Here is a 72,089-nt window from a genome sequence, read left to right as displayed (position 1 = left end):
GTTTTGCCAAATTCTTTTCAGCCACCATCAATACCCATGCAACTTCTGCAATATGCCTACCTTTCTACAACCCCATTTTGCTATGGGATATACCTGCAAATAAATTATCTCTTTATCCCATGAGACCTTAAGAATCACTAAAGTCATTAGAGAGTTACTCTCCCCCTCCATTTGACCTTCATTACTTAACTTTCAATCCTATTTTTGTTTCAATAGTAGGCTTGGAAGTTTTGAACTCCTCAAACACATTACTCTTCTCCTTCATGAAATATATCCATAGCTTTCTTGAAAAATTATTAATAAATATGATAAAATATATATTTACAGTAAGAGATATGTTTTGTGTAGGCCCCAAAAAAACTATATGCACAATATCAAGTATATATCTACTCACATCTCTATCATGTGAAAAAGGTTGTCTTGCGTACTTACCAAACTGATATGCTTTACACACTTTGAAATTCTATAATAAGCAAGAAACCTTGTAACCAACCCTTTAAACCCTTTAGATCATATTAATGCTAGCCTTTATGCATTTGCATGTCCAATATGTTTGTGCCATATTTCAATGTCTGCAACCACTCCTTTGTCTTTATCATACATATAGTAGCATTCATAACAAGAATTTCAGGTTCTAAAGTGAACATGCAACCAACTCTACTTCCTTTTGTGACCAACTAGCACTTATAATTAAAGTCTTCTACAAAATAAGCTTTTGTATTAGATTGAACCTATGCCTGAATCAATATACCATATATCATCATGTGTCCCCTTTCTTGTAACATCCGTCATATGTTGCATAACAAACAGTTGCTCATTTTTTTCCATTGCATCCTAAGATGATACATAGTTTCCTTACTTCAATTTATCACTGTGGATATAATCTTTCTTAGCATAACATTAGGCTACAATATAATGTGTTCAGTCACAATAATGACAAACAATATCAGAATTGTTTGAACCTTTATTTTGCCATCCACTTCTTCCTCTAGAGTTTCTCCTACTTCTAAAGTTTCTATGACCCCCTAAAATTTTTATTTCATCAAACTCTTGATTTAACTTGGTTTGTTGGTTATCGCCAACACATCCTATACCATGGTCTCTTGAAGAGGATCTAACACATCCCCTTCCTAAAATGGAGTATAATGATTGGACTCATTCACCACTTCTTTCAGATTATTCACCCTAGATATTGATCTCTTTAGTGATTATGAGAGAGATAGCTCATCAAAAATTGGAAATGGCTTTCGTACATACACAGAAGTGACAAATCATTTTTAGGCCTTCTCATTATTAAGGCTACCCAAATCATCATCATTGGGCATCATATCAATAGTTTCTAAGGTATCTACAATGTATCTCACTTTCAAAACATACTCCTTTACATACATATCTTCCCTTTTTTCAAAGTATTCAATTGCTTGAGTTGAATCTTCTGTACCTTTGTATTTATTGAAAACATGTTCTAAAGAATTATCCAAGCTACATATGAAGTTTCTTCATTTTTGATATGTCCCAGTATAGAATTATGAATTATTATAAATAGAAAACACATTATCTTTTTGTCTTTTTCATTTCATTCTTTCCATGGCTTTCATTATTGTATAGTTGCAAGGTCACTCAGCTCTGTTTCCTTTTCTTCACGTGAAACAAACTCGAAGAAGTGTTCCAATAAGGAAGTTTGTCACACAAAACTTTCGTGATAGGTAGTTGTTCTTGTCTAGCTTTGTAATGATGGGGTTTCTGGTGTTGTTTGCTATTATCACAAAGTTGATACAAAAGATTAAGCAAGTCTTCTGCAACCTTTTACAACAAGTGTACAACAATATACTAAGCATCCTTTTTAACTGAGTACTCAATAGTATATGTAATCTGTAATGTATTTGCATATAAAACTTCTATTTTCTTAGTGGAAAACACCTCAAAACTTATAGACTCGAAATCTATAACATGTATATCCACTTTCAATTGACACAACTAAAATTGCAATGTACTCCAAAACTGATGTTTCCAACTTTACGGGTGTAAAATGGGACCCAAAACGACCTCAGATAGCCAAAAATATAGTAAGAAACCCACAAAGAGCATATATGTAGAATGTACAATGTTTTGATTTTACACCAAATCTCAGAATCATCTAAGTTTTTTACTCTACCTTGGCTTTGGTGCCTCCACATGCACTATCCAAGAGTAAGAGTGGAAGAATGAGAGATCTTCTTATGTGTTGCTTGCTTGCTTGAATCCTTGCTTCTTCTCCTTCACTTCAGCTTTCAAAACTAGCATCTCTCAGTAGTGCCACTTTGGTACCATGTAATGAATTGTATGGTGGCGAGACTTGCTTGAGCTGTTATGCTAAACACACACCATACACATAAGAGGAAGCTCACTTAAGAACACAAGAAGAGAGATGGATATCATTTTTTTTCTTTTTTCTAGTTTTTTCTTTTTCTTTTTTCACACAAAGCAATGCATGTAAAGTATAGATAAGATACAATATAAAGGAAAGTGGCCTACTAAGTCAACAACGGATAACTGACTATACTAATCGACTAGTAGTATAACTTAGCCAACTATACATAGGTGTAACAAACCAAATATAATAAGGGATTGGCCATGTTAGAGTCATAATGACCATTGATGTGCTAAGTGTAGACATATAGACCATTTAACCATGTGGCCCATCATCAATGTCCATAGTGTTGAGCTTACCATCTCAACATGAGGTGGAGCAAGGAGGTGTTGGGGATAGTTAGGGTGGTGTCTAGGAAAGTAATGTGGGTGAAGGTGTTAGTGACCATGGGGCCGGTGTTGGCAATGACCACAAGCACTGTGGTCGCAAGGAGGCAAGAAGGAGAATGTTGGGCCATGGTGGCCCTATACAGGGTGAGCTTAGGGCGATGGCTAGGCAACGGGCAATTGACAGGGCATTGAGGCATGGGCATGATAAGACAAGGGTGAGACAAGAGAGATGACAAGTGGATTGATAGGTAAGGCTCTATGGACACTATCATGGTGCAATGGTGAGTGCAAGCTGCCACCATGTATAATAAGCGTGGTATCAGGCAAAGAGACAAAGGTGGTTGATACGCAAGGCAATGATGGAGATCTTGCACAATACCAAAGGGGGGTAACTATTTTGGTGTTCTTTTTTGGGCGAGGGAGAATTTCCCTCCCACCCTCTGCCCCCATGGCCATTTGCTGCTGCTGCTTCTTCTTCTACATCTTCTTCTTCTTCTTCTCCTCCACCACCTTCTCCTTGTTCTCCTCTTCTCTTTTTCTCCTCCTTCTTCTTTTTCTTCTTCTCTTTTGTTTACACTTTGCTCTCTTTCTTTTATTACTTCCTCTCCTTCCTCTTCTCTTTCTTCTTCTTTTTCTTGTTTTCTTCTTTTTCTCTCCTTTTTCTTCTTTCGTTATTCCTATTCTTATTCTCCTTCTCCTTCTCCTCCTCCTTCTCCTTCTCTCCTTCTTCTTCTTTTCGCTCCTTCTTTTTCTTTTACTTCTTTCTCTCTTCTTAACCACTAATTAGAGTTCTAGAAAATACAACGATTTCTTGAATCCAATGACAACCATGAATAAATCCAAAACCACTCCAACTTTTTTAAATTGTAAAATAAAAAGATAAAATCAAACAAACAAAGTAAAGTAGATGATTCTTACTAACAAAAAATTGCAATCTTCCTACCAATAAAATTTACTCCCTTCATTAATGAATTCAAATCCTAATTAAATATTTGCATTTCATAGTGGGCCTTTTTGCATCTCTCCTATTTCAAATGTGTAATACACGATGACTTCATGGTCGATGTGTCCTTGGTCTCAACAACAACACAACCAAAATGTTGTGCTACATGAGCTCAACTTATTGGCATGTTCGACACACTCTTATTCCTTCAAGAGCTTTGATGCATGAGAATCAATGACTATCTCTCACATAGTCTCTTGCACACAAATGCAACCATTTGTTTATAATGAGTGGCATGGCCGTCCTTCAATCCCATGAAGGATGCACTTTGCACACTCCGTGATCCAAATGAGTGTCCATTCGACTCTCAACCCTCTATGACCTCGACATGTGAAAGAGAAGCATGGGGATACAAGAGAGTGCTAAGAGAGATGACAAGGAGAGCTTCACCCTCTTAGTCCCTCACCCTCGTTCTCTCACTCTCTTGCTCTCAATCTCTCACTCTCACCCTCACTCTCTCATGGTAAAAGTAAGAAAGCAAGTTCACAAAGTTTTCATACACATGAATACCTTGCTCTATTCATTCTCACCCTTTTAATACATGAATTTTAGAGTTAGGTTTTTTCCATCTCTCTTGGGCATCCAATTCACTTTTGGGCCACAAGATTGGTCATCTCTTATTGCATGATTTTCCTATGGTGCGAGCGAACTAGAACTTTTGCCATTTTTCCACGGAGCCTATGCTATTATTACAAGTTGCATGGAATCATGCCAAGCTTGTGGATTCACATAATAAATCAATACAATTGTTTCAACCTTTTGGCAATTCAATTATGCAAGTGCTTCATACACATTATGTTGTGGCTAATAATCCAAAAAATTAGGCTCCTTCCTTATGCTTGTTTGCTAGCACATTGCATACTGCTCACTTTTTACAACTAATACTATTTTTCAGGAGAGAGAGAGAGAGAGAGAGAGAGAGAGAGAGAGAGAGAGAGAGAGATGTGTTGATAGGTGAGCTGAGTACCAATACTCAATGGTTCTGATAATGCATGCTTTGATTTTATTGGGCCGCTTTGATTGTACATTGCTTTTACATTCATATTGACTTATTTTTTCAAGAATTTTTTTCATGTCTTGATGATAAATTTAAGGGTAGATATATGCTACATTTGGCTAGCTTCCTTTCAAGGAATGTCTAACAAGTTAGTACAAAATATATAAAGCATGATTGGGTCTATGAGAAGTAGTCTTATAGAAAATACTTTTGTTGGCATGAGATTTTAGGTTCATTATAGTAAGTATCTATGAAAAAATATATTTAACCATAAGTTTTTTTTGCACATAGCTAGAGAGAGAGAGAGAGAGAGAGAGAGAGAGAGAGAGAGAGAGAGAGAGTTTGTACATGTGTATGTATTTGTTTGTGAATTCAAGTGATATTAAGAGAGTGTTTTAAAATCTATTGCTTAGTAGTTACAAAGCCTTTTTAATCTCATGCATGTGTGTTGTGTTTATACAACTATTTGTACACATAAATAAACTCTTAGCTATGACATCCACCATGAAACTACAAAACCTTTGAGATTTTTCAAAAAATATTTTGTAAATATATGTGCTCACACATATGTGGATTGAGATATGCAAAATTAATGGTATTGGTAATTCCCTCACATCGTAACCCTCATTTCACCCTCCTAAAGTTTAGCATATCTTTCATAGACTCAAAACTTACACCTAAAATGAGTTCTAAGTTGCTGATAAAGACAATATTCATGCATGCAACTTGAAACAAATCCAACTTTGAACATTTGATAACCTTAAAGCGAGTGCACACACACACACACACACACACACATCCAAGTTTGAACATTTGATAACTTTAAAGTACATATGATTTGCACACAGAAACATCCTCACACACACACACACATCCAATTTTGAACATTTGATAACCTTAAAGCACATATCATTCACACACACACATTGTTTAAAAGAATATATCTTATAGAGGATATTAATTATAGAATTGTGTCATATAGAATTTTTTTTTTCTTTTACAAAATAAAAAATCTAAATTATTTAAAAAAAAATCAATTGATATCTTAAGTATTTATTGTTACTTTTGTTTATTACTTCATTCTCTAATCTTTAAGGCATTTTATCATCATCCATAATATTACAATCGAATATATTTTTAGCCTTTAGATATTATTTCAAGTAAAAGACCATCTTATATAAATAGTAATGATAATTCTAACAAACAAGAAATCATCCAATCACAAACTTTGAAATAAACATTGTAATCACAATCAACAAGAGGAGATACATTAGATTTGTAGTGATCAAGGTGAGAAAAAAATTATAGATGGAACATTCACTTGATTCATTGTGCTTAAACAAAAGGTACTAGATGGTGAATGACCGAGTTAATTTCTTGATTGAAGGTTGTGAGAATACACCTTGCGATGGTAACTTGTTTGGTCAAAATAAAGAAAATGTGGAAATTTATATGCTTAAGAGTGCAAAAATATTAGCCATGTTGACCAATACCTAAATGAAAAGAAATGAAGGTCAAGTAAAAGGAAAGGCTTTAGAAAAGCAAGGTGAAATTAAAGATGGAAGGGGCTACATAGAGATCATAGAGATGGGGGGGAGGGGGGGGGGGGCTAATTTAGGGACTAGAAGCTACCATCAAAGATCAGGGGAGAAGAAGCTCATCTAATCAGTGGGAAGGAGAAGGCCATCTAGTCTGTGGGGAATCAACTTGAATAATCGACTCCCTATTATTCATGGCGGATGTGGTGATCATGAAGTAAAGGATCCTCAAGAATTTCATGAGGATTAATTACTTCAACATCGAATTGTCACTAGACTAATCTAAAACAACTATAGTTTAGAGATATGGGGGGAATAGGAGCATGAAGTCTCGAAGGGTGACTGCATGGTTATTAGAGCAACATTGCAAAAGAGCTGCAACTACTTTCAGCTTGAGAAAGTATAAAGCTATGAAGGAAATGGAGAGGAAGCACCCTAAATGTTGAGAAGCATTCTAGGAAGAAATATGGAGTTGAGTTAACTCATTGTTTTGGCAAGAAGATGACGTAATGGAGTTATGTTTATAGCTCCATGTTTCGAGGAGAATAGGCTGATGTATGAATTACCATCTTTAAAGAGCTAGATGATACACTCATTTACAAAAGAGCCTGCTAGAATTGTCATCATGGAGCTAAAGCATGAAAACTTGCACTCTATTATAGAGGGAAGATAACCTTCATGCTAATGAAGAGCTAGGAGTATAGTTGCTAGAGCTGAAGCGAATTTTAGAATTGAGCTAGGGTGCGTCATCTATAAAGTCAACTACGTATAACCACTCTCAATACAAAGTTTACTATACTAACCAACCATCAATCAACTAGTCAATATATATATTAGTTTGTAGATAGTTAACTATAAAGTATATTGATATTGGTATGATGTAACCAACGTACTCATTTTAGAAATTTGATCGATTAGTTACAACAATACATTACATGCACAACTACCCTCATTCAACATTCCTTGTAGTAATTGAACATCCAGAGACTAGTCAATTGCTGAATTAATATATCCATAACACTCAATCCATGCATTTATTGTATCCATACATTAGTTCAATTATCGCATGTACCGTAACCTCTTTATACAACATTTATCCTAGTGATTAAACATATATCAATCAGTCAATCCATCGATCAGTGAATGCATATATCAATTTTGTATTTTTTGTAAATTCTACATATACACTATACTTTTCACGACGTTATATTTAGACATTGATTTCTATCTTTTCGATATAAAAAGCATAATAGTCATCTGAGTGTATCCCTATCAATGTGGTATGGTTGTCATATTGATTGGCACGAGATTAATAGAATAGTTACGACATTATATGAGATGTGTGACCACGGGTAATAAAAAAACAATTAAAAATCTTTTCTTTAATCAAAGCTCGCTCGCGGGCTCTCTCTCTCTCTCATATCACGGGAGATGCCTATAAAACGGCCGGAGCCTGCACGCTCCGAAACAATATACCGCGTCTCTCTCTCTCTCTCTCTCTCTCTCTCTCTCTCTCTCTCTCTCTCTCTGCGTGCGCCCGCGTACACCGGCGAAGATGGCAGCCAAGATTACTTTTGGACGTGGCTGTGTACTGCTTGTAGTGGTAGCAGTTGCCGCGAGTATGGCGTGTGTGGCTGAGGCGAGCTGCCGGGTGGAGAACAAGTCAGGGCTGCCGGTGGTGCTGCTGCCGGTAGGGGTGGAGGTGAGCATCGAGGTGGCGGTGGGGGCTTCGGTGGAGGTGCCACCAGCCCAGCAGAAATGCTACCTCAAGAACCCCTCCTCCGGCCACCAGGTCGGCCCCCTCGACCTCCTGGACGGCACGATCGTCGCCATCATTGACGGCACCGTCAGCGGCACCGTCAGCGCCCACGTCGCTGCCTTTATCCATGGCGTCTTCACCCTCGGCGCCAGCCTTGCCACCAACGTCTAACTCAGTAGGTAGCAAGAATTATTAGCGCCATAAATTACAAGCCGTATTATGTATTACTAATAAGCCATAAATTACAAGCCGTATTACTAATAAGCGAGCGAAAGAGGCTGCTCCACTCCATGCAGGGCTTGCTTCTCATATCATTTTGTGTTTTTCCTAGTAACGAGTACATAATGGTAAAACCTATCTTTTCAAGAACAACTTCCAAACTTGGTGTTTTCCTTCCAAGGATGCGTTTGCTCAATATAAAAATCAACCACAAGTCCTTCTAAACAAAAAGCTGGTGCGGCAACATGAATTTGGCTACTTTCAATCAATCAAGCAACGACCTAGATATAAGCTTCAAGAATGGTCTCTTTGTCTTTTTATGAAATAATACAACGATGATTCCAAATTCCTAGCTCTTTGAGAATAATATATATCCCATCTGTGGGTACCCTCCCACCTTTGTTCAAACTTGTAGATTGTTGTAACATCACATAGCCACTTTGATGACCAAGTTCTATAACCTAGAAAGGACATCATCTTAACAAGCTTCATCAATAAGATTTTACCTTAGCAATGTTTTCTTACTTTTCTAGTTAAAGAATGAAAAATAGTAAAATATTTGATTCTTGAGTGATGTATAAGAACATGGAGATGAATGAGCATATCAATACACTACAACAAAAAAGCTCCATAGACGCGCTTGTAGACGCAATATTTGAACTGTGTTAAAAAATGTCGGGCGCCTTTATTACCGCGTCTACTGCTGCGTCTAAAATTTTGCGTCTAAAAGGGCACTTATAGTGAAACTTACACGCCCATATAGATGCGCCTATTGATGCGCTCTATAAATATATATTCATATTTATAAAAAATTAGATATATTCATATTATACGTCTATACACGCGTGTAACTACGCGTCTAAAAAAGCGTTTACTCTGCAAGTTTTTGACGAGAATAGACACGCATTTTTCCTGCAATTTAGACTCGCTGATAGACGTGCAAAATAGAGGTATGAAAAAAAAACCAAAGAGCATGTGGCTTGCTCTCTGTTTCTTTTTCCCCCCATCAACATCAAATTGTATGCTTAGGGAAAACAGAGAAAGATTATTTCTAATATTTTTGTACTGAAAACAAAAAAATGTATGTAGAACATGAAATTTCATATATATAGATGAAACGTTTTTACATGATGAGTTCTAGTGCTTGTGACCTCAAGCATGGTCATGGTCGCAAGCACTAGCTGAAAGTAATACATATAAAAAATTAAAACTACAAGCCAAGGGGAGACATACATGCATGGGGCTCCTCTACGTCTCCTCAGAAGAGGCATCATCAGGCTAACACCACCGCTGTTTGTGCCGCTACCGCTGCCGCCACTGCTACTGCTAGTCCCCCCTTCTCTATCCTCAACTGCATCAGGGTTCGCCTACAGAAAGGATTAAGGTATATAAATACCATTACAAACAATAAACTAGAGTTACCTATACTTTTCATGTAAAAAATAAAACATACCTCTTTTGGTTGTAGAATCCTCATGGCACGATTATATTGCTCTTTCGTGATGAGTCCCTCCTCATAAAAATGCTACCAAGTGGGCGCCCGGTGTCGAAGGGTTTTCGAAAGCAAAGTCGCAACCACAGAGGTTCTTGAGAAATTTCAAGACAAAAGATCAATCGAAGCAAATAATCAAGACAAATATGATGCTAAGTAACATTTGTATTACTGCCAAGTTATCTCTGAGCATAGAGAAACATCATAACAAACCACATGTGATCTATGCAATTGACCCATGCCATGTATACAAGCTCTTATTAGAGTCCAAGATTATGAGAAGCAAGATTTCAAATGCAGGGTGGAACAGATTTGTCATCTATATGTGATTGCAACAGTTGACAAATCTGTTCCACCCTCTCATGAGCAGTATGAAAACTGAGAATAGCTCTTCAAATCATGACTATTTCCCTCAATACACCAATTGATTGTTGCACTTCATTTGATGGTTTGTAGATGTCACTCACTATTGTATCATTGCGAAATTTGATGCCTTCTGAGACAAGACTTGCACAGACTGCTGCTAATTGAGCAGGACTGAGGTCAAACAATGTTAGAAAAAGCTAGAGCTAACCATAACTCATTAACTCTCCAGAAAGCACTACAACACAATGCCGCCATACACGCGTCCATTACACGCGAAAAGTTACGGGCGCGTGTATGGTCGTTTATACTTACAGCAATATCGGGCGCGTGTATACATGCATGTAACAGCGCGTGTATATGCGCCAAGTTACGAGCGCGTGTATGGTCGTGTATAGTTACAGCAGTATCAGGCGCGTGTATAATTGCATGTGAGGGCGCGTGTATTTGCACGTTAAGTCTGTCATAATACACGCTCTGTTACACGCGACACAGAGCCTAACTACAGAAATCCATTTCTTTTCAAAACAGAAAACCATTAAGTTTTAAAAATGTCATTGTGCATTGCAGTGTTTACAAACCATTACAAAATCCCACTACATGCACTTACAACAACGTAATATATTGAAAAATATATCTTCATATGGTTATTGAAAGACAAAGTATACAATAGAAATGTCATGAATTTGGAACAATACAGTGATGGATTGGTTAGGGTTCGATCTCATCTTCAATAAGATCCATCCTTGCCAAACGATCAACATCAATATCCATTTGATCAATTTGTAAGGCTACGATTAAATTTATTCTACTATCGCTATTTTGCCCATTGATAATGGTACCGATGCCTTGATCATTCTCATCATCATCACCATCATCCTCAATGGAAGGGTCATCCTCATGATCATGAGAAATGGCACGCTCATCCTCATTATCATGATCATCTACATTGGCATGTTCGACATCATCTTCTTTGCGGCTTGCCACATCCTCCATATGCTCCATATCAGTGAATGTATTATACATTACTTTGGAACGTGGTGCAATAGGGATGACATACCACCATTTACTGTCATGCACCATTGGCAGATAGATAACCTACTCAAATACACATAATTCATTAATTAATTAGCATATCAAAAGTCAAGGGGTGCGCGAGCTTAGATATATATGTACATGAAACACATTTGTAAAAAAATGCATACCTGCTCACATTGTTGTGGCAATACGAGCCTATCTTTCTTTGTTTGCCAAAACTTTGTAGAGTCAATAGTTACATAGCCACTTGCATGGCGTTTTATCGTTGCGTTAGGCCCTTTTTCCACCACGTTCATTTGCCATTTGACATCCAAAACATACACAAAGAAGCGGCGAAAGTCAAGTCTGTATATGTCTTGGATTGTGCCACAATAATCATCCATTTTTCCATTGGCTCCCTCAAAGCTACTAATGACACCGCAATCTTGTGTATTCCTCTTTTCATCTATTCTTTGTGTTCGAAAATGCTTGCCTTCACACCATATAGCATTGAACATAGTGCACTAGACCAAAATATAAGCAATATCTATGTAAGCAATTAATGTGAATAAATATGAAAAGCCAATCACTTACAAAGAATGCAAATTTACATTTGTTCTATGTACCTTTAACATGCATCCTCGTGCATACTCCCATTCTTCCGCCGTGATATGCAGCCCCTCATCTCTCTCTGCTCTCTCCATTTCCTCATGCAACCAATCAACATGAATATCATTCGGAAGTGTTGCTAGATGCTTAGGGTACGCCTTACGAGAGCCATGTTGCCTCCGAAAGAGAGCTCTGTCTGCTTGCCTTTTTGTCTTTGCATCCTCGTATCTTGTAACCCATCTGCTCATCACATCACTATTAAGGATGCAAGTGAAATTAAGATCATCAATCAATGTTCTCTCAATTACTTTGCTCTGTCCTTTTCCTTGAGGCACAATAGACGTCATCCTCAAGTCCTCTTCATTGCTCCATAGTCGCGGCAAAGAGCTATCCACCTGATCAAGAAATTCTGATATATATACAAGAGACTCTTGTATCAACCAACCCTCAGCCATGCTTCCTTCGGGCCTTGCACTTTGCCTCACAAAGTCTTTTAAGGTCTTCATGAAGCGCTCTAGGAAGAACATCCAACGGGCATGCACAGTGCCACATAAAGCAATTCATCCACTAAATGCACAATGAGATGTAGTTGACTTGTGAGAATGGTTCGCGGAAAAGTCTCCTCTACCATACAAACCACCTCCACTGCCATAACACGCGCATCATCCAATGTGGCTGGATCAATTGCTTTGGAACTAACATATCTGAAAAATAAATGCACAGTACGTTATACCTCATGCACATTCATTTTGCAAGGTATAATGAAGGGTGATCTTACATGGGATTTACATACCTCACAAGCTCGCCCATCTTATAAATACATCTTTTCAAACTCCTGTCTGCACAATGGTCGATGCTAGTAGGTAGTATGAACTGCGCACATAAGAGCACATGTATATTTGGGTTAGGGCATTACAAAATTTAATTTCAACCTACAATAATTGGAAAACACTTACTTGGAGCATCTTGTGCCAATCGTGGGACTTCAACCCATGTAGTTGCTCAACCCCTCTTTTCTTAGTGGTTGTAAACGCTCCCTTCAACGATCTCATGCATCCAGTGGGAGTACGCAAAGTGGTGATGGCTTGCTTTACCTGCTTCTCCTCCTTCTTTGATATAATCCAGGGAGCAGGCGGAAGACGAACGTGCCCACCCTCCTCTCGTGGCCAAGCTTGACGCATACGTCCTGCGACCTGCAAGTCCTCCCGTACGCTAACATTGTCTCTTTTACCAATAACATGTTCCCAAATACTAGATTCCACATTCTTGAAGATGTGCATGGGATCAAGAAGATGGTTGATCTTGAGATGGGTCCAATATGGTAGCCGGAAAAAAATGGAGTACCTACACAAGGGATTGCAGACTGTCATCTTTATTCCAACTTTAGAGACTACACAAAACAAGATTGAAAACAATGGAGATGTACCTGTTCATGCCATCTGGAGGAAGAACATTTGAAGACTCCCAAATACGCTTCCAATCTTTTGCACGAAGTGTCTGTGGATGAATGTTCCTCTTACTAGGAGCATATTTAGGGTAATCTGATGGGAGAAATCGATGATGATTATCGAATATGGTCTTACACAAACCATCAGCATACTCATGTACCAATGAAGGGCCACATATAGGACATGCATGTTTACCCGATGTCCTCAAACCTGTTAAAATAAAAAAAAAGTTAGAATAATAAAGTCAATAGTTATAATTGATATAGCTAGTAGTATTAGAGTCGGGAGGTAGTTAGAATTCTTACCAGAACAATCGCTGTATCCTGGAAAGTCATGCATTGTCCACATCAACACTGCTTTTAAGTCGAAGTGTCGAGAGGAGGGAGGCCTACTAATGTCCACTACCGCAACACCTCTCCATAGTTCCTCCAACTCATCAATCAACGGTTCAAGATAAACATCCATATGCTTGACTTTATGTTTCCCTGGAATCAGAAGGGATAACATAAGATGTCCCTTCTTGATCGCCATTGATGGTGGAAGGTTGTAATTCACCAACACAACCGGCCACACGCTGTATGCGGTGCTCTTGAAACCAAACGGATTCACTCCATCCATACCTAGGCCAAGTCTCAAGTTTCTGGGCTCTGATTTAAAGCTGGGCCACTCATCTTGAATATGCTTCCAAGCAGGAGTGTCTGCAGGAATTCTCCACATGCCATCATCCGATCGATGCGAGGAATGCCATGACATGAGCTCTGCTATGGATTTGCACTTGAACATGTGTTTGATGCGAGGAATTATAGGAAAGTGTCGCAAGACTTTACGAGGTACATCAAAACTCTTCACATCTGTTCTATACCTTGCTTCACCACAAGTGGGACACTGTCGAGCCTCCTTATGTGTCCCACGAAAGAGAATGCAATCATTGACGCATGCATATATGCGATCATAATCCAATCCTCCAAGAGATGTCACATAGCGCGTCGCTTTGTCTCTTGAGGTGGGTAGTCTATTCCCCTTTGGAAGCATGTTTGATAATAGCCTGCATCCAATATCATCAATTAGCCCATAACCCTAAACCCTATACTGTAAACCAAAAACCACTAACTCAAATTTGCAAGTTACAATGCTTACTTCAATAATGCGTCAAGACTTGCATTGCTCCATCCATAAACTGTTTGTATATTGAGCAGTTCAAGTGAAGCACGTAAAATAGAGAATGTGCACCCTTCAAAAACCGGTGTCGATGAAGCGTTGTAGAGATGCTCTTGTTCCATATCATTGTCGTCCACACCTTTGCGATCATCCCTAAAAAGATTCCGCACCATGTCATCAAACACTTCCTCTTCCACAACTTCGTGGGGTGCAGGGCTATTGTCATCCCTTTCCCACTCATCTCCGACAACAGATCCCGAAGCTCCAGCATCATCTCGTCGACGCTTTGCATGCTCTCGCCGTGCGTATGGCACCATGTTAGGGTGTGGTACTGCATCCTGCTTCAATCACAGTATATATATTACAACGCGCTCCATTAATTTGCACACCATGAGTTATTTTAATACTTTCAATTCACATCTTCTCACCTCTAAACCTGTTTGAATCCATTCTCCATACATCGAGATGTGATTCAATGTAATTCGACGCGCTCGTACAATGCACCCTTGACATCGATTACACGTACACTTGATCCTTTGTGCCAGCCACACGTCGCGATCACGATGACGCATTGTCTCATCCTCACCAGAACTGCTTGAAGAGGATGATGACATGCTATGTCCAAAATAACCAATACAGAAGTAGGATCAGTTTTTAGTGAAATCATACACATCCTATGCACAAAACAATGGATACACAAGAACAATCAGTTTTTAAAAAAAGTATAAACAGTCTCTGTGTCGCATGTACAGGCACTGTGTGAAATCGCGTGTATGGACCCGTGTACAATTTATTCTGCTGCGCTTTTACACTCGCTTTTACACGCGTGCTTTTTGCGTTTAACTACCGCACGCGTCGCTTTCTTTCTTTCAAAAGCCCTCTTTCAAAACACTTCTTCTTCTTCTTTCTTTGTCGCTACAGTACCTCTGCCTCCAGCTCTTCCAAACCCCCGAACCTGCCTCTTCCAACCAGCCTTCTCCCTCTTGGACTACCCAAAAGAAGCAAAGGGTGCAGACAACACAGAAAGGGAGAGAGAAGCAAGAATCAACGAACTCACTTTTCAAAGACTTTTCAAAGAGGTTGGTTGTCGTTTGTTTGTTTTGGCAAATCTGTCGCTTTCTTTCTTTCCACCCGTGCTATGTGTACTTGAAAGCGACAGAGGATAGAATTCACACACATTGTATATGTGCTTAACTATTTATTTCTTGACAAACGACATCCGTCAAGATAGAGGAAAGAGAGAAGAAGGAACCCTTGTGTATGTGTTTAGTCATTTCTCCCTTGATGGACAATGTCCGTCAAGATAGAGGAAAGAGTTTTTGTTTTTCATGAATTTCGTCACTAATTCGAAATGAACTTCTTCTTTTGGCTTATGATCTTCTACTAATTCGATGTTTGGTATTGTAAGAGATATGTTTATTTTCTAGAATGGTAGATATATGTTGTAGGTTATATATTGTAGGAGATATATTGAGGAGATATATTGTAGGAGATATGTTTATTTTTTATATGCATGTTTTGCTTGGTTCATTGAGGCGGAATTTCGACGCTTTGCAGATTCTTCATGGATCCAGGCTCTTCCTCCGATCCGTGGGCATACGCCACTTGGATGATGGAGATGATAAACCATTTTGGGCGCCATCCTAATCTAGTGGAGCTGACAGAGTATATGTATGCCCATCCTCCTCCTAGATTCCCAGGTCACACCGCGCCCCCAAGTACACAAGCCTCTCCACTACCGTCTACGCCTGCGAGTCCGGCGAGACGTACCCCTGCGTATACACGCTCACCGAGGAGACACACCCCTGCACGGACACACTCACGCACACCCTCCTCTGTACCGTCACGTGAGGGCTCACGGCCACCATCATGTGCTCCCTCACAGCCACAGTCACGTACACAGTCACGTGCAGCCACCCCTAGTCATGGCTACTCCCGCAGTACAGATGAGAGCCGACGCCGCAGTAAAGAGAGCGGGAGTGGAGGATGCGGCGGGTGCTTTGGTGGGGGGGGTAGTAGGGCACGCGGTGAGAGAGGGCATGGAGGGAGGCATGTACGAGGAGACAGTGAGGAGTCGGAGGAGGCGAGAGAGGTGGAGGGAGAGATTTTCTATGATGTTACGGATAGGGGCAGGGTAGTCATGGATGCGAGAGGGAAAGAGGTGATGGAGTATATGCGGGGGGTAGTTTCAAACATGTATAGAAACTGTTTTGTAAAATTTAAAGATCAGGATAGCCGGTTAGTTAGGGAGGTCCTAGATAGTGTACATAGTCGGTACCCCAATCCCCCACGAGCGACATTCTCGGATGTATGGGGAAGGATGCGAATAAGGGAGATCTTAAGTAATAAAAGATCTCACCTTAAGAAACTCGCGTACGATGATGGGGTGAATGTAGCTGCGGGTGGCTATCCTTGTGAGAAACCTGCCACTGCCCACAAACGCGAGTGGAAGGAGGCAAAGAAGCGCGCAGAGGGAGGCGTGAAGAGCAGGCAGCATGTGGAGGCACGACGGATCCAGATGGAGACCATTGGATCGTCGCATTTCGGATCTGGTGGCGTCGAGTCGTGGGAGGCAGAGTTCGTAAGTAACTTGCCTCTTTATTTGATTGTTTGCCAAATTCATTGATTCTATGATTATTTTGATCTTACAAACTATCTTGATTATGTTACAGCGACGGGTTATGGGGAGGAGGCCCACAGCCCACGAGACTGGGTATGCTCGCCGCAATAGCAGACGTGACACGTGGGCCATCTTCAGAAACGAGGGACGTATTACGGATGCGCAGTTTGACGCGGCCATGAGACCATACGGTCGACAGGTACTTGAAAACTCTAAATGAATGATTTCGGTTTATTTAATTGCATATATATGTATACTTACATATGGTATATTTCTTGAATAGGCACAAGCTGCTGATGCTCCTGCCCCTGATGATCCAGCCGCCACTGCTGATGTTCGTGCCACTACTCCTGGTGGAGGCGAGCACCACTCATCGGAATATACCGATGCGAGCTCCTCTGATCATGGAGAGAGCACAGGGTCCTCATCATCCTCTGATTAGCTTTCAGAATACTGTAGGATGTGGTTGTACAAAAAAAATTTGTAACTGAAGCCATGGGCTATTTTGACATATGGACTCCCTTGTACACAAATGTGTCATGTATTGACAATGTATTGAATCGTGAGTCTTGAGTCGTGTATTAAGTTTTAGATAGTAATATTGAATCGTGTATTCATAGAGAGTGAGTCTTGATTCGTGTCTTGAAATCTAAATCGCTCTTTTTTTATGGTGCAATGCACCAAAAAAAAATCCAGAGAGTGCCTTTGGGTGGCTGGATGCTGGAACAGCATCCAGGCACCCAAAAGCACTCTCTGGATTTTTTTTTCCCTCTGTAATCGCGTGTATAAGCGCGTGTCATCTGTCAAAATCGCGTATATTTGCGCGGATAGTCTGTTAGATTCGCGTGTAAATTTGCAGCAAAACTGCGCAGAACGCGTGTATGGGGTCGTGTATTCGCGCGACTGACTGTCACTGTACACGCGCTTTTACACGCATGTCTCCGGCCGCGATGATACACGCGCTATTACACGGGCCCGACACTTTTTTTCCCAAGTCATTTTGTGCGGCTAGGAGCGCGGGTATGAGCCCGATCCCTTGTAGTGAAGCAGCTGTAATTTATCAGAAGCAACGTTCTCATCTTCCTCCTCATCCAGTCAGTATGTTTCCAAGAGCTTCAATGCCTTCTCATAAATGTCAGAATTGTCATGGGTCTGTAAAGTCTCAATCTTTTCAACGCCTTCTACTTTATCAATATACTGAGCATACAAATCGATGCCACCTATATTACCAAGGTCCTTCTCGGCTTCCCCAACCCTCAATATGTTTTCTAATCCTTCCAAACACACCGTCACAATTCGAGGATCCGAACAGGTCAATAGATCACACAATGGCTTGATGCAACCTTGGCTTATAAGGTACTTTATCTGTTCGTGTGTACCACCCGATGTAGCATTTGATATAGCCCAAGCTGCCTCTTTTTTAATCTCAAATTCTGCTGTACCAAGCAATGATACAAGAGAAGGGATGATGTTTGCATCAATAACGGCCTGAATTTTCTCTTTGTTCCCAGCAGTTATATTTGATATGGTCCGACATGCTTCCTTTTTTATGCTTCTTTTGTGGTTGTAAGTGAGCAAATTTAGAAGGCAGGGAAGTACATTGTGGTTGAGAAGATACTGTGTCTGTGCATCATCCCCTGTGACAATATTGCCCACTGTTCGTAACGCAGGGATGAGGACCAATGGAGATGGATGCAGAAGCAATGCAACAAGCCTCGGGCAAACACCAGCTTCTATAACTGCCTGAATTTTATCATTTGTGCCATCAGAGAGGTCTCTCCAGAGGTATTATTCAAGCCAGAACTTTTAAGGTCAAATTCGATATGACGAACATCTCTGTCATCTGCATTTTCTATAAGTCGTTTATTGCATATCATACGAGCCAGAAAGGGTTTTTGTGGACCAATAATCGAAGGATCTTCTCGTTCTGCAGTATCAATCGGTCCATACGTTCCAGGCATACTGTCTTCTCCGTGATATCCCTTGGTCGTATCAGCTTGTAGTCAAGCAGCACCATGAAAGGCCTCCAAAACAAAAGGATCATCGCATCGACTTCATGGGTCAACTTGATTGAGCTCTTCTGCTGTATGGCTGCAGGATGTCCTCTTGCAGTTGATTTTGCACTTCTCTCCTTTCTCTAATCACAGATCAATGATGTCGATGCTAGTTGTTGCCACATGTACTAATAACAATTCTCTCTATGCCATAGAAGTAAGGATTCGCTATAGCAGTTTCAAAGGGCATGATCATCATGATAGTCGAGCACAGCCTCCCTCTTACTCCATCGAACTTCCATCGAATTCGTTGACGGCAAACCCTCCATCGTTTCCCGTCTATCTTCGGCTTCTCTTTCGTCATCTAGAGCTCGCTAATGCTTCCAGTCCTCTTCTCGTTCCTGCCATCCTCTCCTTCGTTGTCATCGCTTCAGCTTTGTCTTTGTCACCTCCATGTCTGTCTTCTGCCTTGCTCTAGCTTCACCGTCTCCTTTGTCCGCGACTGACTATTGTGTTCAATCCCCTCTCGTATTGCAGTAGCTTTGTTGCTCCTCAGTCCGCCATCTCAGTCCGATGTCTTCCTATCATCACTTTCCATTCGCTCCCTCCATCAAGCATTGACCCCCCCACCCTGTTCTTCCTGTCCTGAACTCTAAGAGATTGACATGATGCTATCGATATACGTGCACAATCAAGCCACGATAGATCCCCAAGGATACTACGAAGGCAACACATGGATATGGGTGCCAAAGAAGGGAGATCCTAGGAGCATAGCCCAACCACGACCATCGCTTGCCACCCCATCTCCAGGAAGCCCCACCCTTGCTAATGCAGTGAACACCCAGGAATCCCAAGCTGCAAAGCCTACAGAACCCGTGATGATTTCAGTAAAAAAAACCCCAACCAATCTATCAACCAATGTAGGAGCTTGATACCTCGGAATCATCTAAGTTTAAAGAGCTTGGCACTCGCTGTGTAAGAGGAAAACAATGCACCATCTATGCCACTAGAGCCACCCTCAATATCCCAAAGCAGCACTGGACACACAGATCAGACTACGTAGTTACCCTTAGAGACACAATTGTCTAATCAGCTATCCCTCGAACCATCACTGTTTGGCTCAATTCCACCTCAACCACTAGCATGTCTATGCATGTTTGTGTGTGTGTGTGTGTGTGTGTGAATTCAAGTGATATTAAGAGTGTGTTTTAAAATCTATTGCTTCTAGTTACAAAGCTTTTTTAATCTCATGCATGTGTGCATGTGTTTATAGAAATCCTATTGGTACACATAAATAAAATCTTAGATATAACATCCATGAAACTACAAAATCTTTGAGATTTTCCAAAAAATATTTGTTTAAATATATGTGCACACACATATGTGGATTGAGATATGCAAAATAAATGGTACATGTAATTCTCTTACCTGGTGACCCTCATTTCACCCTCTTAAAGCTTAGCACATATTTTATAAACTCAAAACATACATCTAAAATGAATTCTAAGTTGTTGACAAAGACAATATTCATGGATGCAACTTAAAACAAATCCAACTTTCAGAATTTGATAACCTTAAAGCACATATGATTTGCACACACGTACTCACGCGTGCACACACACACATCTTTGTAGGAGCATAATGCACTCATTAGAATAACATTCAAGTCATCATTCTATACCTATGCTTGATATCTCTACAATGCATGGGTTTGATAGGGGCTCCATTTCTTGCAAGTTTGAATCTTTGTGTGGGGAGCATTTTTAAGAGTACATAAGCAGGTATATTTTTAATAACAATTAAAGCATGATTTTGATATTCTATTTTTTTTTTAAAGATCACTCAAAAAATAATTTTATGAAAACATATAGAATATGGAGGCATATAGATTGATATATGCAAAATTAATGGTATGGTTCATTTTCCTTGCTCCCTTCCTTTGACTGTCTCCTCACCTCTCAAATCTCAAAATGTGTTTTATATTCAAGTGTTGCACATACGATGAGTTGGGAGTTGCCAATATGATCATACATGTGATAATTTAACATAATAAAGAATTAGGACTAGAACATGACTTTTACCACCAAGTTCTAATTACATTTTCCCAATTGATAATATATGTGAATTATTATTTGCGCTACCTTCATTCTATATAGATAACTAGGTGGGTGACTGTCAACAGCCTTATCCATGCAAGAATAGGTGGGGGAACATGTACTTTTCATCATAAATCCCCTTAGCCTCATAGTTATATACACATATTATAGATATGTATGGTACACATTGATAGTTTTAAAATAAGACAACGTGGTGTAGGATAGAGAAGCTAGCCACACGTAATCACATGATACACACATACGTGTGTTTGTGCATCTGTGCTATGTATGTATATGACCAACAACATAAAAAATATCAATCAGTTTCCTAGATTAAATCTTCAAATGGTTCTTCTCTCTATAACCCTTCTAATTTAGAAATTAATGTTGTACTCCATGTCAACTTGGATGAGAGTTAGAAAGCTACAATGATATGAATCCCTACTATCCAACGAGAAAATGCAGTTTTGGATAAAAGTTCTTGTGTGGTAGAAAACTTATGAAATAAATATTTATTTTATATTTAATCACTATTTAATGGGTATTGTGGGCTACCATTTACTGGACACAATTTCATAGGGATAAGATCCACACACATCTAATGATGGTCTCATAGATCCTTTGCAAGACCAGAGTGTTTACCTGGTAGGGTGAATTGTGTTAATTATGCTTGAGGGTCAGTTCACCTTGAGCTTCATACATAAACATATAGTTTTCTATATGCTTTACAACCTCAAATGAATGGCAGGATTTATGTGATCTCTAAGCTAGAAGGGAAGCAGTGTCAAGCATCTTCATGAAAATGCAAAACCCCTAGGAAAAGTGTAGATAGGTTGGATTTTTGCTAGCTTAGTCATTTGTGTGATTGTTTTCTTTATTGTTTTGTATTTGGATTTTCCATGTTTATTGGCTTAGGATTTGTTTTAGTCATTTTTCTTGGATTTTTTGAGTGTGGAAACTTGATGACCTTGGTCGAGTTTGGTATATTTTTGGACAAGTTGGAATTGGAGTTCCTTGATAGTTGCTAAACATTGTGGAATATGTAACTTTTCATGCTAAGATTCTTGCACATCATAGGGATTACGGGTTCACGAGTACTTCACATTGTCACATGGAATTCACATGGGGATTTGTGAAAGTCACTCACTGCAGGGACGCTTAGAAAGATGGGAGCAAAAGATGATGAAGAGTGCTTAACTCAAGGCAAATTCATAGAGAAGAAGAAGTTTAGATGCAAGAAGAATTCTCAAAGTAAGTTCATGAGCTAAGGATAAATTTTGTTTGAATAAGAAGATGAAGCCAACATAGATTTATGTTCCCTTCAAGGCACAAATTGTCGAAAAGACGCGCTCCTCCAATCATAAAGCTTGGACCTCCATATACGTCAACAAATTCATGCAAATCTTCTTTGGTGCTCTATGGAACAAGAACCAAAACAAGGTGCTTTCACATATGTTGATACATAAATGATCAAATTTGCAGCATTAAGAATACCCATCTTCTCTTGCATTACTTTAGTATCTTCTTCTTCCATGCAATATTTACACCAAGGTTGACAATACCACTGGTAGAAAGGAGCTTCTTAAACCCTCCATAAAACATCATGAGAGGTCTAAGAAGCCAAGCTAAAGGCTTGTCAGCTAAAGATAAACCTTTGTTTGTTAGGAGCAGTGCCCTCCTTGTTGCCCACCAAGAAAGATGCAATATTAGCCAAGGTTACTATAGTCGAGAATGATAATGGGTCTGAAGTTTCATGCTATTGCCACCAATAACAATAGCGTAGTCATAGACTCCTAGAAAAGATAAACTTCAATCATTGAACTCCCTTATAAGCTTCCTTACAATTGATATTGTTGTTGTCAACTACAAAAATCCTTGCATTAATCTTGCAAAAGCTAACCTCCATTCTAGGTTATTCCACAATCATATTCAAGGCAACACCATGAGGTGACAACTACCTCCAAATCTCCTACTTCATCATCAAATCCTTCCCTTAAGCACTTTGGTGCCTCATGATCACGGAATGAAGGTGAATCAGTGACCCTCTAGAGTATCAAGGAAGAGGAACATGCACATCAAGATCAGCCAAGTGTTGGAACTACAAGTGATGACGAAAGGAAACACTCTCTTCCTCCTATCCTCTTTGTATTACGCTTCCTGCTTCAACAGGCATTCACTCTGGTGCCATAAGCATGAGAGTAAAGCCCTCAATTATTGCCATCTTGTCAGTCCTGTCATCAGAAGCAGCTTTATTCTTGTTGCTCTCTTGATCAGTGACAATTGACTCCCCCTAGACCTGTGAGATCACCTCCTTGAGCTTATCTTCCTCCCTTTATCACGCAATCAACTTCTGTTGCACACATATGGTGAATCAACTCTGGGTCTTTCTCGACTTCCTTCACATCAACTTCCTCCTTCTATTCATGTAGCCATCATACACTCCATGAATGATGAGAGAGAACAAAATGTGAACATGATATCCCCCATAATTCAGCATAGAGGAGAACATATCATGTCCTCCCCTCCCGGTGGAAGCCATGTTGGTTCTTCTTAGTTATCATCCTCTCCTCCTTTTTCACTCTCTTCTACAATCGCATATCTCCTCCACACATGGTCCAAAAAGCTTGTAGATTTTCTTATTAAAGCTAAGGATTTATTTACGAAAAGCTATTCTCTCCTATCGTTATCATGTCCCTTTAATCTTCCATTCATACTAGACTTGTAAAGTGAGGGATAAAAAGAATTCCAAAACCTGTGATTATCATCTTTTTGTGAACCTCCTCTACCTGCATTCAAGCTTTTCCTAGAGTCATTGGCATTTCCTTTCGTCAAAACATCATTTCCCATGAATTGCCATGACAAGAGAAGAGTGTTTAAGACTCTTTATGAAGGGAGCATCTTGTAGCGGTATGCAATGTTCCTCCCATTTTGGAGCATTATGGCAGAAACATTTGTTGCATTTGAGCGTGATGATATTCTACAAGTTATAGCATCATTGTCAGTGTTAACCGCCGGGAGACTACCACATAGAAATTCTAGCTTCAATTGATGTTAAACTTGACCACACGATGTAGTGGTGCCTCATTAGACTTTGTTGATACATTCAACTGTTGACTGAAAGAAGCATCCAAGTTCATGCTCTGCTCTTGCTTTGAAAGTGGTACAACATCCATCACAATATAAATCACTTTTAATCTTAACTCATAAAACAAAAGGGAAACCATTTAACAAAAAAATGCAAGCCAATGTCCAAGTCTGTTGTGGGGTTCTGCAAGATTCAAATGTTTCTCCCATTTCTTTCCTTCACTCCCATGCTAGCAAGAACCGTATTCAAAGAAGCTTCACTGTCATCACTTCCCACCTTAATTCATGCATTCTACCCTAACAAGAAAATATTCTTTGAAATAGAACTTCATGTTAGATCCATGCGATGCAATCAATCAAACAATGTCCACACAAAAATTATGAATGCATTGAAAAGAATGTGCCTAGCCTAATTACATGTGCTCATGCGTCATGCAAAATGAAAACACAAAAGACACACACAACAGAAAACAAATTCCTAATGATGCCAATTAATGTTTTCAAATTCTTAGAAAAAAACTATGCCCTCAGGTTTGCAGTGGTGGACGTGTAGTGGCATGACATCTAGACAAATTGAGGATTCTCGTCTTGCGGTTCAATTACCAGAAGGCACCGGTGGGCCCCCATTTTTACTGGAGATCACAAGCACGAAGAAAGAAAACACTCAAAGAACTCAAAACGATTTGATTCACAAAAGTTGTTTACCCAAATTCCAATTTGTCTGGCTACTCAATGCTAGGAACAAATTCTAAATGCAATTCAGAGTTGTAGTCACACTCCATGATGTGCACTCCAACTCTTTGACTACAGTGCACATATCTTAGTAGTCCACTGTAGTCACACGATTATCATGCTTCAACTTGAAGCATTTTTTATTGCAACAACTCTTGAAGCATTCAAATCTATTTTATTCCCTGATAACTACCATGACAATGTTTGGATTTCCATGTTTCTGAAGTTTCTTGTCCCAGAGGTTGCAAAAAAAAAACTACTAGCTAGTTGATGCCTTCATGATTCAATGAATGCATGATGCTTATGGGGCAGGAGGATGCATGAGCCTCTTGTTGTTTCAAATGAACATCACACACATGGCAGAGTTGCAAAACTGTTATTACACCACATCCTGCATAGACCATCTATCTGCTTGCCTTCTGATCAACCAATTAAACTAGTTTGACTGGACCCATTCAGTTCTCTAGGCATGAGGCTGGATACAAACCAACAAAGGCACCTATCATCAGTGCTAAATTCGCAGCTTCTCCTTTAAGTGTTAATGGTGTTCGTGCTTTTGGTCTCAGTGAACAGACAATAACTATTACATGTCCATCGCCACATCAATCTTTGGTTTCCCATTTGATGTATTCTCGAGCCCTCTGCTTCCATTGTAATCTTCCACCCTCTCGAGCTCATGTCAGCTTCTTCTTCTTTTTCTCTGATCTTCAGACTTTGGCTTTTAGCTTTGTCTTCTCACTAACGTAGAGGATGTCTTCTTGTTTGCTAAAAAGAAAATTTCTTTTTCTTTGTTTTGATTGTGTGTAGGCTTCTCGGTGAGATTTCTTTTCAAAGTCTGCTATCCTTTCCCTTCTTCAATTCCAATAATATCAGTCATGCATTGGCTATCGACCACAGAATGCTGATTGAAACTCCTTTCATTCATCTGCCGATGATGTAGCACTATGATCATAACCTGCAGGACTTCAACTACTTGGACTTTGGTCATAGCCATAGCTTGGACTATATCAACAATGAGGAAGAGGGTTATGAGTATGTGCTCAACCTCCAGTTCCTAGAAATAAGTAGACGACTCCAATACTTCAACTTCAACATCATCGAATTACATAATTCAACGTGACGATAACACAAACTCGAGGAGTTTTCCAAATTAATTCTTGATAGCTAAGCTCCACTCAGGGCACCATAATTTCATGCTCGACGACCACCCTTCCAATGTTGTCCTCTACGTGAGGGAGAAAATAGAAAGAAAGGTACCCTTCCTTTTTAGTGCTGATCTTCCTTTTTAAAAAAAATCCTCCTCGTCCTACCCAAAACCTTGTCGAGCATTTTTAAAACAAGATAGAGGTGGCACATCTAAAAGTAAGATAACTTTGACCTCTCGAAGAACCCTGCTTCAATGGAAGCGCCCATGGCAATAGCTTCATCCACCTTTTAACATTTTTGTTTGGATCTTTACTAGATATATTGGCTACAAAATCACAAACCCTAGGCATTTGGGTCACTTCCCCAACCAAGAGTACTTCATCTAGCTCACTAGGTTTCAACCCTCCTTTTGCTAGACAATCATTGCATAGTTTGCGAGTTCTTTCAATCAGGTCCATCACCAGGGCCTCAAGCTTGGATCATGTTAGGGTGAGGTTGAAATGCTTCGGACTAGTTGCGTGAGCCATAAGAAAGGGAAATTGTATGTCTGTTTTCATGGAAGTAGAGAGCTCAACTTTACCTTTTTCAGTAGCCTCACACAACCTTTGAAGAGCAAGGTTATCTTTTGTGATGACCATGCCTTCTTGCTTGTTGAACTCTTGAACAAAATGCTTAATCAGTGCATTGTTGAAATATTCACCACCAAGGAAAATGCCACCATTGTTGGCTTTCACCTCAAACACACATTCCAGCATCTCCAAAATAGAGACATCAAAAGTGCCACAAGCTTTCAAGCTGCAAACAAATGTGGTAACACGCATAGTAAGACCTCTCAAGGTCCATTTCATGCGGAAGACAATTCAATGCTTCCTCTTTAAGCCCATGTTCAACATATCATGCAATCAGTGCATTCCATGCAATTCCATCTAGATCTACATAGACCTCTCTTCCAATCCTCTCTTTCATTAGTTCCAAATGAAGTTGCTAGCCTGTGAGCTTCATTTCTTTTAAACACATCAATGTTTCTTCACAAAATCCATGTTCAGCATATGCTGTGGTGAATGCATTCCACGAACTTTCAATTTTCATAGGAATCCTATCAAACACTTGCCGTGCTTCTGCAAGAAATTGGCATTTACCACACATGTCCACAATTGTGTTGGCCACAAAAAGTTCTATTTCCAAACCAGGTTTCTTTGTTTTAACATGTAAAAGATAACATGTCTCTAAATATTTTGTAACACCAACAACTTTTAAGAACAAACGTGAAAAGTGACAAAATCAGGATACTCCAAAGTGGCTTCACAGTAGTGGATGCACATCATCAAGACAATGTAGCAGTTGTCGATACACTACACTCAGGGTTCATCTCCTGATTTTTCCAAATATTTCCATGCCATGGTTTGGATTTATGAACGTTTTTGCACCATCATTGAGCACTAGCACAACATGAGGTGGCCCACTATAGCTATATACAGTAAATGTTAGCTGCACATGCACTTGAGAGAGCACCTTTCATTGAGCACTCATTGTTTCTTGCACGCACGAGAGTTAGGATATTCATCGCTAGATTAGGAGATTTGGTTAAGTGGTAAGGTGGTTGGGTGAGTTTGAGGGTCATGAAGGACGCCAGCAGTTGCGATATGGGTGGTTTTCTTGATCGACATCCTATGGACCATCATTTCTTGAGCGATTGTGAGAATTTGGTTGAGTGGAGTGGAGTACAATATTTTCTTGCTGAGTGTTGAGAGGTGAGGATAAGGATCTTAAATAATCAAGGAATTGTGTTTGGATTTTGCATGACACAGGAGCACATGTTAATAGGCTAGGCACAATTTCTTCAGTGCATACATTATTTTATGTGAAGCATAGCTTGATTGATTGCATATCATGGATCCATCATTGTATATTTCTCAAATCATGAATGGATGGGCATGAAGTTCTATTTTGTAGCATATTCTTGATAGGGCACATTGCATTTCAACATTTGTCAAAATTATCAACTGAAAGCACAAGTCATGGATTTCAAAGACAAGTAGCATGAAAATTCTTCTTGTCACGAGATTTTGTAGCATGTTTGCCCTATCGGTGGATCATGTTAGCTTGCACTTCAAGCTTTAAAGTTAGAAGTTGGAAGTTGGTGAAGGTTGTATTGGTCTAAGGGGATGCAAGAGACTATACTATCATTGGAACACAAATTTAGAAAATAAAACAAAGTAATATACAGAAAAAATGCATTCAGGAGATGGCATGTGGAGGTTGTGAAGAGGAAATTAAAGAAGACATATGGATCTTGGTTTCAATGCATGAAGAGTTTGATGCATCGGTCTCCAAGAAAAATGGCTTGGTAGGATCTAGGTGGAGTAGGATTGGGGCAGTGGTGGTAAAAGTAGTCTTTAGGGTCTACAAGGCCGTCTCGGCTTTTGGGGTCCATGAGAACTTGTTTCCTCTGAGTTTGGTGTATGACTATCTTTGAGTAATCCTTGATAAATATAATGTAGAAGTTGGTAAAGTCAAGAAAGCATTGGACATCACAGACACGTGGGTGTCTGCTAGTCAAGAATAGTCTCGATCTTCTTGGGGTCCATAAAGATTCCTCTCTAGGAGACATGGTATTCAAAGAAGTCCACTTATGTCTGATGGAAGAAACACTTCTCAAGTTTTGCATATAGTCCTTTTTCTTTGAGCTTTTTCAAAACTAATTTTGCATGGTGCTCATGCTCCTTTGGATCTTTTGAGAATATCAAGATATCATCCAAGTATATTACTATAAAATGATATGGATACTCTTGGAAGATATCATTTATCATATGTTGGAACACTACAAGAACATTGTGAGACCTAATGGCATAACAACATACTCCAAGTGACCATACGTTGTGTGGAAGGTTGTCTTCCATTCGTCCCCTTCTATGATCCGTGCAAGATTGTAAGCCCCTCATAGATGAATCTTTGTGAAGTTCTAGGATTTTCCAAGGCGTTCCAAAAGCTCTAGTATCAAAACAAAAAATGGTATCGATCCTTGACTATTATCTTGTTGAGTTGTCGATAAACCACAAACATTCAAAGCGACTCGTCTTTCTTCTTCATGAATAGAATTGGGGCTCTACCACGAGACTTTGAGTGCTTAATGAACCCCTTGGCTAAGCTCTCGTAGATGTTCTTGTGTGGTTCATCAGGAAATAGCCTATAGATGGATCCAGAAGGTAGTTGAGTCCCCCTCATGGAGTTCAAAAGAACAATCATATGGTCGGTGTTCGAGCAAGAGATCTACATTCTTTTTTTCAAAGACATCTTGAAATTCTTGATAATGGCTTGGTAGCTTCACTTATCCTTACTAGATTCTTGAGCTAGTATATAATATATCATGTAGGTCGGTTCCTGCCTTACTATGTGCATAAAGGCTTTGGCTCCTAGATATACTGACTTTCCCTGATTTTCATTACGTGTAATCTTTTGCTTAACCCAATCAATTTTTGGGTTGTGTTTCTTTAGCCAAGGCATCCCAAGGATGATTGGATTTGTGGGACTAGATATGATATTAAAGCATACACGAGATTTATGATCACCAAGAGTTACCATGAGTAGTCAGGTTTCCTTGGTAATATCTCGAGATGCTATAGGTCTTCCATCCATGACTTTAGCTGGTGCATGATTAGTCTTTTGGAGTACTAGAATCTGGTATCTATTCACTAAGCCATCACCAATGAAACATGCATAAGCCTAGAAGTCGAGAAAGCTTTGAGGAAAATGGTCTATCTTGGCAAGATCATCTAGATTGTGACAAGGAAAGTTTCCATGGATGTGGTTGGGATCAAGAGACCCTTTCTTATATCAAGGTTTGGTTGTATGGTCTCATTCACACCTCGACATCCTCATTTTCCTTCACGAGGATGGTTGCAACAACTCTTGAGGTTCTTTCCTTCTTATTTAGGAAATTTAGGCAATGTATCTAGGGTTTCACAATATAGGCGTAGATGATTCGCTCTTCATCTTTGGTTTTCTTATGGGGTCAAGGGCTAGAATCTAGTATTATCTATTTCCATTGGTTCAATCTTGATTTCTTCTCTGATTGGGACTGGGTTCTATTGGCAAGGGATTAATACTTCTTGATTTTCTTGCTTCCTCTCGAACAGTCTATTATCACATTGGACGGCTTCTTGGATGGCTTCCATGATGATATAATCATTGAGTGTTCTTGCCTCAGGCATAGTGAGCATGAGGTCCTTGATGTTATCTCAAATACCCCATCTAATTTGGCTGATGAAATACTCATCATGCCAAGTGAGGTCATAGATTAATTGCATAAATTAATATGCATAAGTAGAGGCGGGCAGTTACCTTGTCATAGTTTATGATGTTTCGTTTATACTACTCAACTGGTGTTTGCATCTCCAAATGTGGAAGTAAGCTTGCAAGAAATGCCCATAGTTATGAAGTACTAGCATATTCTTTTCCAAGATTGAGGTGCACCATGATAAAGTTTGAGCACAAAGAAAAATCCCAATTAATCCCACCTTGGAAGTATCATCTGGATACCTATCCAATTGCATGCAGATACATAGCTTTACTTGTTGTATGAATCTCCTGAACTTTGAATGACTACCATTGAACTTCTCTAACATGCTAATCTTGGTTTCTCTTGTTGGGGGTTGATAAACATGCATAATCATTTGATCACTTATTTTGCTATTTTGTAAGTGTCAAATCTGGTATTGCATCTCTTGAAGTGCAGGGCCTAGATGTATAAGATGTTCTATTTGAAGTTGTGCTTATTGTTCATTCAAGCCTTTAATTTGTTATTGGAGGTTTTGAAGGGAGGTCACCATTCTTTCAAGGGTCACCCACATGGTGCTCAATAGGGCTAGAAAGTAGTCTTGCCAAACTATTACGGGAGTACTAGATTTTTCTTGAGAGACTAGACTAGATGTGAGATTTGATTTCAAGATAATCCCACATAGGGGCACAAGTACAATGATAACAAGATACAAAAAATCCCACAATCTGGGACCATAGGTATAGACAATAGGACTTGATAGGATATGAAGGATCTCGGAATCTGTGATGATAGGTATGGATACAAGATATCAGAATTACAAGATCTTCCTTGACAAAGATGAACAAGATACAAGATAGTTCATACTATGAGATTACAAGGTGACAAGAAAAAATGAGTATAATGGAAGATAAGACAAGGCTAGATACCATGACTAGATAAGAACTAGAATTGGGACTCAAAGTTACTTATTTGGAGGTCTCGACTCCTTGAGATCCCAAGACTGGCATTGGCAACACTAAGGAGCTCTATGGCTAGCCCCTCCTTGAGCCCTCCTTTTATAGGTGTTGGAGCATGGGTAAAGATCTTTTAGAAATTTTCATGATGGCATCATCAATGATGCAAACAATGATGTGTTGTATCTTCTAGAAGATTCTATGATGAGATGGAAAGGGTGGGTTTGCATGGTTGGCTTGAGGATGTCCTGTTAAGCGTGCATTCACATGGGGTGTGGATTCATAAGGCATGAGCAATAAATAATCTGTACAATTGATAATGACATGTTTGTGACATATTATCAAATATGTTTATTCACATATCAATAGCATTTTGTATGGGATCATCTATCAATTCTACATATGTCAACCTCCATATTGTACAACTCTTTTGCAACACCCTTTTATAATCTCTACTATATATAGAGGAATACCATTCATGTAGAGCATATATAGTTATAAGCATATAATTTTAATTTTCAAAATACATTTTAATGATGCAAAAATATCAACTTCATAATTTTTTAGTACTATTACACACACACACACACACACACACACACACACACACACACACACACACACACACACACACACACACACACGCACACGCACACGCACATGCACACACATGGCAAGTCATCCACATGTAAAAAAATCCAGTCATCCAATAGATGACTATGATGACCAAACCTGCATCTCCCTTTCTCACATAAATTGAGTGATTAGGATTAGAAACATAAAAGCCAATTTTGACAAGATACTCTCTGATCTTGTCAAACTATGCTCTAGGTGCTTACTTCAGTCCATAGAGCACTTTCTTTAACATACACACATACGTGGGATGCTCTACATCCTCATAACCTATTAGATGTTGCATATACATTTCTTCTTACAATTCATCCTGCAGCAAGAAGTCATTGTTTATATCCATTTGCTATAAACTCTAATCTTTGGCTACTGTCAAAGTAATCATACATCTAACACCTAGCAAGGAGGCGAGAAGGGGAATGTTGGGCCATGGTGGCCCTATACAGGGTGAGCTTAGGGCGATAGCTAGGCAACCGGCAATTGACAAGGCATTGAGGCATGGGTATGATAAGACAAGGGTGAGACAAGAGAGATGACAAGTGGATTGATAGGTAAGGCTCTATGGACACTATCATGGTGCAATGGTGAGTGCAGGCTACCACCATGGATAATAAGGGTGGTATCAGGCAAAGAGACAAAGGTGGTTGATAGCCAAGGCAATGATGGAGATCTTGCACAATACCAAAGGGGGGTAACTATTTTGGTGTTTTTTTTTGGGCCAGGCAGAATTTCCCTCCCACCCTCTGCCCCCATGGCCATTTGCTGCTGCTGCTACTTCTTTTACTTCTTCTTCTTCTTCTTCTCCTCCACCACCTTCTCCTTTTTCTCCTCTTCTCTTTTTCTCCTCCTTCTTCTTTTTCTTCTTCTCTTTTGTTGACACTTTGCTCTCTTTCTTTTATTACTTCCTCTCCTTCCTCTTCTGTTTCTTCTTCTTTTTCTTGTTTTCTTCTTTTTCTCTCCTTTTTCTTCTTTCGTTATTCCTATGCTTATTCTCCTTCTCCTTCTCCTTCTCCTCCTCCTCCTCCTTCTCTCCTTCTTCTTCTTTTCGCTCCTTCTTTTTCTTTTACTTCTTTCTCTATTCTTAACCACTAATTAGACTTCTAGAAAATACAACGATTTCTTGAATCCAATGACAACCATGAATAAATCCAAAACCATTCCAACTTTTTTAAATTGTAAAATAAAAAGATAAAATCAAACAAACAAAGTAAAGTAGATGATTCTTACTAACAAAAAATTGCAATCTTCCTACCAATAAAATTTACTCCCTTCATTAATGAATTCAAATCCTAATTAAATATTTGCATTTCATAGTGGGCCTTTTTGCATCTCTCCTATTTCAAATGTGTAATACACGATGACTTCATGGTCGATGTGTCCTTGGTCTCAACAACAACACAACCAAAATGTTGTGCTACATGAGCTCAACTTATTGGCATGTTTGACACACTCTAATTCCTTCAAGAGCTTTGATGCATGAGAATCAATGACTATCTCTCACATAGTCTCTTGCACACAAATGCAACCATTTGTTTATAATGAGTGGCATGGCCGTCCTTCAATCCCATGAAGGATGCACTTTGCACACTCCATGATCCAAATGAGTGTCCATTTGACTCTCAACCCTCTATGACCTCGACATGTGAAAGAGAAGCATGGGGATACAAGAGAGTGCTAAGAGAGATGACAAGAAGAGCTTCACCCTCTTAGTCCCTCACCCTCGTTCTCTCACTCTCTTGCTCTCAATCTCTCACTCTCACCCTCACTCTCTCATGGTAAAAGTAAGAAAGCAAGTTCACAAAGTTTTCATACACACGAATACCTTGCTCTATTCATTCTCACCCTTTTAATACATGAATTTTAGAGTTAGGTTTTTTCCGTCTCTCTTGGGCATCCAATTCACTTTTGGGCCACAAGATTGGTCATCTCTTATTGCATGATTTTCCTATGGTGCGAGTGAACTAGAAATTTTGCCATTTTTCCACGGAGCCTATGCTATCATTACAAGTTGCATGGAATCATGCCAAGTTTGTGGATTCACATAATAAATCAATACAATTGTTTCAACCTTTTGGAAATTCAATTATGCAAGTGCTTCATACACATTATGTTGTGGCTAATAATCCAAAAAATTAGGCTCCTTCCTTATGCTTGTTTGCTAGCACATTGCATACTGCTCACTTTTTACAACTAATACTATTTTTCAGAAGAGAGAGAGAGAGAGAGAGAGATAGAGAGATGTGTTGATAGGTGAGAGTACCAATACTCAATGGTTCTGATAATGCATGCTTTGATTTTATTGGGCCGCTTTGATTGTACATTGCTTTTACATTCATATTGACTTATTTTTTCAAGAATTTTTTTCATGTCTTGATGATAAATTTAAGGGTAGATATATGTTACATTTGGCTAGCTTCCTTTCAAGGAATGTCTAACAAGTTAGTACAAAATATATAAAGCATGATTGGGTCTATGAGAAGTAGTCTTATAGAAAATACTTTTGTTGGCATGACATTTTAGGTTCATTATAGTAAGTATCTATGAAAAAATATATCTTACCATAAGTCTTTTTTGCACATAGCTAGAGAGAGAGTGAGAGAGAGAGAGAGTTTGTACATGTGTATGTATTTGTTTGTGAATTCAAGTAATATTCAGAGAGTGTTTTAAAATCTATTGCTTAGTAGTTACAAAGCCTTTTTAATCTCATGCATGTGTGTATGTGTTTATACAACTATTTGTACACATAAATAAACTCTTAGCTATGACATCCACCATGAAACTACAAAACCTTTGAGATTTTTCAAAAAATATTTTGTAAATATATGTGCCCACACATATGTGGATTGAGATATGCAAAATTAATGGTATTAGTAATTCCCTCACCTCCTAACCCTCATTTCACCCTCCTAAAGTTTAGCATATCTTTCATAGACTCAAAACTTACACCTCAAATGAGTTCTAAGTTGCTGATAAAGACAATATTCATGCATGCAACTTGAAACAAATCCAACTTTGAACATTTGATAACCTTAAAGCGCGTGCACACACACACACACACACACACACACACACACACACATCCAAGTTTGAACATTTGATAACTTTAAAGTACATATGATTTGCACACACAAACATCCTCACACACACACACACATCCAATTTTGAACATTTGATAACCTTAAAGCACATATCATTCACACACACACATTGTTTAAAAGAATATATCTTATAGAGGATATTAATTATAGAATTGTGTCATATATAATATATGTTTTTTCTTTTACAAAATAAAAAAATCTAAATTATTTCAAAAAAAAATCAATTGATATCTTAAGTATTTATTGTTACTTTTGTTCATTACTTCATTCTCTAATCTTTAAGGCATTTTATCATCATCCATAATATTACCATCGAATATATTTTTAGCCTTTAGATATTATTTCAAGTAAAAGACCATCTTATATAAATAGTAATGATAATTCTAACAAACAAGAATTCATCCAATCACAAACTTTGAAATAAACATTGTAATCACAATCAACAAGAGGAGATACATTAGATTTGTAGTGATCAAGGTGAGAAAAAAATTATAGATGGAACATTCACTTGATTCATTGTGCTTAAACAAAAGGTACTAGATGGTGAATGACCGAGTTAATTTCTTCATTGAAGGTTGTGAGAATACACCTTGCGATGGTAACTTGTTTGGTCAAAATAAAGAAAATGTGGAAATTTATATGCTTAAGAGTGCAAAAATATTAGCCATGTTGACCAATACCTAAATGAAAAGAAATGAAGGTCAAGTAAAAGAAAAGGCTTTAGAAAAGCAAGGTGAAATTAAAGATGGAAGGGACTAGAAGCTACTATAAAAGATCAGGGGAGAAGAAGCTCATCTAATCAGTGGGAAGGAGAAGGCCATCTAGTCTGTGGGGAATCAACTTGAATAATCGACTCCCTATTATTCATGGCGGATGTGGTGATCATGAAGTAAAGGATCCTCAAGAATTTCATGAGGATTAATTACTTGAACATCGAATTGTCACTAGACTAATCTAAAACAACTATAGTTTAGAGATATGGGGGGAATAGGAGCATGAAGTCTCGAAGGGTGACTGCATGGTTATTAGAGCAACATTGCAAAAGAGCTGCAACTACTTTCAGCTTGAGAAAGTATAAAGCTATGAAGGAAATGGAGAGGAAGCACCCTAAATGTTGAGAAGCATTCTAGGAAGAAATATGGAGTTGAGTTAACTCGCTGTTTTGGCAAGAAGATGACGTAATGGAGTTATGTTTATAGCTCCATGTTTCGAGGAGAATAGGCTGATGTATGAATTACCATCTTTAAAGAGCTAGATGATACACTCATTTACAAAAGAGCCTACTAGAATTGTCATCATGGAGCTAAAGCATGAAAACTTGCACTCTATTATAGAGGGAAGATAACCTTCATGCTAATGAAGAGCTAGGAGTATAGTTGCTAGAGCTGAAGCGAATTTTAAAATTGAGCTAGGGTGCGTCATCTATAAAGTCAACTACGTATAACCACTCTCAATACAAAGTTTACTATACTAACCAACCATCAATCAACTAGTCAATATATACATTAGTTTGTAGATAGTTAACTATAAAGTATATTGATATTGGTATGATGTAACCGACGTACTCATTTTAGAAATTTGATCGATTAGTTACAACAATACATTACATGCACAACTACCCTCATTCAACATTCCTTGTAGTAATTGAACATCCAGAGACTAGTCAATTGCTGAATTAATATATCCATAACACTCAATCCATGCATTTATTGTATCCATACATTAGTTCAATTATCGCATGTACCGTAACCTCTTTATACAACATTTATCCTAGTGATTAAACATATATCAATTAGTCAATCCATCGATCAGTGAATGCATATATCAATTTTGTATTTTTTGTAAATTCTACATATACACTATACTTTTCACGACGTTATATTTAGACATTGATTTCTATCTTTTCGATATAAAAAGCATAATAGTCATCTGAGTGTATCCCTATCAATGTGGTATGGTTGTCATATTGATTGGCACGAGATTAATAGAATAGTTACGACATTATATGAGATGTGTGACCACGGGTAATAAAAAAACAATTAAAAATCTTTTCTTTAATCAAAGCTCGCTCGCGGGCTCTCTCTCTCTCTCTCTCATATCACGGGAGATGCCTATAAAACGGCCGGAGCCTGCACGCTCCGAAACAATATACCGCGTCTCTCTCTCTCTCTCTCTCTCTCTCTCTCTCTCTCTCTGCGTGCGCGCGCGTACACCGGCGAAGATGGCAGCCAAGATTACTTTTGGACGTGGCTGTGTACTGCTTGTAGTGGTAGCAGTTGCCGCGAGTATGGCGTGTGTGGCTGAGGCGAGCTGCCGGGTGGAGAACAAGTCAGGGCTGCCGGTGGTGCTGCTGCCGGTAGGGGTGGAGGTGAGCATCGAGGTGGCGGTGGGGGCTTCGGTGGAGGTGCCACCAGCCCAGCAGAAATGCTACCTCAAGAACCCCTCCTCCGGCCACCAGGTCGGCCCCCTCGACCTCCTGGACGGCACGATCGTCGCCATCATTGACGGCACCGTCAGCGGCACCGTCAGCGCCCACGTCGCTGCCTTTATCCATGGCGTCTTCACCCTCGGCGCCAGCCTTGCCACCAACGTCTAACTCAGTAGGTAGCAAGAATTATTAGCGCCATAAATTACAAGCCGTATTACTAATAAGCGAGCGAAAGAGGCTGCTCCACTCCATGCAGGGCTTGCTTCTCATATCATTTTGTGTTTTTCCTAGTAACGAGTACATAATGGTAAAACCTATCTTTTCAAGAACAACTTCCAAACTTGGTGTTTTCCTTCCAAGGATGCGTTTGCTCAATATAAAAATCAACCACAAGTCCTTCTAAACAAAAAGCTGGTGCGGCAACATGAATTTGGCTACTTTCAATCAATCAAGCAACGACCTAGATATAAGCTTCAAGAATGGTCTCTTTGTCTTTTTATGAAATAATACAACGATGATTCCAAATTCCTAGCTCTTTGAGAATAATATATATCCCATCTGTGGGTACCCTCCCACCTTTGTTCAAACTTGTAGATTGTTGTAACATCACATAGCCACTTTGATGACCAAGTTCTATAACCTAGAAAGGACATCATCTTAACAAGCTTCATCAGTAAGATTTTACCTTAGCAATGTTTTCTTACTTTTCTAGTTAAGGAATGAAAAATAGTAAAACATTTGACTCTTGAGTGATGTATAAGAACATGGAGATGAATAAGCATATCAATACACTACAACAAAAAAGCTCCATAGACGCGCTTGTAGACGCAATATTTGAACTGTGTTAAAAAATATCGGGCGCGTTTATTACCGCGTCTACTGCTGCGTCTAAAATTTTGCGTCTAAAAGGGTACTTATAGTGAAACTTACACGCCCATATACACGCACCTATTGATGCGCTCTGTAAATATATAATCATATTTATAAAAAATTGGATATATTTATATTATGCGTCTATACACGCATGTAACTGCGCGTCTAAAAAAGCGTTTACTCTGCAAGTTTTTGACGAGAATAGACACGCATTTTTCTTGCAATTTAGACTCGCTGATAGACGCGCAAAATAGAGATATGAAAAAAAAACCAAAGAGCATGTGGCTTTTCAAGCCACATGCTCTCTGGTTTTTTTTCCCCCATCAACATCAAATTGTATGCTTAGGAAAAACAGAGAAAGATTATTTCGAATATTTTTGTACTGAAAACAAAACAATGTATGTAGAACACGAAATTTCATATATATAGATGAAATTTTTTTACATGATGAGTTCTAGTGCTTGTGACCTCAAGCATGGTCATAGTAGCAAGCACTAGCTGAAAGTAATACATATAAAAAATGAAACTACAAGCCAAGGGGAGACATACATGCATGGGGCTCCTCTACATCTCCTCAGAAGAGGCATCATCATCGCTAACACCACCGCTGCCTGTGCCGCTACCGCTGCCGCCACTGCTACTGCTAGTCCCCCCTTCGCTATCCTCAACTGCATCAGGGTTCGCCTAGACAAAGGACTAAGGTATATAAATACCATTACAAATAATAAATTAGAGATATCTATAATTTTCATGTAAAGCTGCAGACAAATGTGGTAATACGCATAGTAAGACCTCTCAAGGTCCATTTCATGAAGAAGACAATTCAATGCTTCCTTTTTAAGCCCATGTTCAACATATCATGCAATTAGTGCATTCCATGCAATTCCATCTAGATCTACATAGACCTCTCTTCCAATCCTCTCTTTCATTAGTTCCAAATGAAGTTGCTAGCCTGTGAGCTGCATTTCTTTGAAACACATCAATGCTTCTTCACAAAATCCATGTTCAACATATGCTGTGGTGAATGCATTCCACGAACTTTCAATTTTCATAGGAATCCTATCAAACACTTGCCGTGCTTCTGCAAGAAATTGGCATTTACCACACATGTCCACAATTGTGTTGGCCACAAAAAGCTCTATTTCCAAACCAGGTTTCTTTGTTTTAACATGTAAAAGATAGCATGTCTCTAAATATTTTGTAACACCAACAACTTTTAAGAACAAACGAGGAAAGTGACAAAATCGGGATACTCCAAAGTGGCTTCAAAGTAGTAGACGTACATCATCAAGACAATGTAGCAGTTGTCAATACACTACACTCAGGGTTCATCTCCTGATTTTTCCAAATATTTCCATGCCATGGGTTGGATTTATGAACGTTTTTGCACCATCATTGAGCACTAGAACAACATGAGGTGGCCCACTATAGCTATATACAGTAAATGTTAGCTGCACATGCGCTTGAGAGAGCACCTTTCATTGAGCACTCATTGTTTCTTGCACGCACGAGAGTTAGGATATTCATCGCTAGATTAGGAGATTTGGTTAAGTGGTAAGGTGGTTGGGTGAGTTTGAGGGTCATGAAGGACGCCAGCAGTTACATATGGGTGGTTTTCTTGATCGACATCTTGAGGACCATCATTTCTTGAGCGATTGTGAGAATTTGGGTGGGTGGAGTGGAGTACAATACTTTCTTACTGAGTGTTGAGAGGTGAGGATAAGGATCTTAAATAATCAAGGAATTGTGTTTGGATTTTGCATGACACAGGAGCACATGTTGATAGGCTAGGCACAATTTCTTCAGTGCATACGTTATTTTGTGTGAAGCATAGCTTGATTGATTGCATATCATGGATCCATCATTGTATATTTCTCAAATCATGAATGGATGGCCATGAAGTTCTATTTTGTAGCATATTCTTGATAGGGCACATTGCATTTCAACATTTGTCAAAGTTATCAACTGAAAGCACAAGTCATGGATTTCAAAGACAAGTAGCATGAAAATTCTTCTTGTCACGAGATTTTGTAGCATGTTTGCCCTATCGGTGGATCATGTTAGCTTGCACTTCAAGCTTTAAAGTTAGAAGTTGGAAGTTGGTGAAGGTTGTATTAGTCTAAGGGGATGCAAGAGACTATACTATCATTGGAACACAAATTTAGAAAATAAAACAAAGCAATATACAGAAAAAATGCATTCAGGAGATGGCATGTGGAGGTTGTGAAGAGGAAATTAAAGAAGACATATGGATCTTGGTTTCAATGCATGAAGAGTTTGATGCATCGGTCTCCAAGAAAAATGGCTTGGTAGGATCCAGGTGGAGTAGGATTGGGGCAGTGGTGGTAAAAGTGGTCTTTAGGGTCTACAAGGCCTTCTCGGCTTTTGGGGTCCATGAGAACTTGCTTCCTCTGAGTTTGGTGTATGACTATCTTTGAGTAATCCTTGATAAATATAATGTAGAAGTTGGTAAAGTCAAGAAAGCATTGGACATCACAGACACGTGGGTGTCTGCTAGTCAAGAATAGTCTCGATCTTCTTGGGGTCCATAAAGATTCCTCTCTGGGAGACATGGTATTCAAAGAAGTCCACTTATGTCTGATGGAAGAAACACTTCTCAAGTTTTGCATATAGTCCTTTTTCTCTGAGCTTTTTCAAAACTAATTTTGCATGGTGCTCATGCTCCTTTGGATCTTTTGAGAATATCAAGATATCATCCAAGTATATTACTATAAAATGATATGGATACTCTTGGAAGATATCATTTATCATATGTTAGAACACTACAAGAACATTGTGAGACCTAATGGCATAACAACATACTCCAAGTGACCATACGTTGTGTGGAAGGTTGTCTTCCATTCGTCCCCTTCTATGATCCGTGCAAGATTGTAAGCCCCTCATAGATGAATCTGTGAAGTTCTAGGATTTTCCAAGGCGTTCCAAAAGCTCTAGTATCAAAACAAAAAATGGTGTCAATCCTGGACTATTATCTTGTTGAGTTGTCGATAAACCACAAACATTCAAAGCGACTCGTCTTTCTTCTTCATGAATAGAATTGGGGCTCTACCACGAGACTTTGAATGCCTAATGAACCCCTTGGCTAAGTTCTCATAAATGTTCTTGTGTAGTTCATCAGGAAATAGCCTATAGATGGATCCAGAAGGTAGTTGAGTCCCCCTCATGGAGTTCAAAAGAACAATCATATGGTCGGTGTTCGAGCAAGAGATCTACATTCTTTTTTTCAAAGACATCTTGAAATTCTTGATAATGGCCTGGTAGCTTCACTTATCCTTACTAGATTCTTGAGCTAGTATATACTATATCATGTAGGTCAGCTCCTGCCTTATTGTGTGCATAAAGGCTTTGGCTCCTAGATATACTGACTTTCCCTGATTTTCATTACGTGTAATCTTTTGCTTAACCCAATCAGTTTTTGGGTTGTGTTTCTTTAGCCAAGGCATCCCAAGGATGATTGGATTTGTGGGACTGGATATGATATTAAACCATACACAAAATTTATGATCACCAAGAGTTACCATAAGTAGTCAGATTTCCTTGGTAATATCTTGAGATGCTATAGGTCTTCCATCCATGACTTTAGCTAGTGCATGATTAGTCTTTTGGAGTACTAGAATCTGGTGTCTATTCACTAAGCCATCACCAATGAAACATGCATAAGCCTAGAAGTCGAGAAGGCTTTGAGGAAAAGGGTCTTTCTTGGCAAGATCATCTAGATTGTGACAAGGAAACTTTCCATGGATGTGGTTGGGATCAAGAGACCCTTTCTTATATCAAGGTCTGGTTGTATGGTCTCATTCACACCTCGACATCCTCATTTTCCTTCACGAGGATGGTTGCAACAACTCTTGAGGTTCTTTCCCTCTTATTTAGGAATTTTAGGCAATGTATCTAGGGTTTCACAATATAGGTGTAGATGATTCTCTCTTCATCTTTGCTTTTCTTATGGGGTCAAGGGCTAGAATCTAGTATTATCTATTTCCATTGGTTCAAGCTTGATTTCTTCTCTGATTAGGACTGGGTTCTATTGGCAACGGATTAATACTTCTTGATTTTCTTGCTTCCTCTCGAACAGTCTATTATCACATTGGATGGCTTCTTGGATGGCTTCCATGATGATATAATCATTGAGTGTTCTTGCCTCAGGCATAGTGAGCATGAGGTCCTTGATGTTATCTCAAATACCACATCTAATTTGGCTCATGAAATACTCATCATGCCAAGTGAGGTCATAGATTAATTGCATAAATTAATATGCATAAGTAGAGGCAGGCAATTACCTTGTCATAGTTTATGATGTTTCGTTTATACTACTCAACTGGTGTTTGCATCTCCAATTGTGGAAGTAAGCTTGCAAGAAATGCCCCATAGTTATGAATTACTAGCATATTCTTTTCCAAGATTGAGGTGCACCATGATAAATTTTGAGCACAAAGAAAAATCCCAATTAATCCCACCTTGGAAGTATCATTTTGATACCTATCCAATTGCATGCAGATATAGAGCTTTACTTGTTGTATGAATCTCCTGAACTTTGAATGACTACCATTGAACTTCTCTAACATGCTAATCTTGGTTTTTCTTGTTGGGGGTTGATAAACATGCAGAATCATTTGATCACTTATTCTGCTATTTTGTAAGTCTCAGGTCTGGTATTGCATCTCTTGAAGTGCAGGGCCTAGATGTATAAGATGTTCTATTTGAAGTTGTGCTTATTGTTCATTCAAGCCTTTAATTTGTTATTGGAGGTTTTGAAGGGAGGTCACCATTCTTTCAAGGGTCACCTACATGGTGCTCAATAGGGCTAGAAAGTAGTCTTGCCAAACTATTACGGGAGTACTAGATTTTTCTTGAGAGACTAGACTAGATGTGAGATTTGATTTCAAGATAATCCCACATAGGGGCACAAGTACAATGATAACAAGATACAAAAAATCCCACAATCCGGGACCATAGGTATAGACAATAGGACTCGATAGGATATGAAGGATCTCGGAATCCGCGATGATAGGTATGGATACAAGATATCAGAATTACAAGATCTTCCTTGACAAAGATGAACAAGATACAAGATAGTTCATACTATGAGATTACAAGGTGACAAGAAAAAATGAGTATAATGGAAGATAAGACAAGGCTAGATACCATGACTAGATAAGAACTAGAATTGGGACTCAAAGTTACTTATTTGGAGGTCTCGACTCCTTGAGATCCCAAGACTAGCATTGGCAACACTAAGGAGCTCTATGGCTAGCCCCTACTTGAGCCCTCCTTTTATAGGTGTTGGAGCATGGGTAAAGATCTTTTAGAAATTTTCATGATGACATCATCGATGATGCAAACAATGATGTGTTGTATCTTCTAGAAGATTCTATGATGAGATGGAAAGGGTGGGTTTGCATGGTTGGCTTGAGGATGTCCTGTTAAGGGTGCATTCACATGGGGTGTGGATTCATATGGCATGAGCAATAAATAATCCGTACAATTGATAATGACATGTTTGTGACATATTATCAAATATGTTTATTCAGATATCAATAGCATTTTGTATGGGATCATCTATCAATTCTACATATGTCAACCACCATATTGTACAACTCTTTCACAACACCCTTTTATAATCTCTACTATATATAGAGGAATACCATTCATGTAGAGCATATATAGTTATAAGCATATAATTTTAATTTTCAAAATACATTTTAATGATGCAAAAATATCAACTTCATAATTTTTTAGTACTATTACACACACACACACACACACACACACACACACACACACACACACACACACACACACACACACACACACACACACACACATGCACACACATGGCAAGTCATCCACATGTAAAAAAATCCAGTCATCCATATAGATAACTATGATTACCAAACCTGCATCTCCCTTTCTCACATAAATTGAGTGATTAGGATTAGAAACATAAAATCCAATTTTGACAAGATACTCTCCGATCTTGTCAAACTATGCTCTAGGTGCTTACTTCAGTCCATAGAGCACTTTCTTTAACATACACACATACGTGGGATGCTCTAAATCCTCATAACCTATTAGATGTTGCATATACATTTCTTCTTACAATTCATCATGCAGCAAGAAGTCATTGTTTATATCCATTTGCTATAAACTCTAATCTTTGGCTACTGTCAAAGTAATCATACATCTAACACTTGCCATCCTAACAATTTGATTGAATGTCTCTTCATAATCTATACCATATGCTTGAGCATTGTCTTTTGCGACTAGTCTAGACTTATATTTGCTAAGAGAACCATCTGCATTTTGTTGAATTTTGTAGACCCACTTACAACCAATAGCTTTCTTATCCTTAGGTAATGGTATTCGTTCCCAAGTCTTATTGGCCTTTAATGCACCCATCTCCTCATCCATTGTTGCATTCCAATGAGCATGACCAGCAACACCCTAAAGAATGTGGGCTCAACATTATCAACCATCTTTACCATATAAGTATAATGGTGAGCTATCTAGCCTTCAAAACCAAATCTTTTAACAGGGTATCTAACCGTGCTAGACTTTCATACCATTGGATCACTTAGTGGAACCTTTACATTATCATGTGCTCTTTGTATACCTAGAATTCTAACTAAAGAAATACCAAGCTTATCATCCAAAATCTTTGAACCACTAGAATCTCCATTACACCCCAAATGGCTAGGAGATGCATCATTACCATATGCAACTTTCTTCTTCCCTTTGTCTCTACTTGTAACACTAGTAGATGCACTTGAATATGTTGGATTGTTTCTTTGTCTCCTAGCTAACTATAGATGTAGTACTAAATTATGTTTCTAGTCCACTAAGGCTCCATGATTCTTGCTTTTCTTTTTATGCATAACTATCATGATCATCATTAGGATCCAAGGTATCACCACTAGATACATACGAACTGCTCATCTCATAAAAAATAACATCCTTACTTACTCTAAAATTACCTATGACAAGGTTATAACAATGATGCCCTTTTTTCTCTAAGGAGTATCCAATGAAAACATATTTTTTAGCCTTTGGATCAAGCTTCTTTTGCAACTCATTTGGCACATGAACATATGCACTACAACTAAACACTTTCAATTATCATATATCGGGCTTCTTACTTGTAAAGCATTCTTCAAGGGTTATTCCATGAACTGCAACTGTGGAAGTCCTATTCATAATACATATAGTAATATGAACATCTTTAAACAAAAAATGTTTTGCCAAATTCTTTTCAGCCACCATCAATACCCATGCAACTTCTGCAATATGCCTACCTTTCTACAACCCCATTTTGCTATGGGATATACTTGCAAATAAATTATCTCTTTATCCCATGAGACCTTAAGAATCACTAAAGTCATTAGAGAGTTACTCTCCCCCTCCATTTGACCTCCATTACTTAACTTTCAATCCTATTTTTGTTTCAATAGTAGGCTTGGAAGTTTTGAACTCCTCAAACACATTACTCTTCTCCTTCATGAAATATATCCACAGCTTTCTTGAACAATTATTAATAAATATGATAAAATATATATTTACAATAAGAGATATGTTTTGTGTAGGCCCCAAAAAAACTATATGCACAATATCAAGTATATATCTACTCACATCTCTATCATGTGAAAAAGGTTGTCTTGCGTACTTACCAAACTGATATGCTTTACACACTTTATGAAATTCTATAATAAGCATGAAACCTTGTAACCAACCCTTTAAACCCTTTAGATTATATTAATGCTAGCCTTTATGCATTTGCATGTCCAATATGTTTGTGCCATATTTCAATGTCTGCAACCACTCCTTTGTCTTTATCATACATATAGTAGCATTCATAACAAGAATTTGAGGTTCTAAAGTGAACATGCAACCAACTCTACTTCCTTTTGTGACCAACTAGCACTTATAATTAAAGTCTTCTACAAAATAAGCTTTTGTATTAGATTGAACCTATGCCTGAATCAATAAACCATATATCATCATGTGTCCCCTTTCTTGTAACATCCGTCATATGTTGCATAACAAACAATTGCTCATTTTTTTCCATTGCATCTTAAGATGATACATAGTTTCCTTACTTCAATTTATCACTGTGGATATCATCTTTCTTAGCATAACATTAGGCTAAAATATAATGTGTTCAGTCACAATAATGACAAACAATATCAGAATTGCTTGAACCTTTATTTTGCCATCCATTTCTTCCTCTAGAGTTTCTCCTACTTCTAAAGTTTCCATGACCCCCTAAAATTTTTATTTCATCAAACTCTTGATTTAACTTGTTTTGCTGGTTATCACCAACACATCCTATACCATGGTCTCTTGAAGAGGATCTAACACATCCCCTTCCTAAAATGGAGTATAATGATTGGACTCATTCACCACTTCTTTCAGATTATTCATCCTGGATATTGATCTCTTTAGTGATTATGAGAGAGATAGCTCATCAAAAATTAGAAATGGCTTTCGTACATACACAGAAGTGACAAATCATTTTTAGGCCTTCTCATTATTAAGGCTACCCAAATCATCATCATTGGGCATCATATCAATAGTTTCTAAGGTATCTACAATGTATCTCACTTTCAAAACATACTCCTTTACATACATATCTTCCCTTTTTTCAAAGTATTCAATTGCTTGAGTTGAATCTTCTGTACCTTTGTATTTATTGAAAACATGTTCTAAAGAATTATCCAAGCTACATCTGAAGTTTCTTCATTTTTTATATGTCCCAGTATAGAATTATGAATTATTATAAATAGAAAACACATTATCTTTTTGTCTTTTTCATTTCATTCTTTCCATGGCTTTCATTATTGTATAGTTGCAAGGTCACTCAGCTCTGTCTCCTTTTCTTCACGTGAAACAAACTCGAAGAAGTCTTCCAATAAGGAAGTTCGTCACACAAAACTTTCGTGATAGGTAGTTGTTCTTGTCTAGCTTTGTAATGATGGGGTTTCTGGTGTTGTTTGCTATTATCACAATGTTGATACAAAAGATTAAGCAAGTCTTCTGCAACCTTTTACAACAAGTGTACAACAACATACTAAGCATCCTTTTTAACTGAGTACTCAATAGTATATGTAATCTGTAATGTATTTGCAAATAAAACTTCTATTTTCTTAGTGGAAAACACCTCAAAACTTACAGACTCGAAATCTATAACATGTATATCCACTTTCAATTGACACAATTGAAATTGCAATGTACTCCAAAACTGATGTTTCCAACTTTACGAGTGTAAAATGGGACCCAAAATGGCTTGAGATAGCCAAAAATATAGTAAGAAACCCACAAAGAGCATATGTGGAGAATGTACAATGTTTTGATTTTACACCAAATCTCAGAATCATCTAAGTTTTTTACTCTACCTTGGCTTTGGTGACTCCACATGCACTATCCAAGAGTAAGAGTGGAAGAATGAGAGATCTTCTTATGTGTTGCTTGCTTGCTTGAATCCTTGCTTCTTCTCCTTCACTTCAGCTTTCAAAACTAGCATCTCTCAGTGCTGCCACTTTGGTACCATGTAATGAATTGTATGGTGGCGAGACTTGCTTGAGCTGTTATGCTAAACACACATCATACACATAAGAGGAAGCTCACTTAAGAACACAAGAAGAGAGATGGATATCATTTTTTTTTCTAGTTTTTTCTTTTTCTTTTTTCACACAAAGCAATGCATGTAAAGTATAGATAAGATACAATATAAAGGAAAGTGGCCTACTAAGTCAACAACGGATAACTGACTATACTAATCGACTAGTAGTATAACTTAGCCAACTATAGATAGGTGTAACAAACCAAATATAATAAGGGATTGGCCATGTTAGAGTCATAATGACCATTGATGTGCTAAGTGTAGACATACAGACCATTTAACCATGTGGCCCATCATCAATGTCCATAGTGTTGAGCTTACCATCTCAACATGAGGTGGAGCAAGGAGATGTTGGGGATAGTTAGGGTGGTGTCTAGGAAAGTAATGTGGGTGAAGGTGTTAGTGACCATGGGGTGGGTGTTGGTAATGACCACAAGCAATGTGGTGGCAAGGATGTGAGAAGGGGAATGTTGGGCCATGGTGGCCCTATACAGGGTGAGCTTAGGGCGATGGCTAGGCAACGGGCAATTGACAGGGCATTGAGGCATAGGCATGATAAGACAAGGGTGAGACAAGAGAGATGACAAGTGGATTGATAGGTAAGGCTCTATGGACACTATCATGGTGCAATGGTGAGTGCAGGTTGCCACCATGGATAATAAGCGTGGTATCAGGCAAAGAGACAAAGGTGGTTGATAGGCAAGGAAATGATGGAGATCTTGCACAATACCAAAGGGGGGTAACTATTTTGGTGTTTCTTTTTGGGCGAGGGAGAATTTCCCTCCCACCCTCTGCCCCCATGGCCATTTGCTGCTACTGCTTCTTCTTCTTCTTCTTCTCCTCCTCCACCACCTTCTCCTTTTTCTCCTCTTCTCTTTTTCTCCTCCTTCTTCTTCTTCTTCTCTTTTGTTTACACTTTGCTCTCTTTCTTTTATTATTTCCTCTCCTTCCTCTTCTCTTTCTTCTTCTTTTTCTTGTTTTCTTCTTTTTCTCTCCTTTTTCTTCTTTCGTTATTCCTATTCTTATTCTCCTTCTCCTTCTCCTTCTCCTCCTCCTTCTCCTTCTCTCCTTCTTCTTCTTTTCGCTCCTTCTTTTTCTTTTACTTCTTTCTCTCTTCTTAACCACTAATTAGAGTTCTAGAAAATACAACGATTTCTTGAATCCAATGACAACCATGAATAAATCCAAAACCATTCCAACTTTTTTAAATTGTAAAATAAAAAGATAAAATCAAACAAACAAAGTAAAGTAGATGATTCTTACTAACAAAAAATTGCAATCTTCCTACCAATAAAATTTACTCCCTTCATTAATGAATTCAAATCCTAATTAAATATTTGCATTTCATAGTGGGCCTTTTTGCATCTCTCCTATTTCAAATGTGTAATACACAATGACTTCATGGTCGATGTGTCCTTGGTCTCAACAACAACACAACCAAAATGTTGTGCTACATGAGCTCAACTTATTGGCATGTTCGACACACTCTTATTCCTTCAAGAGCTTTGATGCATGAGAATCAATGACTATCTCTCACGTAGTCTCTTGCACACAAATGCAACCATTTGTTTATAATGAGTGGCATGGCCGTCCTTCAATCCCATGAAGGATGCACTTTGCACACTCCATGATCCAAATGAGTGTCCATTCGACTCTCAACCCTCTATGACCTCCACATGTGAAAGAGAAGCATGGGGATACAAGAGAGTGCTAAGAGAGATGACAAGAAGAGCTTCACCCTCTTAGTCCCTCACCCTCGTTCTCTCACTCTCTTGCTCTCAATCTCTCACTCTCACCCTCACTCTCTCATGGTAAAAGTAAGAAAGCAAGTTCACAAAGTTTTCATACACATGAATACCTTGCTCTATTCATTCTCACCCTTTTAATACATGAATTTTAGAGTTAGGTTTTTCCATCTCTCTTGGGCATCCAATTCACTTTTGGGCCACAAGATTGGTCATCTCTTATTGCATGATTTTCCTATGGTGAGAGCGAACTAGAAATTTTGCCATTTTTCCACGGAGCCTATGCTATCATTACAAGTTGCATGGAATCATGCCAAGCTTGTGGATTCACATAATAAATCAATACAATTGTTTCAACCTAGTGCTTCATACACATTATGTTGTGGCTAATAATCCAAAAAATTAGGCTCCTTCCTTATGCTTGTTTGCTAGCACATTGCATACTGCTCACTTTTTACAACTAATACTATTTTTCAGGAGAGAGAGAGAGAGAGAGAGAGAGAGAGAGAGAGAGATGTGTTGATAGGTGAGAGTACCAATACTCAATGGTTCTGATAATGCATGCTTTGATTTATTGGGCCGCTTTGATTGTACATTGCTTTTACATTCATATTGACTTATTTTTTCAAGAATTTTTTTCATGTCTTGATGATAAATTTAAGGGTAGATATATGTTACATTTGGCTAGCTTCCTTTCAAGGAATGTCTAACAAGTTAGTACAAAATATATAAAGCATGATTGGGTCTATGAGAAGTAGTCTTATAGAAAATACTTTTGTTGGCATGACATTTTAGGTTCATTATAGTAAGTATTTATGACAAAATATATCTAACCATAAGTCTTTTTTGCACATAGCTAGAGAGAGAGAGAGAGAGAGAGAGAGAGAGAGAGAGAGAGAGAGAGTTTGTACATGTGTATGTATTTGTTTGTGAATTCAAGTGATATTAAGAGAGTGTTTTAAAATCTATTGCTTAGTAGTTACAAAGCCTTTTTAATCTCATGCATGTGTGTATGTGTTTATACAACTATTTGTACACATAAATAAACTCTTAGCTATGACATCCACCATGAAACTACAAAACCTTTAAGATTTTTCAAAAAATATTTTGTAAATATATGTGCCCACACATATGTGGATTGAGATATGCAAACTTAATGGTATTGGTAATTCCCTCACATCGTAACCCTCATTTCACCCTCCTAAAGTTTAGCATATCTTTCATAGACTCAAAACTTACACCTAAAATGAGTTCTAAGTTGCTGATAAAGACAATATTCATGCATGCAACTTGAAACAAATCCAACTTTGAACATTTGATAACCTTAAAGCGCGTGCACACACACACACACACACACACACATCCAAGTTTGAACATTTGATAACTTTAAAGTACATATGATTTGCACACACAAACATCCTCACACACACACACACATCCAATTTTGAACATTTGATAACCTTAAAGCACATATCATTCACACACACACATTGTTTAAAAGAATATATCTTATAGAGGATATTAATTATAGAATTGTGTCATATATAATATATGTTTTTTCTTTTACAAAATAAAAAATCTAAATTATTTCAAAAAAAATCAATTGATATCTTAAGTATTTATTGTTACTTTTGTTTATTACTTCATTCTCTAATCTTTCAGGCATTTTATCATCATCCATAATATTACCATCGAATATATTTTTAGCCTTTAGATATTATTTCAAGTAAAAGACCATCTTATATAAATAGTAATGATAATTCTAACAAACAAGAATTCATCCAATCACAAACTTTGAAATAAACATTGTAATCACAATCAACAAGAGGAGATACATTAGATTTGTAGTGATCAAGGTGAGAAAAAAATTATAGATGGAACATTCACTTGATTCATTGTGCTTAAACAAAAGGTACTAGATGGTGAATGACCGAGTTTATTTCTTGATTGAAGGTTGTGAGAATACACCTTGCGATGGTAACTTGTTTGGTCAAAATAAAGAAAATGTGGAAATTTATATGCTTAAGAGTGCAAAAATATTAGCCATGTTGACCAATACCTAAATGAAAAGAAATGAAGGTCAAGTAAAAGAAAAGGCTTTAGAAAAGCAAGGTGAAATTAAAGATGGAAGGGGCTGCATAGAGATGGGGGGAGGGGGGGGGGCTAATTTAGGGACTAGAAGCTACCATCAAAGATCAGGGGAGAAGAAGCTCATCTAATCAGTGGGAAGGAGAAGGCCATCTAGTCTGTGGGGAATCAACTTGAATAATCGACTCCCTATGATTCATGGCGGATGTGGTGATCATGAAGTAAAGGATCCTCAAGAATTTCATGAGGATTAATTACTTCAACATCGAATTGTCACTAGACTAATCTAAAACAACTATAGTTTAGAGATATGGGGGGAATAGGAGCATGAAGTCTCGAAGGGTGACTGCATGGTTATTAGAGCAACATTGCAAAAGAGTTGCAACTACTTTCAGCTTGAGAAAGTATAAAGCTATGAAGGAAATGGAGAGGAAGCACCCTAAATGTTGAGAAGCATTCTAGGAAGAAATATGGAGTTGAGTTAACTCGCTGTTTTGGCAAGAAGATGACGTAATGGAGTTATGTTTATAGCTCCATGTTTCGAGGAGAATAGGCTGATGTATGAATTACCATCTTTAAAGAGCTAGATGATACACTCATTTACAAAAGAGCCTGCTAGAATTGTCATCATGGAGGTAAAGCATGAAAACTTGCACTCTATTATAGAGGGAAGATAACCTTCATGCTAATGAAGAGCTAGGAGTATAGTTGCTAGAGCTGAAGCGAATTTTAAAATTGAGCTAGGGTGCATCATCTATAAAGTCAACTACGTATAACCACTCTCAATAGAAAGTTTACTATACTAACCAACCATCAATCAACTAGTCAATATATACATTAGTTTGTAGATAGTTAACTATAAAGTATATTGATATTGGTATGATGTAACCGACGTACTCATTTTAGAAATTTGATCGATTAATTATTACAACAATACATTACATGCACAACTACCCTCATTCAACATTCCTTGTAGTAATTGAACATCTAGAGACTAGTCAATTGTTGAATTAATATATCCATAACACTCAATCCATGCATTTATTGTATCCATACATTAGTTCAATTATCGCATGTACCGTAACCTCTTTATACAACATTTATCCTAGTGATTAAACATATATCAATTAGTCAATCCATCGATCAGTGAATGCATATATCAATTTTGTATTTTTTGTAAATTCTACATATACACTATACTTTTCACGACGTTATATTTAGACATTGATTTCTATCTTTTCGATATAAAAACCATAATAGTCATCTGAGTGTATCCCTATCAATGTGGTATGGTTGTCATATTGATTGGCACGAGATTAATAGAATAGTTACGACATTATATGAGATGTGTGACCACGGGTAATAAAAAAACAATTAAAAATATTTTCTTTAATCAAAGCTCGCTCGCGGGCTCTCTCTCTCTCTCTCTCATATCACGGGAGATGCCTATAAAACGGCCGGAGCCTGCACGCTCCGAAACAATATATCGCGTCTCTCTCTCTCTCTCTCTCTCTCTCTCTCTCTCTCTCTCTGCGTGCGCGCGCGTACACCGGCGAAGATGGCAGCCAAGATTACTTTTGGACGTGGCTGTGTACTGCTTGTAGTGGTAGCAGTTGCCGCGAGTATGGCGTGTGTGGCTGAGGCGAGCTGCCGGGTGGAGAACAAGTCAGGGCTGCCGGTGGTGCTGCTGCCGGTAGGGGTGGAGGTGAGCATCGAGGTGGCGGTGGGGGCTTCGGTGGAGGTGCCACCAGCCCAGCAGAAATGCTACCTCAAGAACCCCTCCTCCGGCCACCAGGTCGGCCCCCTCGACCTCCTGGACGGCACGATCGTCGCCATCATTGACGGCACCGTCAGCGGCACCGTCAGCGCCCACGTCGCTGCCTTTATCCATGGCGTCTTCACCCTCGGCGCCAGCCTTGCCACCAACGTCTAACTCAGTAGGTAGCAAGAATTATTAGCGCCATAAATTACAAGCCGTATTACTAATAAGCGAGCGAAAGAGGCTGCTCCACTCCATGCAGGGCTTGCTTCTCATATCATTTTGTGTTTTTCCTAGTAACGAGTACATAATGGTAAAACCTATCTTTTCAAGAACAACTTCCAAACTTGGTGTTTTCCTTCCAAGGATGCGTTTGCTCAATATAAAAATCAACCACAAGTCCTTCTAAACAAAAAGCTGGTGCGGCAACATGAATTTGGCTACTTTCAATCAATCAAGCAACGACCTAGATATAAGCTTCAAGAATGGTCTCTTTGTCTTTTTATGAAATAATACAACGATGAATCCAAATTCCTAGCTCTTTGAGAATAATATATATCCCATTTGTGGGTACCCTCCCACCTTTGTTCAAACTTGTAGATTGTTGTAACATCACATAGCCACTTTGATGACCAAGTTCTATAACCTAGAAAGGACATCATCTTAACAAGCTTCATAAGTAAGATTTTACCTTAGCAATGTTTTCTTACTTTTCTAGTTAAGGAATGAAAAATAGTAAAACATTTGATTCTTGAGTGATGTATAAGAACATGGAGATGAATGAGCATATCAATACACTACAACAAAAAAGCTCCATAGACGCGCTTGTAGACGCAATATTTGAACTGTGTTAAAAAATATCGGGCGCGTTTATTACCGCGTCTACTGCTGCGTCTAAAATTTTGCGTCTAAAAGGGCACTTATAGTGAAACTTACACGCCCATATACACGCACCTATTGATGCGCTCTGTAAATATATAATCATATTTATAAAAAATTGGATATATTTATATTATGCGTCTATACACGCATGTAACTGCGCGTCTAAAAAAGTGTTTACTCTGCAAGTTTTTGACGAGAATAGACATGCATTTTTCCTGCAATTTAGACTCGCTGATAGACGCGCAAAATAGAGATATGAAAAAAAAACCAAAGAGCATGTGGCTTTGCAAGCCACATGCTCTCTGGTTTTTTTCCCCCCCATCAACATCAAATTGTATGCTTAGGAAAAACAGAGAAAGATTATTTCGAATATTTTTGTACTGAAAATAAAACAATGTATGTAGAACACGAAATTTCATATATATAGATGAAACGTTTTTACATGATGAGTTCTAGTGCTTATGATCTCAAGCATGGTCATGGTCGCAAGCACTAGCTGAAAGTAATACATATAAAAAATGAAAACTACAAGCCAAGGGGAGACATACATGCATGGGGCTCCTCTACATCTCCTCAGAAGAGGCATCATCATCGCTAACACCACCGATGCCTGTGCCGCTACCGCTGCCGCCACTGCTACTGCTAGTCCCCCCTTCGCTATCCTCAACTGCATCAGGGTTCGCCTACACAAAGGATTAAGGTATATAAATACCATTACAAACAATAAATTAGAGTTACCTATACTTTTCATGTAAAAAATAAAACATACCTCTTCTGGTTGTAGAATCCTCATGGCACGATTATATTGCTCCTTCGTGATGAGTCCCTCCTCATAGAAATGCTACCAAGTGGGTGCCCGGTGTCGAAGGGTTTTCGAAAGCAAAGTCGCAACCACAGAGGTTCTTGAGAAATTTCAAGACAGAAGATCAATCGAAGCAAATAATCAAGACAAATATGATGCCAAGTAACATTTGTATTACTGCCAAGTTATCTCTGAGCATAGAGAAACATCATAACAAACCACATGTGATCTATGCAATTGATCCATGCCATGTATACAAGCTCTTATTAGAGTCCAAGCTTATGAGAAGCAAGATTTCAAATGCACACAATTGACAACAGTTTCTGCCTGCTTTGCATCATCTATATGTGATTGCAACAGTTGACAAATCTGTTCCACCCTCTCATGAGCAGTATGAAAACTGAGAATAGCTCTTCAAATCATGACTGTTTCCCTCAATACACCAATTGATTGTTGCACTTCATTTGATGGTTTGTAGATGTCACTCACTATTGTATTACTACGAAATTTGATGCCTTCTGAGACAAGACTTGCACAGACTGCTGCTAATTGAGCAGGTCTGAGGTCAAACAATGTTAAAAAAAGCTAGAGCTAACCATAACTCATTAACTCTCCCGAAAGCAGCTGTAATTTATCAGAAGCAACGTTCTCATCTTCTAGCCAGTATGTTTCCAAGAGCTTCACTGCCTTCTCATAAATGTCAGAATTGTCATGGGTCTGTAAAGTCTCAATCTTTTCAATGCCTTCTGCTTCATCAATATACTGAGCATACAAATTGATGCCACCTGTATTACCAAGGTCCTTCTCAGCTTCCCCAACCCTCAATATGTTTTCTAATCCTTCCAAACACACCGTCACAATTCGAGGATCGGAATAGGTCAATAGATCACACAATGGCTTGATGCAACCTTGGCTTATAAGGTACTTTATCTGTTCGTGTGTGCCACCCGATGTAGCATTTGATATAGCCCAAGCTGCCTCTTTTTTAATCTCAAATTCTGATGTACCAAGCAATGATACAAGAGAAGGGATGATGTTTGCATCAATAACGGCCTGAATTTGCTATTTGTTCCCAGCAGTTATATTTGATATGGTCCAACATGCTTCCTTTTTTATGCTTCTTTTGTGGTTGTAAGTGAGCAAATTTAGAAGGCAGGGAAGTACATTGTGGTTGAGAAGATACTGTGTCACTGCATCATCCCCTGTGACAATATTGCCCACTATTCGTAACGCAGGGATGAGGACCAATGGAGATGGATGCAGAAGCAATGCAACAAGCCTCAGGCAAACACCAGCTTCTATAACCGCCTGAATTTTATCATTTGTGCCATCAGAGAGGTCTCTCCAGAGGTATTATTCAAGCCAGAACTTTTAAGGTCAAATTCGATATGACAAATATCTCTGTCATCTGCATTTTCTGTAAGTCGTTTATTGCATATCATACGAGCCAGAAAGGGTTTTTGTGGACCAATAATCGAAGGATCTTCTCGTTCTGCAGTATCAATCGGTCCATACGTTCCAAGCATACTATCTTCTCCATGATATCCCTTGGTCGTATCAGCTTGTAGTCAAGAAGCACCATGAAAGCCCTCCAAAACAAAAGGATCATCGCATCAACTTCATGGGTCAACTTGATTGAGCTCTTCTGCTCTATGGCTGCAGGATGTCCTCTTGCAGTTGATTTTGTGCTTCTCTCCTTTCTCTAATCACAGATCAATGATGTCGATGCTAGTTGCTACCACATGTACTAATAACATGCTCTCTATGCCATAGAAGTAAGGACTCGCTGTAGCAGTTTCAAAGGGCATGATCATCATGATAGTCGAGCACAACCTCCCTCTTACTCCATCGAATGTCCGTCGAATTCGTTGACGGCAGCCCCTCCATCGTTTCCTGTCTATCTTCGGCTTCTCTTTCATCACCTAGAGCTCGCTGATGCTTTCAGTCCTCTTCTCGTTCCTGCCATCCTCTCCTTCGTTGTCATCGCTACAGCTTTGTCTTTGTCACCTCCATGTCTGTCTTCTGCCTTGCTCCAGCTTCACCGTCTCCTTTGTCCGTGACTGACTGTTGTGTTCAATCCCCTCTCGTATTGCAGCAGCTTTGTCGCTCCTCAGTCCGCCATCTCAGTCCGCCGTCTTCCTGTCATCACTTTCCATTCACTCCCTCCATCAAGCATTGACCCCCCCCCCCTGTTCTTCCTGTCCTGAACTCTAAGAGATTGACCTGATACTATCGATATACGTGCACAATCAAGCCACGATAGATCCCCAAGGATACTACGAAGGCAACACATGGATATGGATGCCAAAGAAGGGAGATCCTAAAGCACATATGATTTGCACACACGTACTCACGCGTGCACACACACACATCTTTGTAGTAGCATAATGCACTCATTAGAATAACATTCAAGTCATCATTCTATACCTATGCTTGATATCTCTACAATGCATGGGTTGGATAGGGGCTCCATTTCTTGCAAGTTTGAATCTTTGTGTGGGGAGCATTTTTAAGAGTACATAAGTAGGTATATTTTTAATAACAATTAAAGCATGATTTTGATATTCTATTTTTTTTCTTTTAAGATCACTCAAAAAATAATTGTATGAAAACATATAGAATATGGAGGCATATAGATTGATGTATGCAAAATTAATGGTATGGTTCATTTTCCTTGCTCCCTTCCTTTGACTGTCTCCTCACCTCTCAAATCTCAAAATGTGTTTTATATTCAAGTGTTGCACATACGATGAGTTGGGAGTTGCCAATATGATCATACATGTGTGTGCAATGTGAAAGAGTGGTTTGGAGATTTTGAGCCTTGATAATTTAACATAATAAAGAATTAGGACTAGAACATGACTTTTACCACCAAGTTCTAATGACATTTTCCCAATTGATAATATATGTGAATTATTATTTGCGCTACCTTCATTCTATATAGATAACTAGGTGGGTGACTGTCTCAATAGCCTTATCCATGCAAGAATAGGTGGGGGAACATGTACTTTTCATCATAAATCCCCTTAGCCTCATATTTATATACACATATTATAGATATGTATGGTACACATTGATAGTTTTAAAATAAGACAACGTGGTGTAGGATAGAGAAGCTAGCCACACATAATCACATGATACACACATACGTGTGTTTGTGCATCTGTGCTATGTATGTATATGACCAACAACATAAAAAATATCAATCAGTTTCCTAGATTAAATCTTCAAATGGTTCTTCTCTCTATAGCCCTTCTAATTTTGAAATTAATGTTGTACTCCATGTCAACTTGGATGAGAGTTAGAAATTAATGTTGTACTCCATGTCAACTTGGATGAGAGTTAGAAAGCTACAATGATATGAATCCCTACTATCCAACGAGAAAATGCAATTTTGGATAAAAGTTCTTGTGTGGTAGAAAACTTATGAAATAAATATTTATTTTATATTTAATCACGGACACAATTTTATAGGGATAAGATCCACACACATCTAATGATGGTCTCATGGATACAACACACACACACACACACACACACGCATGCACATGCACACACATGGCAAGTCATCCACATGTAAAAAAATCCAGTCACCCACATAGATGACTATGACGACCAAACCTGCATCTCCCTTTCTCACATAAATTGAGTGATTAGGATTAGAAACATAAAATCCAATTTTGACAAGATACTCTCCGATCTTGTCAAACTATGCTCTAGGTGCTTACTTCAGCCCATAGAGCACTTTCTTTAACATACACACATACATGGGATGCTCTAAATCCTCATAACCTATTAGATGTTGCATATACATTTCTTCTTACAATTCATCATGCAGCAAGAAGTCATTGTTTATAACCATTTGCTATAAACTCTAATCTTTGGCTACTGTCAAAGTAATCATACATCTAACACCTAGCAAGGAGGCGAGAAGGGGAATGTTGAGCCATGGTGGCCCTATACAGGGTGAGCTTAGGGCGATGGCTAGGCAATGGGCAATTGACAGGGCATTGAGGCATGATCATGATAAGACAAGGGTGAGACAAGAGAGATGACAAGTGGATTTATAGGTAAGGCTCTATGGACACTATCATGGTGCAATGGTGAGTGCAGGATGCCACCATGGATAATAAAGGTGGTATCAGGCAAAGAGACAAAGGTGGTTGATAGGCAAGGCAATGATGGAGATCTTGCACAATACCAAAGGGGGGTAACTATTTTGGTGTTTTTTTTTGGGCGAGGGAGAATTTCCCTCCCACCTCTGCCCCCATGGCCATTTGCTGCTGCTGCTTCTTCTTTCACTACAAGATATAGACCTTATAGCGACGTTTAAAGCGACGAAAATACAAACAACAAAATTTGCCCCCGTCGTCGCAAAAAGCGTCGTTATTGACGACGCCATAGAATCGTCGCTATAACCGTCGCTATATGCGACACATATAGCGACGGTTACAGAGAATTTGCGACGCTGATAGCGACGGCAATAGCGACGCGTGCAGTAAATTTGCGACGCAAATAGCGACGGTAACAGAGAAAAAAAAAATTTGTGGCAGGGCAGCAAGCTGCCCTGCCACATATAGCACTGTGTGCTGTATGAGAGCCATACAAAATAGTTTCTGCACTGCTTCATACAAAGCGTTTGCAAACAAAAAGAATGTATACTGAAATCATAAAACTGATGGATGAAATAAATACATGATATCGCATAAAATGCGATTGGTACAATCATAAAACAATATCACTAATACATAGAAAATGTCTACATAGATCGGGCGACTAAAAACTAAAGGTATGTGAGCTCTAAGGATCCAAGGGCGAGCTACAAATCGTCGTCCCCCGAAAGCTCTTCCCGCTGTAAAGGAGCATCAAACGGATTCTGCAGAAAAAGAAACAACATATCAATCCACCATACAATAATGCATTCAAATATCTCATGGTAACTACGGACAAGAAAGATGAGTGACTTACTGGGCCGCCGCGTCTATACAATCGGTCGATCAATGATCTGAGACCGTGCCTCTCCGCATATCAAGTCTCAAGGCCTTGCGGATAGCGATTTGTAATGGAGTGCTGCAAAGAAAACAAAATGCTAACTGTTAGAAACATGATTGTCAGTACAAAGAATATCTCAAAAAAACAAATAAGCAAAACAAAAGAGAATCTTACAAAGTCCTCCAAATATGTCCTGTGGCCGCCACTCCCAAGATGATGTACCGATCCGGCCTCGATTCGTGCCCTCGCCACCTCCCGCTGCTGACTCCAACATCCTGGCGAATTTGTAGCCTCCTCCCTCAGTCGGTGCCAGTCGTCTGCATCTAACCACTCGGGCTTTGGAGCCCCACTCTTGATTGCCTTGCGTGCGTCGGATTGTCTATGTGACATGTATGCACGCATACAATCCATCATCCAGCCCGTAGAGAATCTATCCATTGCGGCTGGCACCGGGAACTCCTCGTGCAAGGATGCTACTATGTACTCCTTGCTCCCCTCCGGTATGTTCCTCCAATGATCCAGGACGTTGTGCCGAAAAACTTGTTGGCACAACTCCCTCATGCGAGCCATCACCCTCCTCCCCTCATCATTCATGATGATGGCTCCTGACCTGCCATCCACTAGGTATCCATAATCCCTAGGAGTGTGCCGTGTATGGGCCCTCTCCCATCTCCGTCCACGCTCCTGGGCATATCCAGGAGATCCCTGAACATCCGGTGTACCGACGGGGGTACCCTCTCCCGGAGTGCCACACAAAGGGGTGCCGCCAGAGGGTGTGCCACCAAAAGGAGTGCCACCAGAGGGGGTGCCACCAAAAGGAGTGCCACCAAAAGGCGTGACATCTGCCGACGGCTGCGCAAAAGCCGGAGTAACTGGAGTGGACGTCCCCACAGGTGTGACAAATCCTGGCGGTGACCGAGCTCCAGCTGAACGACGAGACGGAGACACCGCGTCCGTGTCTCCACAGCAGCACCCCCCTGATCCTCCTGCAGTCGCAGTCCCTCCCTCTGGCCCAAGTCGCGAGCGTCGAGATCGTCTACTCGAAGCTGAAGCATCTGATCGCGTCGAAGCTGATCTAGCAGAGCGTCCTGACGAAGAACGAGACAGCTCCTGATCTGCTATCTCTCTGAATCTCGCGAGCTGATCTGGAGACATACGTGCCATCATCTCCTGAAACTCCTCATCGCTCATCCCTCGACTCATCCTGAAAATGTCGATACCTGCACAGATAAAAAATAATGTTAGAATAATCAATTTAAACTATACAAAGCACATTAATAAAATCATTTTTGAAAAATCCCTCTTAAAATGCATATCTTATCTACCTTTATGGAGGATCTAAACAACGAATTGAGTAATACAATTCTCCAAGAATGAAGTATTCTATGGTCCCATGTTAATCTCCTGACACAACTCTGCATACACTGGAAGGTCGATAGACATGTCACCACAAAACAACGAGTCTGTCTCGTTCTCAAAAAATTCTACGACTTCTGTATTTCCATCATTGTTAGCCGATGCAGGCTCCAAGCTTGCGGTGGCCTCCACCCCTTGTAATTTCGATCCCTCTATTTGCATATTTTCTTCATCTATGCCTGGAACATCGCTTTGATCGTATACTCTCGCACCTTGAGGAGTTGAAGGTATAACATACCACCATCGAGGTTGTCGGGGATTTGGATAGAAGATTACCTGTTCATAAACACTTACAAACCGTCTTCAAACCATTGTGACATAAACCATGTCGTATTACAATTAGCAAGCAAATGCCTAGTTGCACCTGTTCACAATGGGCCGGCAACACAAAGGTGTCGCGCAAATCCATCCATTTTTTTTCGGAATCTATTTCGAGAAATCCAGATGGACCTCGTCGAACTGTTGCGCCAGCTCCTCCAAGTACCACTTTGAACCACTGCACGTCGAATATTATCATGGAGAAGCTACGGTAATCCACCGTAATAATACTTTGCAAATTCCCAAAATACTCCATCTCATCCACAACCGTGTTCGGATCCGTTGCTCGTCGCTGGCTCTCTTGCTCAAACCTTGCCATGACACCACAGTCCATTGTGGAGCGCATTTTGTCAATACGCTCCACCCGAAAATGCTGTCCGCGCGACCACGCTGCACTATATATTTTGTACTGCACATTGAAACACTCAAATTAGATGTAGCAAGCAAATTTAGATACGACACATTCTAAACCCCTCATTACCTTTGGACTACATCCCCTCGAGAACTCCCACTCCTCCATTGAGACCTCTGTCCCTTCGCTGGATGCTGCGGTCAAGGCTCCATGCAACCATCGTGTTGACATAAACCGCGGCATCTCCTCCATGCCTTTGGGATATCGAATCGGTCGGTGATGCGTACTGCGTCGGAATTCGGCTCGTGCTTCCTCTCGATCTTGCCTTGCAATCTGGTACTTGGCGAGCCACGTCTCCATGGAGGCATGGTGCAACATACAAAAGCGATTCACCTTCTCTTCCATTGAGGCATCCATTCTTTTTTCTACCCCATTTCCAACCACCACATCTCCAGTCAGCCTGTCATCGTCCTTCAGCGTCCATAGCATTTCATTGTCTGGTTCCACCGTTGGTAGCCATTGTGAGATATGCACTAACGCCTCTGACACCAACCAACCTTCCGCCATGCTACCTTCCAGACGAGCTCGTTGTCGCACAAAGCCTTTCAGGGTTTTCATGAAGCGCTCCAGGAAGAACATCCATCGCGTATGGACAGGTCCAGCAATCTCCACTTCATCCACAAGATGCACAAGAAGGTGAACTTGTATCGTGAGCATGCTAGTGGGCAGGTATTTCTCAAAGAGACAGACCGTCTCAACTGCTCCCCGCCTTGCGGATTCAATAGAGGACGTCTTAATCTCTTTCTGTGAGATCCATTGCACCAAAGTCGACAGCTTGTAAATGGCCCCGCGAATTTCTGGAGTTAGGCATCCCGCGATCGCGATCGGTAGGACAAACTGCCAAAAATGAGAAAGCATTAAGAATAATGGTCACTTTTCAAATTTCAAAATGTCCACGCTAATTAAAATCCATTCTGTTCACAAACCTGACATATCTTATGCCAATCATGGGATTTTAGCCCAGAAATCTGGTCATCTTTAGAAAATGCGGACCTGAGAGAACGCATCATACCCGTCGGAGTGCGGATAGACTTGATTACTTGCTTCACAATGCGCTCTTCTTTGGTAGACAAAACCCAGGGAGCGCGAGGAAGCTGCACTCCCCCTTCAGCACTCGACTGCGGCCAAAGCGCCTCCATCTTACCTACCTCCTTTAAATCCATTCGTGCCCCTATAGTGTCTCTCTTTCCTATGATGTGGTCCCATAGCAAGCTGCCCACATTTTTGAAAATATGCATGGGATCCAACAAGTGGTTGACCTGTAAGTGGGTCCAATATGGCAACTCGTAGAAAACTGAGAACCGCCGCATTCCATTTGGATGTGAATCCGGGTTTACCATTTTCAGCTCGTACCAGCTTGCAGCGTTCATACGTGCTGGAGGTCGTCCAAGAAAACCTTCCCTGAGTTCATGATCCTCCGGCAAGAAAGCGGCGTGTCCTTGGTATACCATCTTCTTCATGGTTCGTGACCTTCGGGAGTCTAACTGTGGCCCACACAATGGACATGCATGATAACTTGAGGTAACGAGACCTGCAAGGCGATCCACGACCTAGTGAATACTTGATTGAATGAAATAAAATATAGATATTACTGGCGAGAACAAAGGTCTGCTCACCTGAGCACTCTCCCAATGCCGGAAAGTCATGCATCGTCCACATGAGAATGGCTCGAATGTTGGCTAACCGCCGACCATCGTGCCTGCTCATATCTTGCACCGTGACCCCCTCCTCCCACAAAATCTTAAGCTCATCGACTAATGGACGAAGATACACGTCCATATTTTTTACTTTGTAGTGGCCCGGGACGAGCAAGCTAAGGATGAGATGTCCTTTCTTCGTAGAAAGCCATGGAGGAATGTTGTAGTTGACAAGCACTATAGGCCACACACTGTAAGAAGTCGAGCGCAGACCGAATGGGTTCACACCATCCATGGCGAGACCGAGCCGAAGATTCCTTGGCTCTCGCGCAAAGCCTGGGAAGGTAGAGTCAATGTGGCTCCATGCGCGCGAATCTGCTGATATTCGTTGAACTCCATCCGTGGACCTATTCTGCACATGCCACGTTGTCAAGCTTGCCATGGCAGACGTGCAAAACATGTGGTTTATGCGGGGGATGAGCGGAAAGTGTCTGAGGACTTTTTGAGGGATGGTTTGCCCTTGCAAGTCCTGTCGATACCTGTGAGCACCACACTTTGGGCATGTCTCCATACTCTCGTATTCATCTCGAAACAATATGCAGTCGTTGATACATGCATGGATGTTATTGTAGTCCATGCCAAGCTTTCGTAAAACATGTCGCGCATCATCACGAGACTCAGGCATGGTGTTTGCAGGTGGCAATATATGATATTTCAATAACCTGAAAAAATCATAAAACACCTTGAAAAATCTATCCATGTTTGCAATAATACTGTTTAAAAAAAAAAACAATGAAGTCTGTGTGCAAGGTACCTGAATAACTCAGTCACACTCGTATCGCTCCAACCGTATTTTGCTTGCACACTTAAGAGTGCAAGCAATGTCTTCAACCGAGATACTCGGCACCCATCATATAATGGTATGGATGCTTCCTCTCTAAGCGGGTCAGATGTCTCAACATCCATGGGAATCAATGCATCGATCATTGCCTCCATCTCAGGCTCCAAGATTGTAGGCAAGTCGGGAAGGTTGTCTGTCTCCTCTGGCATTGACGGTATAGATGGGCCTTGCGAGTGGTCGATTGGCTCCTGCAATCCATCCATCGCACGTCCACGAACTCTTCTAATTGGCTGCAAAGGGTGCACTCCCCCTTGGGTCGAGACATCACCCCCCTGGATACAAAATTTACCAACAAGACCCAATCTTATTGTGTATGGTTTTCAATTAGCTTGAGAGTACAATGCATGAAAAATGCTAACTTCAAATTACCATACCGTTTGCTGAAAGTCTGCAATCGCCTGATCAATGATCTCAGATTGAAACTCGCCAAATCGTCGTACGTGTTCTATAGACAATCGGCGTTTTCGTCTAATTGCCAACTTGCATTGAGAGCAAGGACATGGGACACGCTGATTAAGATACGACTCGCGGTCTTGAACAATAGGACCTTCTTCGTTTGCCATCTTATCTACATTACAGCAAACAAGGCTTAAATGGATAGCTTTATGGAGATGTACGTCAAGTTGCAAGTTGACCATAAACCTTGCATTGTATATAGTAGTCGAGAGATTTTCCGATGTTATATCTCGGCCTTGTATCATGCTCAACGATTTGTTTGTCCCGGTAGATAATTTTTTGTTATATCTCGGCTTTGAGTATAAGTAATCCATTTTAAAATTAATGCGCGCCATCTATGAAATTTTATAACTATAGTAATAAAATTTATTTCAATCAATTCTACTCATAGTCATAAGACCTGAGAGAAATTATCCTATACTCAATTTAAGGGTTTCTTTTTCTATAACAATAATTTTGGGTTCATTTTGATGAAGTACGTGGCCGTATGCAAAGCACATTGCATACCATTATCAATACGTATATTATCTTAAATTTTCTTCCCTTCCCTCTCCCTCTCTTTCTCTCCCTCTCCCTCTCTTCCTCTCTTTCTCTCACCCTCACCCTCTCCCTCTCCCTCTCGTTCTCTTTCTCTCCCTCTCTCATTTCCTCCCTCCCCCTCCCTCTCCCTCTCCCTCTCCCTCCCTCTTTCTCCCTCTCCCTCTCCCTCTCCCTCTCCCTCCCTCATTTCCTTCCCCTCCCCCTCCCTCTCCCTCTCCCTCTCCCTCTCCCTCTCTTTCTCTTTTTTTCCCTCTCCCTCTCTATCTCTCTTTCTCTCTCATTTCCTAAACAAGCAAAAAATAAAGTGATTTAAACATCCTCCAAGCAAAAGGGAGAGGGAGAGATACAATGCACTCTCCCTCTCTTTCTCTTTCTATCCCTCTCTCATTTCCTTTCCCTTCCTCTCCCTCTCACTCTCTTTCTCTCTCATTTCCTCTCCTAAACAAGTAAAAAATAAAGTGATTCAAACATTAAACAAGCAAAAGGGAGAGGGAGGGAGAGAGAGAATGCACTCTCCCTCCTTCTCCCTCTCTTTCTCTTTCTCTCCCTCTCCTATTTCCTCCCCCTCCCTCTCCCTCTCCCTCTATTTCTCTTTCTCTTTCTTTCCCTCTCCCTCTCCCTCTCCCTCTCCCTCTCTCTTACTCTCTCGTTTCCTCTCCTAAACAAGCAAAGAAGAAAGTAATTTAAACATTAAACAAGCAAAAGGGAGAGAGAGAATGCACTCTCCCTCTCTTTCTCTCCCTCTCCCTCTCTTTCTCTCCCTCTCTCTCCCTCTCCCTCTCCTTCTCTTTCATTTCCTCTCCTAAACAAACAAAAGAGAACGATTTAAACCTTCAACAAGTAAAAGAAAGAGAGAGGGAGACTCACCAATGAGATATGGCGAGCGTGGGCGGCTTCTCTTTGCAACGAGGGCTCCTCCTCTCCTTCACGAACAACGACGGTGGCGGTGGCGGCGGCGGCGGCGGCGGCAAGTCTCTTCCTCCTCTTCTCCCACAAAGCCTTGGCTCTCTCCCTCGCTCTCTCCCTCGCTCTCGCTCTCAAAAGGCGAAGAAAACAAAATGAAAACGGCGCTCTGGTTTCGGCCGCGCCTTTTTTCCCTGCGGCGTCGCAATTGGCGTCGCTATATGCGTCGCTATTTGCGTCGCAAATGCGATGCAAATAGCGATGCCAATTGCGACGCATATAGCGACGCCGACATCCGCCGTCGCTAATCGGCATCGCTATTGCCCCATTCCCTTGTAGTGTTTTACTTCTTCTTCTTCTTCTTCTTCTTCTTCTCCTCCACCACCTTCTCCTTTTTCTCCTCCTTCTTCTTTTTCTTCTTCTCTTTTGTTTACACTTTGCTCTCTTTCTTTTATTACTTCCTCTCCTTCCTCTTCTCTTTCTTCTTCTTTTTCTTGTTTTCTTCTTTTTCTCTCCTTTTTCTTCTTTCGTTATTCCTATGCTTATTCTCCTTCTCCTTCTCCTTCTCCTTCTCCTCCTCCTTCTCCTTCTCTCCTTCTTCTTCTTTTCGCTCCTTCTTTTTCTTTTACTTCTTTCTCTATTCTTAACCACTAATTAGACTTCTAGAAAATACAACGATTTCTTGAATCCAATGACAACCATGAATAAATCCAAAACCATTCCAACTTTTTTAAATTGTAAAATAAAAAGATAAAATCAAACAAACAAAGTAAAGTAGATGATTCTTACTAACAAAAAATTGCAATCTTCCTACCAATAAAATTTACTCCCTTCATTAATGAATTCAAATCCTAATTAAATATTTGCATTTCATAGTGGGCCTTTTTGCATCTCTCCTATTTCAAATGTGTAATACACGATGACTTCATGGTCGATGTGTCCTTGGTCTCAACAACAACACAACCAAAATGTTGTGCTACATGAGCTCAACTTATTGGCATGTTCGACACACTCTTATTCCTTCAAGAGCTTTGATGCATGAGAATCAATGACTATCTCTCACATAGTCTCTTGCACACAAATGCAACCATTTGTTTATAATGAGTGGCATGGCCGTCCTTCAATCCCATGAAGGATGCACTTTGCACACTCCATGATCCAAATGAGTGTCCATTCGACTCTCAACCCTCTATGACCTCCACATGTGAAAGAGAAGCATGGGGATACAAGAGAGTGCTAAGAGAGATGACAAGAAGAGCTTCACCCTCTTAGTCCCTCACCCTCGTTCTCTCACTCTCTTGCTCTCAATCTCTCACTCTCACCCTCACTCTCCCATGGTAAAAGTAAGAAAGCAAGTTCACAAAGTTTTCATACACATGAATACCTTGCTCTATTCATTCTCACCCTTTTAATACATGAATTTTAGAGTTAGGTTTTTTCCATCTCTCTTGGGCATCCAATTCACTTTTGGGCCACAAGATTGGTCATCTCTTATTGTATGATTTTCCTATGGTGCGAGTGAACTAGAACTTTTGCCATTTTTCCACGGAGCCTATGCTATCATTACAAGTTGCATGGAATCATGCCAAGCTTGTGGATTCACATAATAGATCAATACAATTGTTTCAACCTTTTGGCAATTCAATTATGCAAGTGCTTCATACACATTAACAAGAAAATATGCTTTGAAATAGAACTTCGTGTTAGATCCATGCGATGCAATCAATCAAACAATGTCCACACAAAAATTATGAATGCATTGAAAAGAATGTGCCTAGCCTAACTACATGTGCTCATGCGTCATGCAAAATGCAAACACAAAAGAAACACACAACGGAAAACAAATTCCTAATGATGCCAATTAATGTTTTCAAATTCTTAGAAAAAAACTCTGCCCTCAGGTTTGCAGTGGTGGACGTGTAGTGTCATGACATCCAGACAGATTGAGGATTCTCGTCTCGCGGTTCAATTGCCACAAGGCACTGGCGGGCCCCCATTTTTGTTGGAGATCACAAGCACGAAGAAAGAAAACACTCAAAGAACTCAAAACGATTTGATTCACAAAAGTTGTATACCCAAATTCAAATTTGTCCGGCTACTCAATGCTAGGAACAAATTCTAAATGCAATTCAGAGTTGTAGTCACACTCCATGATGTGCGCTCCAACTCTTTGACTACAATGCACATATCATAGTAGTCCACTGTAGTCACACGATTATCGTGCTTCAACTTGAAGCCTTTTTTATTGCAACAACTCTTGAAGCATTCAAATCTATTTTATTCCCTGATAACTGCCATGACAATGTTTGGATTTCTATGTTTCTAAAGTTTCTTGTCCCATAGGTTGCAAAAAAAGAACTACTAGCTAGTTGATGCCTTCATGATTCAATGAATGCATGATGCTTATGGGGCACGAGGATGCATGAGCCTCTTGTTGTTTCAAATGAACATCACACACATGGCAGAGTTGCAAAACTGTTATTACACCACATCCTGCATAGACCATCTATCTACTTGCCTTCTGATCAACCAATTAACTAGTTTGACTGGACCCATTCAGTTCTCTAGGCATGAGGCTGGATACAAACCAAAAAAGGCACCTATCATCAGTGCTAAATTCGGAGCTTCTCCTTTAAGTGTTAATGGTGTTCGTGCTTTTGGTCTCAGTGAACAGACAATAACTATTACATGTCCATCGCCACATCAATCTTTGGTTTCCCACTTGATGTATTCTCGAGCCCTCTGCTTCCATTGTAGTCTTCCACCCTCTCGAGCTCATGTCAGCTTCTTCTTCTTTTTCTCTAATCTTCAGACTTTGGCTTTTAGCTTTGTCTTCTCACTAACATAGAGGATGTCTTCTTGTTTGCTAAAAAGAAATTTCTTTTTCTTTGTTTTGATTGTGTGCAGGCTTCTCGTTGAGATTTCTTTTCAAAGTCTGCTATCCTTTCCCTTCTTCAATTCCAATAATATCAGTCATGCATTGGCTTTCGACCACAGAATGCTGATTGAAACTCCTCTCATTCATCTACCAATGATGTAGCACAATGATCATAACCTGCAGGACTTCAACTACTTGGACTTTGGTCATAGCCATAGCTTGGACTATATCAACAATGAGGAAGAGGGTTATGAGTATGTGCTCAACCTCCAGTTCCTAGAAATAAGTAGACGACTCCAATACTTCAACTTCGACATCATTGAATTACATAATTCAATGTGACGATAACACAAACTCGAGGAGTTTTCCAAATTAATTCTTGGTAGCTAAGCTCCACTCAGGGCACCATAATTTCATGCTCGACGACCACCCTTCCAATGTTGTCCTCTACGTGAGGGAGAAAACAAAAAGAAAGCTACCCTTCCTTTTTAGTGCTGATCTTCCTTTTTCTTAAAAATCCTCCTCGTCCTACCCAAAACCTTGTCGAGCATTTTTAAAACAAGATAGAGGTGGCACATCTAAAAGTAAGATAACTTTGACGTCACCTTGAAGAACCCCTGCTTCAATGGAAGCGCCCATGGCAATAGCTTCATCCACCATTAACATTTTTGTTTGGATCTTTACTAGATATATTGGCTACAAAATCACAAACCCTAGGCATTTGGGTAACTTCCCCAACCAAGAGTACTTCATCTAGCTCACTAGGTTTCAACCCTCCTTTTGCTAGACAATCATTGCATAGTTTGCGAGTTCTTTCAATCAGGTCCATCACCAGGGCCTCAAGCTTGGATCATGTTAGGGTGAGGTTGAAATGCTTCGGGCTAGTTGCATGAGCCATAAGAAAGGGAAATTGTATGTCTGTTTTCATGGATGTAGAGAGCCAACTTTACCTTTTTCAGTAGCCTCACACAACCTTTGAAGAGCAAGGTTATCTTTTGTGATGACCATGCCTTCTTGCTTGTTGAACTCTTGAACAAAATGCTTAATCAGTGCATTGTTGAGATATTCACGACCAAGGAAAATGCCACCATTGTTGGCTTTCACCTCAAACACACATTCCAGCATCTCCAAAATAGAGACATCAAAAGTGCCACCAGCTTTCAAGCTGCAGTCAAATGTGGTAACACGCATAGTAAGATCTCTCAAGGTCCATTTCATGCAGAAGACAATTCAATGCTTCCTTTTTAAGCCCATGTTCAACATATCATGCAATCAGTGCATTCCCTGCAATTCCATCTAGATCTACATAGACCTCTCTTCCAATCCTCTCTTTCATTAGTTCCAAATGAAGTTGCTAGCCTGTGAGCTTCATTTCTTTGAAACACATCAATGCTTCTTCACAAAATCCATGTTCAGCATATGCTGTGGTGAATGCATTCCACGAACTTTCAATTTTCATAGGAATCCTATCAAACACTTGCCGTGCTTCTGCAAGAAATTGGCATTTACCACACATGTCCACAATTGTGTTGGCCACAAAAAGCTCTATTTCCAAACCAGGTTTCTTTGTTTTAACATGTAAAAGATAGCATGTCTCTAAATATTTTGTAACACCAACAACTTTTAAGAACAAACGAGAAAAGTGACAAAATCAGGATACTCCAAAGTGGCTTCACAGTAGTGGACGCACATCATCAAGACAATGTAGCAGTTGTCGATACACTACACTCAGGATTCATCTCTTGATTTTTCCAAATATTTCCATGCCATGGGTTGGATTTATGAACGTTTTTGCACCATCATTGAGCACTAGCACAACATGAGGTGGCCCACTATAGCTATATACAGTAAATGTTAGCTGCACATGCACTTGAGAGAGCACCTTTCATTGAGCACTCATTGTTTCTTGCACGCACGAGAGTTAGGATATTCATCGCTAGATTAGGAGATTTGGTTAAGTTGTAAGGTAGTTGGGTGATTTTGAGGGTCATGAAGGACGCCAGCAATTGCGATATGGGTGGTTTTCTTGATCGACATCTTGAGGACCATCATTTCTTGAGCGATTGTGAGAATTTGGGTGGGTGGAGTGGAGTACAATATTTTCTTGCTGAGTGTTGAGAGGTGAGGATAAGGATCTTAAATAATCAAGGAATTGTGTTTGGATTTTGCATGACACAGGAGCACATGTTGATAGGCTAGGCACAATTTCTTCAGTGCATACGTTATTTTATGTGAAGCATAGCTTGACTAATTGCATATCATGGATCCATCATTGTATATTTCTCAAATCATGAATGGATGGGCATGAAGTTCTATTTTGTCGCATATTCTTGATAGGGCACATTGCATTTCAACATTTGTCAAAGTTATCAACTGAAAGCACAAGTCATGGATTTCAAAGACAAGTAGCATGAAAATTCTTCTTGTCACGAGATTTTGTAGCATGTT

General features: G+C 39.5%; 1 protein-coding gene and 2 pseudogenes across 1 annotated transcript; all 3 read right to left on the bottom strand.

Annotated features, from left to right (window-relative positions):
- Positions 1-13,487: 13,487 nt before the first annotated feature.
- LOC148011480 (uncharacterized) lies at positions 13,488-17,961 on the bottom strand (the record flags this gene model as incomplete). Its single annotated transcript, XM_087670377.1, has 2 exons — positions 17,932-17,961; positions 13,488-14,081 (listed from the first exon to the last, which is right to left on the bottom strand). Coding segments are annotated over exons 1-2 (624 nt in total), but the record flags the coding sequence as incomplete, so codon positions are not given.
- Positions 17,962-17,970: 9 nt separating this feature from the next.
- On the bottom strand, positions 17,971-26,835 carry LOC148011479 (importin subunit alpha-1b pseudogene; annotated as a pseudogene).
- Positions 26,836-55,779: 28,944 nt separating this feature from the next.
- LOC148011478 (importin subunit alpha pseudogene) lies at positions 55,780-56,996 on the bottom strand (annotated as a pseudogene).
- Positions 56,997-72,089: the final 15,093 nt, after the last annotated feature.

The sequence above is a fragment of the Lygodium microphyllum genome, chromosome 28 (genome assembly GCF_053477565.2).
Source record: "Lygodium microphyllum isolate KBCC chromosome 28, Lygodium_microphyllum_v1.1.10, whole genome shotgun sequence".
Classification (NCBI taxonomy): Eukaryota; Viridiplantae; Streptophyta; class Polypodiopsida; order Schizaeales; family Lygodiaceae; genus Lygodium; species Lygodium microphyllum.
The sequence above is the reverse complement of the archived record's forward strand: the minus strand, read 5'-3'. Positions and strand labels throughout refer to the sequence as shown.